Below are 72,089 nucleotides of genomic sequence, written 5' to 3'. Positions count from 1 at the left end.
GAACCTTGCTCACACAGAAATGGTGGAACAAATCACACAAAAAATATGGGACACACCCTTAGTTGGCTTTTCTTTCTTACACAACAGTGGAATAAGAAAACTTTTCTCCTCTCTTTTTAGAAGCTAGCCAAGAGTCTCTTCATTTTTTGGAATCACCCTTAATGAGAGCACTTAAGGCACACCACTAATATGAGAAAACTAAGGAGTCACCATTAATGGAATATGAGGAGTTAGCTAGAAAGACTAACTCTCTTATCCTTTTGTGAATGACTTTTGGAGCACTAAGAATATGAAAAGCCACCTTAAAGCCTCAGCCCAATTATTTAATATTTGAAACTTAATTGGATTAAATAATCCAACAATATATATATATATATATATATATATATATATATATAGAGAGAGAGAGAGAGAGAGAGAGAGAGAGAGAGAGGGTTTCTTCTTTGGGACTTCTTCTCGGGTTCCTCTTCGGGTATCTTTTTGGATTTCTCTTGGGAGTTTTCTCGTGGTTCTCTTGTGTGTACGGTCTTGGTGGAGAGGGCAAGGAAAGGGTTTTAGGATTTGTGGGTTTGGGTTTAATCCATTGTAATCCTTGTATATTGTTTTTCTCGTAATGAAAGATCGTGTTTTTCACCTGTGGATGTAATCTTGCGTTGAACCATGAAAAATCTCGAGGTTCATCTTGTGGCATCTTGTTTTCTTATTTTACTTTTCGGTTTGCTTGTGCAGGATCAGATCGGAATTGCCCGGCAGATTTCCTGAACAGAAACCTCCTTCTAATCTCTCTCAATTATACTTCTAACCTAACTAGGCTATAACTCTTTTAAAACAATAGACTTCATCGAGAAACCAAAAAGAACAAAAACAAAAGGAAAAGAAGAAAACAGTCCTGCATCACCTTGCAAGACTATTGATTTGGATCAGCCATGATCGGTTATGCCATCCACATTGAATGATTCAACCAATTGTTATGGGGACCACATGAAATGCATCTCCATACAATCTCAACCAACCATCGTGGGACCCATCACCCACATATTTGAATTAATCATTATTGATGGGGCTGAATGAAATTGATAGCTGATTGATCTAAAGTTAGCCCTAATGAGCTTCAACATCATCTCATTACATTTTGGGTTTCCATTTTCCCTTTTGTGGTCCACATATAACACATGGGCTGTTGATTTACACTCGACATGTTGGGGCCCATCAATCCCTTTGATGGTCCACATTGAATGCATGGTTGCTGGATCTAAAGCAGACACAATGGACCCCATAACATGGTTGGGTTCGCAAAGAAAACCCCCACAAGTACTGCATCGATGTCGAACTTAATCATTTTTTGTCACTGGTTTAGGACACAGCCACATCCCTCAAGCGCCATTAAATTAAATTTCGATCGATCCAACTTAGGGAACCTGGCCCCAACAGATAAGGGTGCAACTTGGGTCGGCGGGATGTGCTTTTCCTAAAAAATGAATCGGAAGTAACCCAAACCCGACTCAAATTTGTGGTAAAAGCTCAAAGCTCAACCCGAACTCCAAAAAAATCGACCTGAGTTGCATCCCCACAGACAGAGGCTGAGGGTAAATTTCCACACTCACTATGGAAGCTTTATTGAATATTTTGAGCTTCTTTTGGGCCTAGAAGTGCACATATAAAGCTGATGAAGAATTTATGGACCGAGGGAGTTTCCTACAGTAGTTTGTTAGATATAGGAAATAATTCTCTCCCAAGATGCGAAACAGAAAATATAAGAGACTAAAATGCTCCATTAGATTAAACTTTGATGAATCCTCCTTAGGAAACTTGGGTCCGACTGAGACCGAGGGGAGTTTCGATCAATCAACAAGTAGTGCCCACGTGTCCTTTTTCCACTAATGTATTCTTAATTAAGAAATACAACCTACCTGTGTGTGTGTATATATATATAAGGGTTTTTATGAAGGAGTCCTTATAAATCTTCTATATTATAATAAGGATTGAACCTACAACATAGGTATAATTTTGAAAATATCATACTTGATAAAGAGTTGAACTCTTTAATTTAAAAAAAGTATGGGAATTGAAAAGAAAGGTCCTCTAAATGATGGTATGGTCATTATATTGGAGGATTATTCTCAACCTTTGAATCCCCATTTTACAAATTTGCAAGATATAGACAAGAAAGATGAGGGCACTTTCAAGAATAAATAAAATGAGGAGCTTATTTATAATTTATAAGTTTAAAAGGAAGTTGTTACAACGTAGAAGCTTCACCGAAACTTCCATTTAGGAAACCCTAATATATAATACCAGTCAATACTATTTGTAAATTGTTAGCTGATTGTGTTAATCATAGAGTTGTTTTTTTTCCGATGACAGGACTTAGTTGAGGCGGATCAAAACCTAATTACATCATGGGTGCAAAACTGATTATTGAACATAAAATTGCATTTAATGCTAAGTCCAACAATCACTTAAAAATCAATTCTCAAAATCCAAAGAGGAAAGATGACCCATCATTCACTGGAAAAATCCCAAGGGGCTGTTTGAATGCAGGGGCAAATTTTTATTCAAAAACTTTTTCTATGAAAACTGAATTTCTCAGCATCGATCAACTCATTTTATTTTATTTTTCCAAAATTGAACATTCTCTTATAACCATGGTTTAAATTTTCGACCGAAATCCGAAATTTCGGATACCGGTGGGGACCGAAACCGGAATTTTCTGAAATTCCATTTTTCGCCCCGGATTTCGGTCTGAAATTTCGGTTTAATGACGTTATTTATTTTAAAAAAAAAGTGATACAAAATTTTGGCCGAAATTTTCGAATTTCGGTCTGAAATTCTGAAATTTGGGTCCGGAATTTGGAACCAAATTACCAAATTTCGGTTTTTGGTGGGGTCCGAAACGGTTACCAAAACCAAAATTTTAAACCTTGCTTATAACTAAGAAGGGATTTGCTAACGTCCATCGCAAAAGGCATTTCGCGGATGGTCTGTTGCATATAAGAGCAGCCACAATGGCTCACTTTTCAACAGATTTTGTCTTCATTCACGAGGTGGCTGCTCTGATATGCAACAAACCATCCGCGAAATGCCTTTTGCGATGGATGCTAGCAAAAAGTACAAACCTTGAAGGTCTAAGTATTATTTTTCCATGGAAAAATATTCCCATCATTTTTTTCGTAGATCCATATATGCACTAAATTTTAAGCCATGGTTTGATATTTCTTTCTTGAAAATATCAGTATTGCTAACCAATAAAAATCGAAAGAGTGGCAATTTTTACCAGCCTTGTTACCAATGTTGTCTTTAAATCATTCCTCGAATGATCACGAGAAAATCAAATGATTTATAACGTATCTAATGAATATCTTACTTTGAAAATAATTTTTCTTCTATTTCATTAATAAGAACTAATGATACGGGAAAAAATTCCAAATTTAATGTGAGAATTCTTGCTGTCAATGTTGTTTTAGAAAAATAAGTGAACATAAATTAGATGAGAATAAGCTGTGGGGTTGATGATGATGGATTTGACTGGTAGACATATGATGATTATGATGAGTCATGCATTTATATGAAGATGGATGTATATCTTTTAAATGTTATGGGAACAGGGTGCAACTCAGGCCGGGTTGAGACCAACCCTAGTCCAACCTACCCTCAATCCTAAACTGACTTGACTCGACTCGAGCTTTGGGACGAGGAGGGTCACCCTAACCCCACCCGTCTCTAAATCTCTCAACCCTAGCCTAACCCGATACTTTTACTTTAACACTATGTTACTTTTAGTTTTCTTTTACTCTCTTCCAACTTTTAAATGGGATTTGCTAGGGACCATCGTAGAAGGCATTTCACAGACGGTCCGTCGCATGTCAAACCAGCCACCGATGACAAAATCTGCTCAAAAGTTAGCCCCTGTAGCTGGTTTGACATGCGAAAGATCATATGCGAAATGCCTTCTGCGATGGTCCCTAGCAAATCCTCTTTTAAATTATGAACATGAGGTATTCTAAACTAAAAGGCTCCCTTGCAAAAATGGACTGAAAGGGCACCCCCATTGGCTTAATAGGATGGTTGTACATTTATTATTGCTGCAATTCAAAGTGTATTAAATGCGCAACCGTCCATTTCAGCCAATGGGGCGTTCTTTCAGCCCATTTCTGCAGGGGCGCCCTTCCGTTTAGAATATCACTAGGAACATTTATACATGGGAAGCAAATCTAGATGATGATGAGTCATGCATTGATGTGAAGATGGATGTATTTCCATTACATGTCATGGGAAGCAAATCTTACTGAAACAGATAAAAATTTGCCTGCCGTTGCACCCCACCTGCTAAAGATATTCTCAAGATATGTAGCGCACATGATTTCGCACAAGAGGGAAAGGCCAAGAGTGACGTCACAGTATCCCTCGAAGGGATTGTGTGGGCCCCACACCCTGCTTTCAGTCCATTTCTCAATCTGTAATAAAATAACAGTCCCCCCATTATTACTACTGCCACCACTCCTCCGTCTCTTCGATTCTTCAGACATTAAAAAGGCTACCTAAGGATCTGGTGAAGGAAAGACTCCAAACCAAATAACAAATCCCTTCTCAAAAAAGCAAGGACTTTGCTTCATCTCCAATTCAAAAAACTTCTCATATAATTCTTGAGATTCCAATGAAATCTGATCTGACCGTGTTGTGAGAGATTTTGTGTGGTGGGGTGTATTTTAACATAGATTGGTTCTAGTCCTCTCTAAAACCAAGAATTTCTTCTTCTTGTTTTTTTTTTTCTTGCAATTCTCCTATCTTCATCTATGGCTATAGAAGCAGAAACCCAATTTCATGTCTTAGCTGTTGATGATAGCATTATTGATAGAAAACTGATTGAAAGGCTTCTCAAGACCTCCTCTTATCAAGGTATGTACATGATGGAAATACTAGAATCATCTCATTTTTTGGGCTAGTGATGTTGGCACTACCATCTTTTAATAATTGCATAAACTTAGCTCGTCTTTTCTTTTTTAAACACCTGTCAAACGTTATTATAGTTCCCAAAAAACTCTTAAAAGCCAATTTAAAAAGAAAGGACAAGCTGAGTTCGTGCAGTTATTAAAACATGGTAGTGTCAATATCAATCCATAGCATTTTTTTCTCTCTCTGGAAACCAATTTTCTCATCATCTAACCATCTTTTTTCCCCTTTTCTTTGTTGGGTTTTCTGTTTTGTAGTCACTGTAGTGGATTCTGGAAGCAAAGCTCTAGAATTTTTGGGTTTGCAAGATACCCAGACAAACCCACCTTCTTTATCTCTAGACCACCAGGTATAAGAAGTATGGGGTTTTTTTGTTTTTTTTTTATTTGATGAATTTCTGATCTTTAAGAATAAATAAGTGGCCATTTAGTCTTAATTTTGTGAAATTCTGATTGGGAAAGCAGGAAATAGAAGTGAATCTGATAATTACAGACTACTGTATGCCTGGAATGACTGGCTATGATCTGCTCAAGAAAATCAAGGTATTATGTTTTTTTCTTTCTTTTCTTCATTTTCTATAGGCTGCTGATATTTGCATTACCTTGTTTTGATAATGAGACGAACCCACTTTGTTTTTTTCCTTTTTAATTTGCTGCTGAGAGTTTTTTAGGAATTACAATAGCTTCCCACAGCTGATTAAATAATAAAGACAAGGTTAGTTCGTCTCATTATCAAAACATGGTAGTGGGAATATCAATAGCCTTTCTATATTATCCTTTTTCTTTACATCTCCAAGAAACTGATTTATTTATTTTTCCTTTCTATTTTTGAATCAGAAATCATCCTCCCTGAAAAACATACCGGTTGTGATAATGTCATCTGAGAATGTGCCTTCAAGGATTAACAGGTAAGCGTAGGAGGAAAAAAAAAATCTGCCCTTTTCAAAAAATTTCCATTCATACCAAAACAGGCAAAAATCTCAACAGAACTGCATTTTCTAACTTGTTGGGATCAAATTTAGAAAGAAATAAAAGAAACCCACAAGCGATTTTGGATTCTATGCCTAAATTGCTTTGATATGTATTGAACAGATGCTTGGAAGAAGGGGCAGAGGAATTCTTTCTGAAACCAGTTCAATTATCAGATATGAACAGGCTTAGACCCCATCTATTGAAGGGAAAATCAATGGAAAAACAACATCCAAACAACAAAAGAAAGGCCATGGATGAAGGGATTTCTGCTGATAGGAGACCAAGATACACTGGCTTGGCAGTAGTCTAATATAAAAACCTTAGGAAGGGAATTAGTATAAAGTTTCAATTTTCATCATTGTTTTTTTTTTTTTCATGTTTGATGAAGTAATATAGATTTCCAGAGGGGGGGGAGAGAATCTGTTCTAAGTGGGAAATCTGTATAAATATACATTCCAATTTTGTTGTGCTAAAATCAAGTTTATTTTAGAGTAGAAATGTTTCTAGAAAATAACCAGTCTTGTTTCATTGAAGGCTAATAAATTCCGAGAGGGGATTTTACTCTATGCTGTGATTCTCTAATTTGTCGTCTCTCTCTCTCTGACTCTTGTTTTAATACCAACCTTTACAACCCATTTTGTACATGATCTTTGCTTTTCAAGGATCAATGAATGATTCACATCAAAGCTCAGGCGAGGTGGAGAGCATTGCATCTGTAGCAGTGGGCAGGGTCCAAATTTTAATCATCTAGGCATATGGGTGTAACTTGGGTCGGGTTGAGCCCGACCCGATGGGTTCAACCCAATTTTGGCTTGGGTCCAGTTGGCATTTCCTTGGGTCAGGTTGGGAAAAGCCAACCCAATTTAATTCCGGGTTGGGTTGGGTTAGGGTCGAGTCCTTGGGCAACCTGAGCCCAACCCGACTTGAAACCCGATTTGGAAAAAAAGGGGTTAAATGGATCGTGCTAGGGTTGAGAGATTTAGGCGCGGGTTGGGTTAGGGTTGACGTACTCTTTACCTTAGGTTGCTAGTATAAGGCCTCGTTCACCTGTAAAATAACTCTTTTCCCTCAGTCTGTTGACATAAAAACACATTCTCCTTTGACTTGGCAGCTGATCGGCAACATATGTTATCTGAACGTTACTCCAATACTTGTAAAAGAGATCTGACTTTAGTCCAATACTTCTGAAAGACCCTAATGATTTAAGACTCTTCATATTCACCTTTGTATCTCAACCTTGAGGTCGCGGCAACGTTGGGGAAAGTTGCCTTATTTCCCATCCGAGTAGTGGGAGACAAAATTAGTAGTAGTATCTTTAGGTTTTTTGGAAAACCTAAAGATATAAAAACTCTCGTGACCGTGAAAAGGGTGCGGCTGCAAAGAGAGCCAAGAGGTTGAGGTGTGTCGGCTGCCTCATGCTTGAGAGAGAGAGAAAGAGAGAGAAGGGAAGAGAAGAGAAAGAGGGTTTTTCTTTGGATCTTCTCTTCGGGTTTCTCTTGGGTTTGTTAGATTTTGATTTTCAAAATCTTAGTTTCGAGTCAAAAATGGTGTCTTGGAAAATGTTTTCTACGTGTGTTTTAGAATAGAAAAACCTTTACTTGGAAAATGTTGCTTTTTAGAAGAGTGTAGTTTTGTGAAGAAAAGATAGTCCCGTGTTGCTTTGGAGAAAAGTGCGAGAGTGGTTTATATATTTTTCCCACTTCTTTTCTTTGTTTAAGTGCACAATGGGTCTAAGCCATGGGTGGAACCAGGGGACGGTGCGTTCGCACACGCGCGCGGCGTGGGCAATGGGCTATAGGGCGGATAGTGGCGTTTTTTAGGCGCACGCCACATCATAACGACGAGCGATTGGAGCCTTTAATTTTTTCAGATTTCATCTGAGCCATTGGATCCAGATCGAGTTGGATCGGTCGCGTGGATGGACTGAAAGGTTCGGTCGGGTTGGGCCTTGAGTTCAGGCGCAACGGGCCTAGTGCTCCAACAGATAGTGCATGAGCGGGTGCGATCCGAACCGTCGGATTGTAGCGTAACGGCTAGTGAATGATGACCATTGGATTGTGTCCCTTCTTCAATTGGTCCAGATCGAGTTGGATCGGTCGTGTGGATGGACAGAAAGGTTCAGTTGGGTTGGGCCTTGAGTTCGGGCCCAACGGTTGGCCCAGCGGGCCTAGTGCTCCAACAGATAGTGCATGAGCGGGTGAGCGGATGCGATTCGAACCGTCGGATCGTAGCGTAACGGCTAGTGGATGAAGACCGTTGGATTGTGTCCCTTCTACAATTGGTCAAGAGCCCAAAGGGTGAGATCTGCATCCTAACAGATAGTGCATGAGCGGGTGCGATCCAAACCATCGGATCGTAGCGTAACGGCTAGTGGATGATGACCGTTGGATTGTGTCCCTTCTACAATTGCACAAGAGCCCAAAGAGTGCGATCTGCACCGTGGATGGGCGATCTAGCGGTTACGAGGTTGAATGGGTTACACAAGCCAACGATCACTCCAGGATTGATCTGGACCATAGAGTCACGATGGGACGCTATCTAATGGTCAAAATTCAAACCCACTGAAAGGATGTCCAGAAAGGGTATTTTTCAACATGAAAAGCTACCAGAAGCTCTATAAAACAGTAGAAAATACCCATTCTAAACAGAATTCGGATTTCTACTTTGGCATACCCAAAACTACTGATTCCAGTAGAATTTCTCACTCAGTACACTCTCTTTAATCCCCTATTTTAGAAATCAAGTCAAGTATTCTGTTTTTCTACAGAAACAGAACACTTGGGTCTCAAATACTTGCACAATCTAAGGGTGATTCAGGCTTGGTTCCGTTCAGTGTAGAACATCATCAAGCAATCAGTTTGGAACCGGGCTTCATTGTATCTTGGAGGCGAGTTCGTGGTCGCATGTGTACACTACTGGTGGGGCGAATATCGTCTTAAGGAAAGCATTTATGCGCCTTGAAGCATCTTCTTATCTTCTTCTCAACCACTACACCAATTTTCTCCAACAATCTTAAGACGATATTCTGTTGGAGATCTTCATGGCGCAATCAATGAAACAGTTGACACGAGACTTAGTGAAGTTGGAATGCTTCAACAAAAGGAACTTCAAGAGTTGGCAGAAGAAAGTCCATTTCATTCTCACCACTCTCAAAGTGGTATATGTACTGACTCCACTCAAAGGCAGATTTTCTCAACAAGTGGGATCAGAGCTGTGGTTGGAGCGATCGTCGAGGCCGGGTGGAGTGATCGTGGGTGTTGTGATTGGATCGTGGCTAGAACGATTTTTAGAGTAGAAATACTGTCCAAGAAATATTCTCATTCGAGGTGGAGCGCTACACCATGAAGTGCGAAGTAATCTGAGATGGCAATAAAATCAAGTTCTTAGTTCAACATAGACAGATTTGACGGAAAGGGTAGTTTCACCCTATGGCAGATGAGGGTTAAGGACATTCTAGTTCAACAGGGATTTGCCAAGGCGTTGAAGGGAAAGGATGGGGAGACGGAGAAGATGACGCGTGCCGAGTGGGAAGACATAGAGTTGAAGGTGGTCAACATGATTCGACTATGTCTGGTAGATAGCATTATGTTTAACGTTATAGAAGAAGATGCGCCTAAATTATGGGAGAAGTTGGAAAAGCTTTATATGTCAAAAAGTTTGGCCAACCGGTTGTATCTGAAGCGACAATTGTACGGGATCGGGCTTGTGGATCAACTCCACAAGGTTGATGAAAAGTTGAAGGAAGAAGACAAAGCCCTTTTGCTTCTTACTTCACTTCCTGATTCGTATGACAATCTGGTGACAACTTTACTGTATGGCAAGGATACAATAAAGTTGGAGGAAGACACGGCATCACTTTTATTGAATGTGATGCGGAAGAAACTTGTTCTTGGTGGAAGTGAAGAGCATGGGTTGGTTGTTCATGGTGGGAATCAAAGAAGAAGGTCGTCTGACAGGGGATCAGGAAAAGGCAGGTCAAGATCCAGGTCGGCGGAAAGGGTGTGCAATGTTACCGTTGCAAGGAATATGACCACATCAAGCGGGATTGTCCAAAGCGAGCTGACCAGGTGGATAGTGGTGCTACGAATACTGCGGTGGCGGTAGCGGATGAACAGAGTGAAGTGTTTGGAAATGTTCTCACAGTCTCCACAAGTAATCACACTTCTTCTCATGATGAGTGGATTCTTGATTCAAGGTGATCTATTCATGTATGCTTCATGAGGTTTGATATGTTCCTGGAGATAAGGGCGGGTGTTGTGTCCTTGGGTGACAGGTCTACTTGTGACATCACAGGAGTTGGAACGGTGAAGATCAAAATATTTGATAGAGTGGTTCGTACTTTGGGTGGTGTGGCATCCCAAAGCTACGGAAGAATCTAGTGTCACTTAGCTGGTTGGACTCCAGGGGTTGCAGGCATTCAGCTGCAGGTGGAGCCATGAAAATCACACACGGCTGTATGGTTCTGATGAATGGCGAGAAGTGTGACAGATTATATCGTCTGGTCGGGAACACGGTGACTAGTGTTCCTAAGATCTCGATGGCTAGCTGGAAACAGAGTGGTAACGTGTGCACGCATAGGGTCTCTTTCGCAGTTGGTGCAGAGACAAGTTTCCAGGTTGCAGACGATGGTGAGAAGGTGACAATACCTGCGTTGGGGAGGATGGATCGAGATCCCTCTCCAAGGTTGACTAGGTGAGTCAACGGGTTGGCAGATACACATGTGCATTGACCGAGTTGATCAAATCGGAAGAAGTCAGAACCAAGGTGATTCGAGGATGTGTAGCTGGTACTTTAGAAGGCTAATGGTGGTTTGCGGTGACAACGGACCCGTGGCGATATCAACGGAAAATCTTCAGGTGGCTGGGAAACAAGCTAATGTGGAGATTGTTGGGAATGTTGCCTTGTTTCCCACGGCAACGTTGGGGAAAGTTACCTTATTTCCCATCCGAGTAGTGGGAGACAAAATTAGAAGTAGTATCTTTAGGTTTTTTGGAAAACCTAAAGATATAAAAACTCTCGTGACCGTGAAGAGGGTGCGGCTGCAAGGAGAGCCAAGAGGTTGAGCTGTGTTGGCTGCCTCTTGCTTGACAGAGAGAAAGAGAGAGAAGGGAAGAGACAGAGAGAGGGTTTTTCTTTGCATCTTCTCTTCGGGGTTTCACTTGGGTTTTCTTCGTGGGTTCTCTTCTTGGGGTTCTCTTGTTTATGATCTTGGGTTTTGAGAGAAGCAAGGAAAGGATTCCAGGTTTTGGGTTTTGTGTTAAATCCATTGTAATCCTTATATATGGTTACTTCTCATAGTGGAAGATCGTGTTTCTCACTTGTGGAGTAGGCTTGGCCGAACCATGCAAAATCTTGGTGTTCATCTTGTGGCTACTTTTCCGTTTAAATTTGTGCACGATCGGATTGTTTTGCCGGCGGATTTTCTCAACAAAGAAATTTAGTGTTGGACTCGTGGTTAATCATGACATTGAAGGAGAAGAAATTGATGTTGTTGAGAACACTCTCGACTTGGGCAAGAACACTTTCGACTTGGGATACAAGCCCTTCAGGAAAGATTGGGCTCGTTTCCGAAAAATAAGTAAGAAAAAGTCCTAAAAAAATGGAAGCAAAAGTGCCCCTATGATTCGTTCCTCATGCTCCCTACTCAATTCATTAACGACACTTCCGGAAGTCACAATTTTTTTTCATGATAAATTGGTGTCTCCAACGGGTGAGAGAGGAGTAGGCAAGTGAAGTGGGTGAAGTGGCTAAAAATCAGGAAACAAAAATCTGACTAAAAATCAAGAAACAAAAACTCTTGAAGGTAGATTTTTTCCTGATTTTTAGCCATAGGCTCATCTCAATAGTGCCCTCTCAAATCTCTCTCTTTCTCCCACTGGCCCACTCCTCTCTCACCACTGGAGACAGTGATTTATCATGAAAAAAAATTTCCTGTATGCCAGACATGGCCTAAAGGCCGGTCTTGAGTTTCCATAGCCTTGGTTCGATAAGGTCATAAGCAAATTACGCAAGGCCAGATCATCTTCATGTGCCAATTGTCAGAGTTAGAATTCACAACCCCTGAACCAAAGGAAGGATTCATTAATGATTGGCATGCTGAGGTGAATGCCATCAATCTTCAAAAAGATGAACAATGGTGATGGACGGTTTTCTTGGAGAGCCAGTGTCTGGCGACCCATCATCCCACCTCATATCACTGCATTTTGTATGGACGGTCACACACAGCTGCATCAATACTGTCAATCGATTCAAGAGAAGGGAGTTTCAACTTGCAAATTGGTGTTTATTGTGCCGGAATGCTGAGGAGAATCCCAGCCATCTGTTCATACATTGTACTTATGCTCACGACATATGGATTTCTATATTCAAAGCATTTGGGATATGTCATGGGTCCTCCAACTCCGGATTTCAGAAACGATTACCTGTTGGGGAAGTGCGTATGCTGAATGTTTGGGTCAATCTATGTGGATAATGATCCCGTTTGCCATAATCTGGCATCTTTGGCTAGAATGTAATAATCTTTTCTTCCAGAATAAATCGAGGACATGGCAACACAATGTTTTGGACATTAAAGCTTCCATCATTGCGTGGAACCAGGTATAAAAGGGCATCTCATATTCAGTGGGAACTATACTAAGGCATTGGAATCCGGTGATCACGGAAAGGAAAAAATATTGATTGTATATACCCGGCATGGTGCCCACCACTGGATGGTTGAGTAAAGTTGAATTTCGATGGAAGTTCTCTTGGTAACCTTGGTAATGAGGGTTTCGGTGGCATCATTCGCGACTCCAGCGAACGAACAATAATGACTTATTCTGGACCCGCGGGTGTGTTTGACGCCAACGAGGCGGAGGCGAAGGCATTAATTCTCGGTTTACAATGGTTTGAAAAAAACAACTTGGGGCCACTAATTGTCGAAGGTAATTCAGCCAATACAATTGCTTGGGCTTCATCACGTAGCTGCGGAGTCTGGAGGCTCTATCACACGCTCAAGGCGATACATGATTTGATCTGACTCTTGCATCCTCAGATCAATCATAGACAGAGATCTGCGAATTCTATGTTAGATGCATTGGCAAGAGAGGGTGTTAATCTTTAAGAAGCACGTATTATTAGGCTTTACCTGAAATGATCAATTTTGTGTCTCCTTGACAAATACACTGTTGTATCGGGATCGGTATCTAAAATCCCTATTGGGGGACTACTTGTCCCCCTTCCAGAACTGATTTGGTTTGGAATAAAATGTTCCTGTTACCATTAAAAAAAAAAAAAAAAAGGTCAATCTCACCATAGATGCTAACGATGCAAGTTTTCGTTCTAACAAATGAAATATTTTATGTTTTTTTTGGTAGGTAAGCTGGGATTGAACGTACTAGGGTATAGGTGTGAAAGACTAATCGAACTATCATGTTGAAATAGTTTTCATTAGGCTACCGTCATTGATCACTAATCGAACTATCATGTTGAAATAGTTTTCATTAGGCTACCGTCATTGATCACAAAGGTTGTTGGTCCCTTTGTCCAATTGCTCTACCTTCTTTGCACTCATGTTCCCGTTGGGCTACAGTCATTGATCACAAAGGTTGTTGGTCCTTTGTCCAATTGTTCTACCTTCATTGAAGTCATGTTCAGAGAATTATGACTCTGGGTGTCTAGGTTCACTAGGGACTCACCATTTTCTCACGTTTCTAAGTGACTCAGACATTTCTAAGTTGTCCAGTATGTCCTGCAATGAGTCCATCAAGTATATAGGTCCTTTAGTTGGTGGAGTGAAAATTACTTTTGAATACTCTTGGTTTGCGCATGAGCTTATCATAACAATCAAAATTAAGAATGAAGAATATGAAAATACTCCTATCAAGATTCTAAGGATGATTAACTCTCATTGGAACTTAGATCCCACCCATCATGGAAGGAGTGATAACCATAAATAAATGGACAGAGGCCTAAAGTAAGGAAATTTTAGTTGAACTGACCCTATCCTTAAAGAAACGTGAGAAAATGGGGTATTCATCCAATGCTAATCCGGAGGAAGACAAGTCACTTATCTTTCGTGGCTTTTTGTTTGAAATTAGTTCTCACTTAGGCAGGGCATCCAACTCATGGACTTAAGTTCCCTTAATGGATTTCTTTCGGTTGAAGTATAAACAATTAAATAACACCAACTCTAACAACTTAAGCTTTTGGAGTAATTGGTTGTTTCACATGGTACCAGGACCATTGCCTCGCAGTAAGTCCTGGGTTCAAAACCCAACTAACTCCTTGATATTAAAAATTCACACGGCCAACCCAAAAGAGGGTGCCATGTTTATTGCCGCCCAGAAGAGGGGCCACATGTGAATGGGAGTGTTGAAGTATAAAAGATTGAATAACACCAACTCTAACATCTTAAGCTTTTAGAGTAATTGGTTGTTTCACAGTTTCTATCTTTTCTTGAATCTTTTTCATGGCATAGAGAATTTGATAGGCCAATTTTTATTTTTGTGTTTTAGAATATGGTTAACCAACATGTTAAATAATTGATTATGAGAAATTGAATCAAATTTTCTAGTTTTTCCTTGTGTAGTCTCGTAAAATACTCAAAGAGTTCAAAGATGCTTTCACGTGGTCCTACGAGGATATGCCTAGTTTGATCACAGCAATTGTTTTAAATTCCAACGGGTCAAAATTGAAATTGAAATCAAAATCACACATACCCGAAACGGTACATTTTTTTCGGAAATTTCGGCCGAAATTTCATTTTTTTTGAAATTTCACCCGAAATTTTAGGATATTCAACCAAAAATTCCAATTTTTTTTTAATATTTTGATATACCGGCGGTCATTCTTTTGGATATAGCAGCAGTCATGACCGCCGGTAAAAAGAGTTTTTAATTATTTAATATTTTCCTGAAATTTCGACCGAAATTACCAATTCCGGCCAAAATTTGGTATGGAATAAAATATTATTTTTAATGGCTTCGTCAGATTTCACCGAAATTTCAGTTTCGGTAAGGACCGAAATGCATTCTGAAACCGAAATTTGAAACCACCACGGATCACGGATATAGTCCAACATAAAATTTTGCTATACCTGCATGTTAAACCACATAAGCATAAACTCCGAACAATTAAGGTCGAGTGACTCTTGAAGATTAAAGAATAGGTGGACAAGCAATTAAAGACAAGATGCCCAAGGGTCATAAAATATCAAAAATGGTTAGCGAATGTGGTCTCTTTCCCAAAGAAAGATGGGAATGGTTAGTGAATATAGTTCCTTTTGCTACATTTGCTATATTTTCCACTGCCCCACATAGATGTGCATGTAAGCAATAGTGCGGACCAAGCTCTCTTGTCGTTATGGATGGCTTTTATGGATTGTAGACACTGATTTTTTTAGAAAAATGCAAGACTTCAAGATAAAGTGTTGTCCATTGCACCTTACAATGTTCTTATCACAAATTATCAGGAGTGCAACTCGGGTCGGGTTGAGGCCAACCCGAACCCGACCCCGCCCCGAGCAACCATTTGCTCAACCCGAACCCAAGGGCAACCCGAACAACCATTTGCTCAACCCAAACCCGACCCGATTTCCAACCCGATGAGGTTCAACCCGATCCGAGGAACCCTTTTTGCCAATATGAACCCAACCCGACCCGAGTTCAACCCGACCTAACCCTAGATTTTAAGCTTAAAAAATAAAATAAAAATTATTAAAAATGTCGGGTTCACTCGGGTCGGGTTGCCCAAGCCCTCAACCCGACCCAAACTCAACCCGAACCCGACCTGAGCTCAACCGAACCCGACTTTTTTTTCGGGTTGAGCCCGCCTGAGTTGCACCCCTACAAATTATGGATCTCCTTACTATGGTTTTTGGGGATAGGCCCCATGAAATCCTATCTGCAAGTATGGCCCATCATGGTTAGGGGGTTAAACCGGAAGAGCATACAATTTCTTTTGTACATCTCCCGTCTCCGTCAAAACTAGAGCAACAACCCGAATCTCTTGAATATTTGACTAGAGTTGTCACCTATGGTAGGCATATGATTTATGCTTAACTCTGTTAGTACCAATCTACGTCCCAAGTTGGGTTCATGATCAGGTTACAAAACTGGACGGTGTTAATGACTGGTTCAGCGCTGTTGAAAGAATCTGTCTTTGCTAGAATATATGAATTTCTATATAAAATCTAGAATTGCAATAAACTGATATGAATGAAATTTCCACGTAAGCATCACTCTTCAAACTCGCAAATTATTTGGAGACCACTAAACTTTGAGTTTTGGTCCAAAAAATGTCGAAAATTAAAGCTTTCTGTCACTACTGATTTCACAAGTCCTGTTCAAGGGGATAAGATCTCTGTTTGGCTTGAGACATAGGCCCATGTTTTTTGGGATGTTGAGTCCCCATAGCATAACTCTTCAAAATTACCACTACAAATATTGACAGAAAACTCACAGCTGCTCCCAATTTGCATCTCCCACAAAGGTAGCTTTTAATCCAAAACTTGTTTAAAAATTATTTTAACATGCAAGATCTCTATCATAAAGCTTTCCAAGAATATCATGTTCTTTACAAAAGTCCAAAAAGAAAAAAAAAATGATTGTCTAGGACAAAACTCAAGAATCAATGATTCTGATATCACCGGTATTAAGAAGGGCAGAGTCCCTTATTTGGAAAGAGAGTTCACATGAAAAAAAAGAGTTGATAGTCCTTTTCCCCATTTCCAACTTCCTTGTTTGTCACTTTGGAAGCACTTACCCTGCTGTTTGAGTATATCACTGTCACTTGTGTATCATGGAAATTTTCCAAAAGTTAGGCTGACTAAGATTGTCTTCTCCACCTGTTATCTTCCATCCTCCCACCCTGGAATGTTTGCAGTAGCCTCATTCACCATCTTTACTAGTTTTACCTGACCAAATGAAACCATTAAAACAGAGTATAAAATGCCTAGAGCCTGTTTAGAACATAAACCATCCAATCAAAATAAATCATCCCATTTTCATCATTAGTTGGTGCATCAGAAACACAGCTCTCTTTGCCTCTTACTGAACCAAATTTGTAGTTCTGTGATCTCAATTTCTTGCATCAAAGTTCCAGTACCAACATTCTAGCTCCCCATCTTATTGGAACCCCTAATTTACCCAAGGCCGAATCCGAATTGGATGAGTATGCAATCAAATCTAGTCATGAATGCCAATCAAAGACTCGACAAAGTTCAACCTACTGAAATATAGGCTTCTTCAAATATAGATGAGGCATACGAGCATCCAGCTTCAAGAGAAATTATGAGAGCCGCGATGTGTATAGATAATTTAGGAACTAAGTTGAAATCAAACTGTAGGATTAATCTATCCATGAATGCCGATCAAAGACTCGTCAAAATTCAACTTATTGACACATAGGCTTCTTCAAACAGTTCAGTAAGAGGCAAGCTTATTATTATTTTTTTATTTTTTTTGAGACGGAAGCTTATTATTATTTTTATTTTTTTGAAAGATGACAAATTTCATTAATATTTGAGGTGCAATCTACCAGGGGTCCCCGCCTGCCTGTACAAATATTAAATATAAGGCCTCGGACACAGCCAATGGTTTACAAAAGACCTACTTCCAAAAGAAAGGATACAAGTATCCTTCTCATAAAGAAAAGCGCACATTACAAATATGATAGAATTTCAAAATGCTCCTATTCAGCCTCGCTTTAGCCAAAGTGACGGCCATTTCATTTGCTGATCGTCTTCAATGTTCAAGGCGCGGGTACTTCATTAGATCCAGTATTTCCGCTACAGGCTCTTGCAACCGCCAGGGGCCCTTCGATGATTCCGAAGCCCAAGCAACCACATTTGAAGAATCACCTTCTACTATAAGAGGGCGCTGGTCGTGCTCAGATGCCCATCGTAGACCAAAGAGTAAAGCTCTAACCTCAACCTCGTTAGAGTCACATATTCCAAAAGGCCCAGAATATGACATGACCATTGATCCAAAAGAATTCCTAATAACTCCTCCAATCCCTGCTCTTCCAAGATTACCCAGGGAGCTACTATCGAAATTCAGTTTAAACCATCCTGGTGGCGGGCATGACCATTTTGGTTTAGGCTTGGAGCAAATAGTTCTGTCCCATATTATTGACCACCAGTTTCTTATGAGGTCACCCATTGCATAAGGAGTTTGTTTCTTGACCTTTGTCCATAAAATCATTTCAATTTTGGCGTCCGAGGCAACATGAGTCACCGTTCTACTCTGCTCTTGGAAGATGCATCTATTGCGTTCTTTCCAAATGTTCCAGACTATGGCATATGGAGTTGTTGTCCAGAGATATCTGCCCATTTCTCCAAAAGGTCCTTTGCGCCAGCCAGAAAGAAGGGAACAGATCGACTGAGGGCAGACCCAAGAGACCCCAAAGGCTCTGATTGCTTTTGTCCAAATGTGATAAGCGAAGGGGCAGTGCAACATTAGATGGTCCAGGGTTTCTTCATTTTGGTGACATAGAATACACATACTAGCCATACTAAAATGTCTTCTCTTGAGGCGATCACATGTATTGATCTTCCAGTGGATCAGTGTAGCCAAAAGCTACAACCCTCGGTGGAGTCAACGATTTCCAAATGCACCTCGCCGGGGACGAATGACCCTCATTTAACAAAGAGAAGAAAGACTTGGCAGAGAAGTCCCCACTCGAAGAGGGGATCCAGATTCTTTCATCATCCTTATGTTGTGAGCAGTATGTCCCTTCCAGGCAAAGTAGTAATCTCTGGAAATCCTGAATTTCATCGTCCTTGAGATCTCGACGCAGGCGAATGTCCCAGAACCCTCTTCCATCCTGACCCTCTCTCTCCAAATAATCCGCAACAGTCGCTTTTGGGTTAGAAGCAATTCTAAAAAGCCCCGAGAATTCCAAGTAGAGTTTAGACTGCCCTCACTATAGGTCTAGCCAAAATCTTACATTAGTACCCTTTCCCACTTTATAGCGAATTGACCGATCAAAATCCTCTTTAACAGAGCAGATGGATTTCCAGGTGCCTGAGCCCTTTCCTCCTGTGGGTTTTTTGAAACTCCAATCCCCCCATTCGGAACCATATTTTACTCCTGTAACCCGATGCCATAAAGCAGTTTTCTCTTTACCATATCTCCACAGCCACTTGCCAATCAAGGATTTATTGCGCAATCTAATCTTACCAATACCCAGGCCCCCGTTTGCCTTTGACTGCGTGACTTTGTCCAAGCTGATTAAGTGCCTTACCTTCTTCGATGTTCCGTCTCCATGCCATAAGAAGTTCCTTTGCAACCTCTCAATTCTCAAAGCCACCTTGACTGGTATCTTGTACAAGGACATGAAATATAATGGTAAGTTGGAGAGGGCTGCTTGGATTAATGTGATCCTTCCCCCAAAGGAGATATACTTTTTCTTCCAGGTAGCCAATTTCCTTTCAATTCTTTACCGGATCCCATTGGGAGGCCGATGGGATACAAAATCCTAGGGGCAGACCCAGGTAAGAGATCGGGAAGGACTCTGCAGAGCACTCAATAGACGCTGCCAATCGATGCACCTCTAGTTGGTCTAGATTGATGCCCAGGAGCATGCTCTTACTTAAGTTGATTTTGAGGCCAGATGCGACCTCAAACCACCTAAGGATTGTCATAACATTAGAGATAGCCTGGGGAGTGTATTGGATGAATACTAGTGTATCATCTACAAATTGGAGATGTGTTATCTCTTCAACCAGCGATCCCACTCGAAATCCCCTAATCAGCCCCATTCTGGTAGCCCTTCTCAGCAGTAGACTAAGTGCCTCCACTACCATAATAAACAGATAGGGTGCCAGTGGATCCTCCTATCGAATCCCCCTTGATGCTTTAAAGAAACCCTCCGTCGGACCATTAATGCTGACTGAGAACGAGTTTTCTAATATCAAAGCTCTGATCCAGTTCCTCCAGGATGGCCCGAAGCCCATTTTTTCTTGAATGAAATCAAGAACATCCCAATCAACATGATCATAGGCTTTTTCTATATTAATTTTGAATAGGAGATGAATAGGAGACCCGGACAGTCGCTTCTATTCGTTAGCTATTAAAACACCATCAAGGATCTGCCTCGAGTCAATAAAGGCTTCCTAAAATTGTGAAATGATCTCCCCCATGTAGTTTTTCACTCTTTGTGCTAGTAACTTGGCAACTATCTTGGGGACATTCTGCATCAGGCTAAGAGGGCGGAAATCTCTTATCCCAATCACAACTTCTTTGGGATTAGGGCGATGAAAGTCGCCTTCGCCGCTTCACTAAGGATTCCCCTCTCGACAAATTCCAGAAAGAAGGCCATAATGTCCTTCTTCAAAATCCTCCAAAAGGACTGGAAAAAAGCCATAGGATAGCCATCCGGCCCTGGGGCTTTGTCCCCAGCCATGGAGAAAATAGCCTGTTCGACCTCTTACTCTGTGAAGAGTCGGTCCAGAGTAAGTCTCTGATCACCCGTGATTTTCTGGAAGTTAAGACCCTCCATCTTCGGCCGCCACTCCACAGATTTTGAATAGAGGCTAGAGTAGAATTCCACAATTAAGGATTTGATAAGATTGGGGTCCTCAACAATTGTCTCACCCTACTTTATGCAGTTGATCAGGTTTATCCTTCTCCTAGAATTGGTTGTTCGGTGAAAGAATTTGGAATTTTTATCCCCAGCCTCGAGCCACAACGCGCGAGATTTCTATCTCCATCGAATTTCTCCTCTACATAGGATCATCTCGTTTTCAGCCAGTAGGTCCAACCGAGTTATCTGATCCTCCTCTGACATTGTTCCTCCCTCCTCTTTGATTTCTAAGAAGGTTAGCCTATTTGAGATGGCTTCTCTTCTCTGATTTGACTCTTCATCAAAGGTTTTTTGCCATTCTTTGATCTTGAATTTAACCCTTTTTAATTTTTGACAGAGAGCATATCCTTTCCAACCCCTGATCTGCAGTTCTTCCCACCAGTGCTCTACCTTTTTCTGCAAAGCCTGATACTTCCAAAAGGTCCAAATCAAATCTGAACGGACGAGGACCGCCAGAGAAATTTGAAATTTCCAAAACGATCGGGTTGTGATCTGATCCCTCCTCCCATTCACGAGTAAAGAGGACACGGTCAATCCTTGTCATAACAAGGTGAGCCTGATTATTAGACCAAGTAAACTTTGCTCCGTTGAGTGGGATATCCAGTAGTTCATGGCTCTGGATAAAGTTGGAAAAGTTCTGCATGCTGGTGGTGCTTCTCGACAATGTGTTCTTTTCAGATGGATATCATATTGTGTTGAAATCACCCCCGCAGAATCCAGGGACCCTACCATGATTCTCTATGGGAGTTCAACTCTTGCCATAATTCCCTTCTATCAGAGTAACGAGGAGGTCCATAAACAATTGAGAGCATCCATTCCTCATTGCAATCAGATGAGGAGAAAATTATGGATATCAGAAATCTCCCTTCTCTGACTTCGTTGCGACGAAATCTGCTCTCCTTCCATATGACAATGATTCCCCCTGCTGTGCCAATCGCATCCTTTGCAACCCATTCTTGTTGATTTCTTCCCCAGGCCTTGTTAATTGTAATATCTGTGATCCCCATTAATTTAGATTCGATTACTACCACCAAATCTACCTGGTTTTTTACAATAAAGGCCCTCACCGCCCTAAATTTTCTGTCTTCTCTTAGTCCCCTAATATTCCAGAAGCCTATCTTCATTGGGAGCGGGAACGTACTCCCAAGGCTTCAAAATTCTTCAGGTAGAAACCCCTCGCTGGCCTAGGATCCGCATAGGACCCTTATCTCCACGGCACAGCAAGTTTGTTGGAGGTTCTGGTATCGATTTAGAGGTGATTCCAAAGGTGAAATTGGCTTGATGATTTGATTTTTGCGTTAGCACATCCCCACTTCTTTGCTTTCTTCCTTTTACAAACCCTCGTTTGGGTGAGTGGGCCGTTGATTTTCTATTCTTATGTATCAGGGCTTGCCTTAAAATGCCCAAAGTTGATTAACTTTTTGAGCTAATCTAGGGTGAACAGAGGGCAGTAAGGTCTTTTGTTGTCTAAGCCCAGAATGCATTGCTGCCATAACACCTGATCTAGTCACTTTTCCAGACGTCCCAATCAGGGATAGTTAAAATTTAAAATTTGAAATCGCTTTCCGCAGCTCCGAGGGTTCACTAGAAACTACCGATACACGATTTTGGGGATTCCACGTGGGGGCCTATATGTGGAACTTGTCAGTAGTTGGTAAGCAAGGCTGCCACGTGGGGGGGGGCGTAACAACGGCCTTCTCTCTGATATTGGCACGGGTACCGGAGTGAAGTTCGGCAGAATCCCGCACCGGAGATCTATTCTCCCATCTTTTTCCAAAAGATCAACCGCTTTTTGTATACCCCGTTTTTAAGACTGGTTCCCCCTCTCCACGTCCCAGACTGGTTGTCTTCTACAATCGGATCAACCCCTATTGGAAAGGGTGTCCCATTGACCCGGAGAAGCACCATTGATTTCTGTAGTTTCCATGCTGGGATGATGATTCTTGCTAATGCAAAACTCATACAGTCTTCATGGTGTCCCTTCATGTCTATGTCAAGGACGGTTCCAAATAACGAGCCCAAGGCTTGTACAGTTGAAGTGGCCCAAACATGGAGGGGGATTCCTGTGAATCTTACCCACATGGCTTCAACACCTTGTTGATAGCTAGGGTTCCACTCCGTGAGAGAGGATAAATAATCGCCTAGTGCCTTGTTCCCCCTGCTTCTTAGGGTGTCTATCATGTGCTCTTCTGGAAACATAAAGAGAACTTCATGAGGTGCTTGAACAGAGGGTTTGGGTAAACTCGGGAAGTCCCAAAACCCTTTTGCCCAAGTCCATAAGTCTTCCAGCCTTACTCCAGGGTCTTTAATGCGACCTATGAGGCATGATTTTAGGATCTATTGTCTCTTAGCAATCTCTTGTCCGGAAATTAGGATCGTTGGTATTCCATTCTCCTTGGAAGTACGGGTAGTGCCGGAATCTGGCCAGACCTTCTCCTCTCTTAAGTGTTGGCTTTGAGGGGATTTGGTTTGAGGCTGAGATGTCACTACTGTCCTTCTGTCCCTTCAACCAAAACAAACCCTGCAAATTTTTCGCGATTTGAAGTTCTGGTATCTGCATCTCAAACAACCCCGGTCCTTACGCCGGTCAAAGTTTTCCCCCATTTTTTCCGATCCCCCGAAGGGCTTCTATAGAGAATAATGAGAAAGGGACGAGAAGGGCTTGGGCCCTCAACTTCGATGGGATGAGAAGGGCTTGGGCCCTAAAGCTGCCGGAAAAGAAAACCCATCCGGGATTCAAAGCAATCCTCCCGCCTCACTATTGATGCCTCACGTAAGCCGTAGAGACAAGCTTAATTTTGACGTGATAATTTTGACAGGTATGAATTTAATTGTATTATATAATAGTCATAAACAAACGGTTCAGTTTTTTTTTAATGGTACAAACAGTTCAGTTTCTTTTGGACACTTTGCTCAAATGTAAGAGAATCATGGGAAAAGCCAAGAATGTCCCAAGGATAGCTTCCAGGCTTAGCCAAGAATGGTCAAATGATTGACTGAGTATGAGGAACACTAAAATACTACATGCACAAAATATTGATGTTTCACTTCTGCCCGTGTTTTTCACAGCCTGTCCCAAGCCAGGATAAAGGAGGAGGATAGGCGTCAGGTTGGCAGACGACTGTAAACTTGCCACTTTTCTATGAAATGATGAAATGTTGACTTCCATAATTGTGGGAAACCGATTTCAGATATGATGGTGATAAGTACAATGATTATGTGAATTGAGAGCAAACATTACAAACTTCAAGGTAGCAAGTCCAAGTCTCATTTGACAAAAAAACTCAATCCATAGTTCAAAGAAAACACCAATCGCATGATCTAACAATCGAACAAGGGGCCATATGAGAACTTCAAATGAACAGTTATAAGGAAGCTGGTTGGTCCAAAATCAATAGGTAAAAGTACTCTAATCAAAGGTCTAAAGCACAATAGATCAGGCTACTAGGTTGTGGCCACATGGATATAATTGTTAGAAAGGTTGAAAAACCCCGAGCAAAATCGCTACACATAGCGGAAGAATAAACCGTATAGAACAAAATTTTTGCTCTAACCCAGGATTCCTAAGGAAAATTGATTTTATTTTGATTTAATAAATACAAATATAAATACCTTTAGTTGCTGTAGAAAAGAACACGTCCGCTTGAGCTACTCCTCGAAAATCCGTCGGCGATCTAATCGACTCGAAACCGCAAGTTGAATCGATGGATACCTTTTGTTGCACAAAGGATCTTGTGTACAACTCTTTGTTCACTTTATAATCTGATCTAAATCAGATTATAATATGAGAATATATGTTAAGATCAATGGAGCTTAGTTGGATGATTGTCTTTGACATTCAAAAGACAAAACTAGTCGATGGAATTGAGAGAGAATAAGAAAAGAAAGACTTTGGGGTGTCTCTACCAATTTCCAGCACATGGAATTATGGAAGAGCTGTAGAAAACTCCAACAATATGTCTTGTATTTATAGAGTTTTCAATTTCCATATGTACAATCCAAAGTTTCTAGAGAAATCCCAAAAACTAAGGAAACTAGTCATAATTAGGAGTTTCCAATTGGGAAACAAGCCACCCCACTTTAGGAAACTGTAGACACCCCATTTTGACCAGGCCCTAAAACCTCCTTGTTTGAACAAAACCTCTTCAAATCAGTGATTTAGCACCCCAAATTTCGCCCTAGAGTAGGTTAGGGTCCCAGCTAGGTCCCCGTAAAATTTCATCGAAATCCGAGTTAAAATGCCAAATAAGGCGAGCCGAGTAAGAAATGTAGTGTAAATGGAAAGGGGGGTGAATTTATCCTGGAAAGGGCCATAATAGGACACGATTATGTGTGTGTTTATCAAAAATTCGAGCAAAACCGCGCGCCCATCATTTTAGTAGTGCAGATATCAATTCTCCATTTTTCCTATAAATAGCAATTTAGCCTTCATTTGTCTTAATTGGAGAGTTTTCTTAACCTAATCTAAAGAGAGAGGAGAAAAGGGGATCTAGAGTTTTCTCATTTGCAGAGGGGGTTTGAGAGTGAAAATTATAGGGGGAGCTTCTCATTTCTAGGGTTCCTTGTTAGAAATTCAAATATAGAGAGAACGGAAAAATTTGCTCAATCCCCATTAGTCATCTTCTCCTGCGAGGAACATTTTTTCTGGCCATTTTTACCGATCTGAAATTCACAGAACTCCGATTGGTATGGATCTCAAGCTTCATCATCTCCACCATTACACCATCAGTTTCTTTGTTAGATTTGCAATTTGCCTTTGCTAGACTCCATTAATTTCATCACTAAACCCTAAAGCTCTTGTTCTCTCTGCAATTTTGGCCGGCGAGGAGAGGTTTGAGGATTAAGAGAGATAAAAAAAAAATCAGAGAGGACAGTTGTCTTCTCCAGCAGAATTTGCCGGAATCCGGCCAATTAATTTCAGCTATTTCGGTCGGATTTTCACTAGATCTGAACCTATTTTGAGAGGAAGATAGAGATCTGTGTTGAGGAAAAGTGAATTTAGATTCGTTCGTTGCTATTTTGATTTTTCGTTGGACCAGATCAAGAGCCGGTATTATTTTTTCTGGACGGAATTTCAGTGAGGTAATTTTGTGTGTTGCTATATGTTTGAATTTTTTTATATATCTGTGAACGGATTCTCTGATTTCATGTGTGGTGATAAAGGTATTGAAGGTGTTTGTTTGATTCTTGAGTCTTGCTCTTCCTTATAGAGGAGAAATTTTATTTCCTGATTTTGTGTCTGGTAGAAGATGCGTAAAACATGCGGCCTCTGTGATTTTTTCTTCTTTTTTTTTAACATTATTTTCGCATAATCGATCAAGAATGCTTTGAGGAGCTGTATTTTTCTTATCAATATACCTTCGATTTTGCACAAATTAGGTTTCAAAAATGTAAGAGTTTGTTTTAATGTTTTGCTTCTTTATTTCACATCGCAATGGCTATTTTGAAGTAGAAAAGCAAAATTCTAGTACATTCAGTGAGTTTAAAAGAAGAAATTCATTTAAATGTTTAGGAGTAGTCAACAATGATCAAAATATAAAACATCCAATCATAGATTTTGTGCGTATATTCCGTTATTTTGATTATTCATGATCAGTTCATGGTAGGGGAATAATTAGCTTAATTTCAGTGAACTAATATGTTTGTTCTATTGAAATTGTAGCTTCTTTTGGATGAGAAAGTGTGCATAAAGAATGTGTCTGCATATTGTGTATGTTATATTACATATAAACATGTCAGTCTTGTTTAATTGTCAAGGTTTCCTAGGTTATTTTTTTGAATTATGGTTTGGTATTTTGAAAAGAAAACTTGAGTTGTGAAGCATGTGTCCAGATTTTGTACATTCATTTGAAGCTGAGTCATCAACTTTTTAAAAGAATTGTTTTGACAATAAACAGGCATGTAGCTATTCATCGAAAGAAGCATTTCCAGGTTTATTTCTATGTTTTGGACTACAACTTGCACGGTTTGCCATATAGCTTAGTGTGCTTTGGCTATTTTTAGTTTTGTCTCAATTTTGTTAACTATTGAGTGAAGAACTGGTTTCAAAATAATCATGCCTCATGTCTTCACTGTTTGTGTCAACAATATATTCAAGCCACGCAAGGTTGAGTCTTGATTTTATCTTATTCACAGGTTTAGTCTTTACTGTGTGAATTTTGGAAATAACGTCAGTATACCCATTGTTTATTGCATATATACTGTCCCAATTTGTTTTGGTTATGCTATTTGTAGATAATGTTAGACCACATATGTCAAGATACCTTATTTAAGTCAAAGGGTCATGCTGTGTCTGCTAACTGTTAGAAATTGCTCTTACATTATCCCTATTCTCTTGGAGATAAGATTAGTACAATCAGGTTTGAAGGATGTGTAAAAGTTAAATGGTATCTCTTATTTCAAAACTGGTATGAGCAGGTGTGAAGTGATACATTAGCCTTCTTTTGACTTCTACTTGTGCGCACATGGAATGAAATATACTTGTTTAGCTTATTTCAGTTCAACGTCATATATATATATATATGTATTTTTTAATGTCATTCATTGGTTTAGTTTTCGGTTAGAGTTATGATTATATTAAATTAGTTTTTTATTGCATATAAGAAACCTGCTATCACTATTAGGCATGCTTCTACAATTAAGTGCTATTGGTGGCTGTTATGATTTCTATAAAAAGGGGAAAATGCTTTATGCTATTGAATGAGATTATGTGGTTTGATGTTTTTGTTTCCTAGTAATAAAAGATTTTAGTTAGTATCAGTTGTTTAATTAACTATTATATTTTGGCAGAGGTTCAATTTTAGGCCACTCCATTTACTGATATAGCCAAATGATGTTAAGATAATCATTTAAGTGGTTGTGCAAATACTTGTGCATGATACTTTTATATGTGAGTATAGTATAAAGATGTTATGATATTCTAAATGGTTAATTTTTCTTTTGATCTTTTAGGAAAATAAAAGTAGAGATTAGAGTGCTGCTAGTATGTTTTGTGTTAGGGTCTAATTCATAGGAAGCCTATCATTGCAAAGGCGATAAAGGCGTTAGCCCAAGCCCATCCTTAGGGGACTTACTCGGTCCTAGTAGCATGCTCCTCTTTCCCTCCTTTATTTAGGGGACTTGCTTAGTCCTTAGAAAATATTCTAGTTATCTATCCTTTCTTCATCATTGCAAGGACGATGAAGGCGATAGCCCAAGCTTATCCATGGGGGACTTACTTAGTCGGAGTAGCACTCCCCTCTTTATTTAGTAGACTAACTCGGTCTTTTAGACACCCTTAGATGGTAGTTTCCTCATCATTGCAAGGGTAATGAAAGAGTCATCTCAAGCCCACCCTTTAGGAGACAAGCTATGTCTCATGTAGAAAAGTCATACCCTTTTGAGACAGGTCTTGTCTCATGAGTGAGTCAACCCTTTAGAAGACTATCCAAGTTTCACAAGTTGCACCCCTTTCTAGCTGAAGACCAACTTGGTATGTTAGTTGCCCTATTCCTATTTATCATTGCAGGGGCAATGATGATAGGGATACTTGGAGCCCATCTCTGTGTCTAGGGGACTTGCCTTGTCTCGCTAGCACCCTTCTCTATCTCCTCTTCTTCTAAGAGACCTTCTTTAGTCTAGTTAGCAGTCTCTTTAGAGCTTATAGGTTAGGAGTCAACCCATAGGCTAGGAGTCAGCCCCATAGATAAGAATTTGTCCTCTAGTTTTAGAAGTCAGTCTTTCAAGAGTCTGTCCTACTGTCATAGAGTCATAGGAGTCTGTCATATCGTCATAGGGAGCTAGGATTCTGTCCAACCTTTCATCAAGTCATGGGATTCTGTCCAACCCTTGCATAATATAGGATTATGTCCAACCTTTGCAAACCTTAGGAGTTTGTCCTGCCCTTATACATGTTTAGGAGTCTGTCCTTTCCTTTTTAGGAGTCTGTCCTATAGCATTGGCACTCCGCCATGCAGTGGATCACGGGGTGTGGTCTTATAGGTTCCCTTTAGTTGAAAGGGTGAAAATATCTAAAAAATACAAAAACAACAGAAATGTAAAAACAGCAAAAAATTTGAAAACTTCAAAGTGTTTAAAAAGTCAAAATGTATTAGGAGAGTAGTTAGGAGATTCTGTTTCCGAACTTCGTTGGCTTGATCCTCTCCCATGGGGTACGTAGGCAGCTTGGGATCCTTATCTCCAGTCCAGTCAAACCTTTCAAAATAAACTTGTTCAAATTATTCAAAAACACAAAAATTCTTCAAACAAACCTTGCAAACCGTTTCTCGAAAAAATCTTCCTCTAGAGTTAGGATTATGTCCTAGTTGTGTTAAGTGGTTTAGAGTTAGGAGACTGTCTTGGATGTGTTTGTTTTAGAGTTAGGAGTCTGTCCTAGCTAAGAGTCTGTTACGCCTCTGTCCGGTCAGTTGGCGATCCACATCGCTGACTGATGACTAGATTAGGATGCGCTAGTAAACCCATTGTTTTCCTTAAGACACACAGCCTAGTCGCATATAGGATATATGAACCACTTGTATTAGCTTAGGGCTAGCTTGCATTTAGTTAGGACATATAGGATGTCTTAAAATCCACAATCCACTTGAACTTAAGTAATTGTACAAGAAACTTTAAAAACTAGTTGAGTCTAGTTGATTTAGTCTAGGATAGCAGTCCTAGAGGTGTTAGGCATCCAAAGAAACTTTTAAAACTAGTTGAGTTTAGAAGAGGTGCGAGAACTACGTGGCCTTGATTCTTGTAGAGGCGGGGATACGTAGGCGGCTTCTGATGAACATCAGACCATCCAAAGATTCGGGCTCGAAAAAATCATTAGAGTCTAGGGTTTGTGGTGTCGTATCGCGTGTGAAGTCGAGCCGTGTTGTGTGTTTTCTTACTTTCCTATACAGACCTTATACCTTTAGATGTAGCATGCATGTGTTTGCCCACCAGAACTTAGACATCAATTAGACATGACACTCATAACCTAGCTATACTTAAGTGACACTTCTTTCATTTATTTTGTGTGTGTTTATTATTTTCATCATCGGGGCATGCATGTTTAGGTAGACGTTTTCTCGGGGATATCATATGTTCCCATTTTATATGATTTTCGCCCAAAACTCTTCAATGTTAATGAAAATGGCATAAGAGACCGAGTGCTTGCACTCGGGCAGATGAGGGTGCTCTTCGGACCTTCCTCATTCGTCACCAGGCACGGACCCTATATATCTCTGGATTTTATCCATTGCACAGAGCATTTGTTTTGGTTCCATGGCCTATCCATGGATGGCGACTCTTTCTTAATTTAGGCACGTCTTGGTTCCGGGCTGGTCCCCGAATCAAGAGGTATTTCACATACATCGCCACTCATGCTGTGAGGGGCACAGTTTCGAGAGTTCCTTAGTAGAGCTCTCCTTCACATGTGGAGATCTTAGAGGCTGCTGGGGGCTCGTCCCTCACTGATCTCGGGATCGGGGTCCACAGAAACCCACATGGGGAGCCCAAAGGGGGCGTCACTTGCTGCCCAAGAAACCTTGGGTTGCCTCATGTGGTTCCCTAGTTTCCATTTTTTTTTATTCAATCTTTCTTTCTCTCTCTCTCTTTCTAATTTCATCACATGTGTTGCTTTAATTTGTAAAAACAAATCTAACAATAATATTCCAAATATTTGAATTCCAAATTGATAATGGTACACCACATGGGGCGTGTGGACATCGATCCCACCCAAATTCGTCCCATGTGGGTCCACTTATCCAATTCAAATTCTCATTACATTTTTACTTAATTCCCAATTCAAATTCCCTATACCACATGGGGCGTATAGGATTAAAGCTCCAATATAATTTATGATATTCCCAAAATATCCTTATAGTTAATACTTAACCATTTTGGTATTCCCAATGTATCCCATAGTGTATATACAATATATACATTGTGTATATCCTTTCAATGCATCCAATGCCACGAAACTAGTTCGTGTGAGCAACTAAATAAATGCGGGGCCTCTATCTAATAGATTATAATAGGTCAATCGAGTAGTGAGTGGGACTGTAACAGGGATTTAACGGTGATCATGCAGAACCCACAAGTGGGCCCCACTGCGATTATTGCTCCGTAACTAATGCTACAATAGCATTGAGTCAGAGGCCTCCATCAAGACGTAACCCTGAAGATAACCGTCAAATCATCGTACCCCTAATCACATCTACCGAGTCGGGTCCTACGGGGGGTGGACATTAATTACCCCCTGGGCTCACTCAGTGGTATACCTTTCAGTCAAGCAGTGTCGGCCTGCAAATGCATTTGCTAAAAGCATTTCAAAACTAATTTTGTGAAATCCTTTTGATAAACATCTTATCAAATCCACCTGGCTAGGTATTTTCTAGGCCTACTGCTTTGACCAAAACCGTAGATGTTATCCGATTAAATAGGTAGAGAATTCAATGTCGGATATCACTATTGACCTCGAAAGTTTATCTAACACTTCAGTACTACCCTCTGGTGACTCCAAGAGAATCACTGTTAGATAGACAAAAAATGAGAGACTCGCCAACATACCAATATGACCCCTCAGGCAAATGACATGTAAAGGGTCCTGTCTGGTAGAATAGCTCAATTGTCTCATGTCCACAATCTATTCTAATGTGATCATGTTCAGTACGCAATCTCATTGCCGTACCCATTCTATCTTACTTAGGGTCCACTACAAGATAAGTCACTCAACATCTCATGCATGTAGGCAAGATTGATGCTAGTTGTGCACAGGAGGAGGTGTCCAACCTCAACCCCAACTAGGAACTACTAGGATCTCTGAACCGGAATCCCATATCTCCTTGCTCCCTAGGTTCTCTGAATCCATGAGCATGGGTTTCCTACTTTGCTACCTAACGACAAATACATGTCAATAACAAGTAACATATCACTCATATTTAACTTTCAGTACCCATAAATGTCATGAAAAAGAAACTTTTATTGATTAACATACGAAATATACTGGGTTTTAAGACACCGACTATAACAATAATATATGTTGAATAATGTATTAGGTTAGTTTAGACATTACTTGTATTAGTTAGGGGTATTGGAGTCATTGTATGTTGTTGCCCTAGTTTGGGCCTATATATACATCATATTCATGAGGAGCTCCCAAGTGGAGACTCTCCATCCTTCACTCCTCTTCTTCTTCCTCTCTTCTAACCCTAATCTCATTTCTAATATGGTATCAGAGCCAATGGGCTGATCCTTCAAGAAGGAAAGAAGAAGAGTATCTCCCTCCATGCCATCATCCCTTTCTCTCGTATCTCTCTCGTATCTCGTTTTCCTCTCTTTATCTCTCTATAGTTTCTCCCTCAATTCTTCTCCTCGCTCGTGTCCTTCCCTCCTCCTCCTCCTCCCACTGCCCCTCTTCCCTTTCCCCTAACCCCTCCATTCCCTGCTACAGTAAGCCACTACAGTAACTGCTACAGTAACCCGCTATAGTATCGCAACAGTAACCTGCTACAATACCCAAATAAAATAAAATAAATAAATAAATAAGTCATTTCTATACCCTAGAAATCTCACTTTCTCTTTCATTTCGTCAAACCCATTTCGTTTTTAACCCATTTTCCCTCTATCGTATATCTCAGAACAAAACAAAAATCATGTTAGTATTACTTGTGTAAACCCATTTTGGGTTCTCCTCCACTCCAAAGCTCTCTTTATTTTCTCTTCTCTATAGCTTTTTTTTGGCCTATAGCCTTTGTCTTTCTCATCTCATCTTCAAGGTGCACCCCAAGTGTTTGATGAAATGTCTCAAAGGGATTTTGTGCCTTGAAAGTGTTCTTTTTGTTTCAAGTTGAAGGCCTTTGGCCTCAACTTGAGGAGGAGTGTTGTCTTGTATTGTTTCTTGTTGTTCTCTTGTGCTTGTCTTGTTATCGTCTTCTTATCATCTCTTTCTTTCTATTACCTTCTATGACTTTTATGTAGTTCTTCAAGGCGCGCACCAAGTATTTGATAAAATGTCTAAGAGACGTGTGGTGCCTTGTTTGTCATCTTTCCTTTGTCTTCTTCTCTACGGTGCACACCAAGTGTTTGATCAAATGTCCGAAAGCGGTGTAGTGCCTTATTTGTCTTCTTTTCGTTGCAAGTTGAAGGTATTTGACCTTCAACTTGAGGGGGAGTGTTTTCATTTAGTTCTTTGTGTCTTTTCTTAGGAGTGTTGTCCACTTGTTGTCTTTTCTTGAGGGGGAGTGTTGTTAGTGTTGTCTTTATCTTCTTGAGGGAGTGTTGTCTTGTTTTCATGTCTTATTTTTCATGTCTCTTCGTGTTGTTCGGTTTTTTGCCTTATCCCTTCATGTTATCTTCTTCCTCCTTTTCCGGGCGATGGCTTCCATATCCATCGTTGGTCGGCTCTCTTACAGGCGACTGTCTTTTCCCGTCGACCTCTCCTTTCCGGGCGATGGTTTCCCCATCGTTGGTATGCTCTTTTCAGGCGATGATGTCCCCATCGTTGGTTGGTTATCTTCCTCTTCTTATCTTCAGGCGACGATGTTCATGCCGTCGATGTTGTCACCAGACGATGGTTTCCCCATCGCTGGTTAGTTATCCTCTTCCTATCTTCTTATCTTTTCAGGTGACGATGTTCATGCCGTCGACCTAGTCTCCAGATGATGGTTTCCCCATCCTTGGTTGGTTATCCTCTTTCTCTCTATCCCTTCTCTCTAGGCAACAGTTTCTCTGTCGACCTTGTGTTCGATGGTTTCCCCATCAGTTGCTATCCTCTTCACTTGGCGTTGTGCTGCTTCGCCAATGTTCGTCGTGCACACATTTGGTGTGCCTCTTTTGCTTGCTGAATTGTAGCTGTTCTTGCCATGGCGCCTCCATTGCCCTCGATATGCGGATATGCTCGTCGTGCTCTCATTCAGGGAGAGGCCCTATTTGATCTCTCTCGTTGTTGTGCTACTTCAAGGGAGCTACTCTTTTGATGGACATTGATCTCGATGCTGTTCATGGTGGCCTTTGTTTTTTTTTTTGTTTATGTTTTTCATTATGTATGTACCACACCAGCTTGAGGATGAGTGTTATACTAAGCTGGATGTGCATGAGCTTCTTGTACTTTTTTAGTTGTTGACGTAGTTCTTTGTAGCAAGCTGGAGCTTCATAGTATATACACTCCAGCTTAAGGGGGAGTGTTGAATAATGTATTAGGTTAGTTTAGACATTACTTGTATTAGTTAGGGGTATTGTAGTCATTGTATGTTGTTGCCCTAGTTTGGGCCTATATATACATCATATTCATGAGGAGCTCCCAAGTAGAGACTCTCCATCCTTCACTCCTCTTCTTCTTCCTCTCTTCTAACCCTAATCTCATTTCTAACAATATATATACATATATATATGGGGGCGCGGTATCTGAGCTCAAGCTCAGAAATTCTATCTGAGGTAGAGTTTTTATATAGGGCATCTCCATGTTGTTTGACTCATCCAAGCCATTTATTCCATAGAAGCTGACATAGATAGGTTGTTCCTAAGAAACCATCTCCATAGGATCCTCCTAACCGTTCGATCTGTAGAGGCACAAAATGGACCATTTTGTAGACGTCCATTTTAAAACTCCACAAATCAAAGCTTACCATGATCCTATGAAGATGATTTCTTAGGTACACTCTATCTATGTTAGCTCATATAGAATAAATATATAACATAACCCAAACAACATAGGCAGCCACCCTATTTAAAAACCCTACCTCAGAAATTCTATCTGAGCTTGAGCTCAGAAACCATTTACTATATATATATATATATATATATATATAAAGCAAATTAACTAGTAGCAGGTACTTTCTTTACATCTCGGTGTCAGGCGTTTCGTGTCCGCAGCAGGTGGCAAATATGCATGTGATCTAGACCTTTCACTTGGTGAGCTCCATCATGGACGGGCTGTGGACCAAAAACCACACCAACAGGGTGATCAGAACCATCTGACCGGAAGACTTTTGAAGACAGAAAATGGACAGTTAAAATATGTTAGCCAACAGTCCATATTCAATGGATAAAGTCCTCAAATCAGATGGTTAGGATTGCCCTATTTGTGTCATTTTGAGACCGCCCATCAATGCCAGGGATATCTTGATGAACGACTTAGTTCACATACACATCTGCCAGGCAAATCAGATTTCTCTATCTTCAACACAAGGCAAGCTCTCCATTAAGTCAAAGAGGACGAACAGGAAACTGTAATGAAATAGAAACTTGTTGCTGCTAAAGATGAAGAGCCAAGAAAAAGACAAAGTAAGAGAAAGTAGACCCCAAAAAAACGATAGTAGGACAACAACTTTGATGATAACAACTTTGCCGAGAATAAATATGACGACCAGATTCCCCATGCTACTAGGCCCACAGATAGTAGAACTAGCAGCAGAGAAAGAGAAAATAATGCTTAAGAAGCAGTGGATTCTGGAAGCAGAGACAATATCAACAACAGAGGCTACCTACCATTATGAATAATTGGATTTTACTCAATGTTACACAGATTCTACTGAATGAATGAAATACTCGTGTCAGACACATCTCGGATTCCAATACTTTCAGGATTCATGGTGACACTTCTAGGTCTCTTTCATTTGTTTTTTTTTTCTTTTGAATCTTTTTGAAAGATGACATGGTTCATTGATATTAGAATAACATTAGGGACCAGGAGTCCCAACCTGTATTACAGAATATCAAAGAGAACTGGACCGGGCATACCTAGAACCAGCAATAAAGCATCAAAACAAGCAAATACAATTGCATATCATTTCCTTCCCTTCTTCATCCCAGTGACAACCTATCTTTTAAGACTCCAAATACGACTTTCTACATCCTGAGACCTCTCTTTAACATAGACCCTATTAGTTCTAATCTAAGAACCCAGATTTTAAAACTGTAAAATAATCACCACACCCCAGGAAATAAAGTAGCAAAGCAAGAGGATCAAGGTTAAATCTAGTCTAAGCGAAAGACATAGTCTCTCAAGCCAAAACTTGTGGAAGTTACAGTTCCTCTGGATATAGACCAATAACGTTCTCTTTGCTATGTAATCATGGCATTCTACCCTGGATAATCTCAAAAATTATAAGCATTCTCCCAAAAGCTTCCCAAATTTACACATCCAGCAGCCTCCTGGCATATTTTGAAAAACTTTTCTCAACCATCTATGCCATGGCACCTGAGGCAGTCTCCCCTAATATATCGAAACTTCTAGATTCCCTGAATTTACACCGACTTACTGTGTAAGGGTACAGAAAGACCTAATTTTGAAGAGACTTTAGTCACTAGGACAAAACGAGAATGGGAATCACTTGTCAAGAGCCCCCTCCCCAGACTTCTTTTCAGCCTCTTTCTCTCTTTCTTTTTTTCTTCCAGATCTCTTCCCGCCATAGCCAGGAACATTTCTTTTGTCGCCCCCAAGTCCTCCTCATATCCGATCCCAAAAACGTCCCCCATTGATAGCAAATCATCAAACTCCTCCGAGAAGGACCCTTGATCCTTGGATTTTCCTGAATTATCGTCCACAATTTTCGCCTTTACCTTTAGTGTCCACGACTGGCCCCAAGCGCTCCCGAACTAGCTAACTTACTTCCAATCCCAAAAAACGGAGGGACATAATGGGCTCATCAACCGGGCCGGCCTGCAGTTCCTCCAAGTTCCTGATTACAGCCCTCTTTTCCTCCCACCGATGTCTACGGGAGCGCCTTTCCTTCTCTAAAATTTTACTAAAGATGGGGAGTACGAGAAGGGGAACATGCAATTCCTTATCATTCGTCTTTTCGGATGAACTATGGTGACTCCCCTCGCTGCTTCTGGATTCAATCCTTAGCTGAGCCCATTGCTTTTTCAGTGGGCCCAGAGAAATCTCACATGGAGTGGGGAGTTCCTTCCTTGCCAGCTTCTCGTTATAGTTCAAGTCTTTCAGGAGGTCTAAATCTCCACCTTAAAAAGTAAATTCCTGAGCATTTCTTTTATTACTAATCTGGCTCACTTCCTCTCCTGACATGGATGCATCGGGAAATTTATCAAAATCTTGAAGAATATGTTGCGAATCAGATATGAGTTTCCTCTTCCTATAATCCTCTTTCCTAAAGATGCCTTGAGTCTTCTTTTAAAAACCGAGAGTCCGCCTGTAGTAGCTAGCAATTGTGCCTCCAATTTAGTATCTCTACACGATATATTTCCTTTCCCAATACGTGACGCTTCTCCTTGATGTTTTTATTGTCCTTATAGAATCTGTTTTTTATCTTTATAGCTTTTTTCTCTTTTGCCGACTTCAGTGGACAACTATCAGCAAGGTCTTTTCGAAGAGCCTTCCCCTTCCAACCACGTGCTGCTACATTTAAGAATTTCTGCATCGCTCCTTTTCCAGGCTGACCCCACTTACCACGCACAGATGCCTTTCTGCTGTTTGACAATCTAGGTGATTTGTTGTTTGTTGAATCAGGCGAGGGAATAGGCAATTCAAAATTCAAAAAGGGACCCACCAACGGCTCCCTGCCACTATCATTACCCTCAGGATTAGCATCTACAACCTTTTCAGGTGGGGCAGCCATCACCGGCGACGCCTTGTCGGATGCCTGCATACCAGGACTTTAAAAAAAACTGAGTTATCTTTGCCACTTGATTCCCCGACCACCGACAATGCCAGGCTATTAATAATATCCTTGGAAACCACCTTAACTCCTACTGAGTAAATATTGGAATCTACCCTTAGATTAATAAAAGAAGGGATAGATTTCCAAAGAGGTGTCATGGCCAAGGCAGAAGCAAAAGCCATGCAGTGGTCATGGTTACCATAGAGGTGGGTCTAGAGCGCCTGACCCAAGTGCTGACCAAGGATCGCCACGGTTGACGTGGACCATGCATGAAGGAGGATCTCATAGAATCTGATCTTTATAGTTCTAGCGACCGTGTTATATGCGGGAAACCACGGCTGAAGAGAAGATAGGTATTCACCCAGAGCATCTCCTCCACGCCTGAGAATAGAAGTGGCCTGGGATTCCGATTCAAAGCAAAATAGTATGTCCACTGAGTTGATGGAAAAAGGTTTTCGCAGATCGGGGAGACCCCAGCATCGTCTAGCCCACTCCCAAACATCTTCCAAAAGCCATGAGCCAGACTTCAAACTCCCAATGAGGCAATTTTTAAAGTTCTTTTTCCTTTCCTCCACTAGGCTAACTGGGATATCAATCGCTAGATGATCGTCGTGAACAGAAACCTGAGGGGGACAATCCATAGGCCTCCAAACCATGGATGGAGCCAACTTATTCTTTGGTCCTGAACATTTCCTACAAGCATTGCGCGAGGCAAAGTTTTTATAATGGCACTTCGAGCACATCCAGTGAGTCACTGCCATTCGAGGGCACACGTCGATTAAACTCAGTGGCTCTGCAACTAGGGAACTTTCTGGCCCCAAACTCCAGTCTTCTCACTTTAGCCTCCCTATCCTCAATGCTTCCCAAAGATCCAGAGTGGGAATTTCTCGACAAGGAAAAATCTCGGGACATTAAATTTTTTTTATTTTTTTCAGGTTTATATTGGGAAAAAATGATTAAAATAAAATTATTTAAAAAATATATAAATATATAAATTCTAAGCAAAATATAAAATAAAAATATCGCTATTTTTTAAAAAAAATTCTCGGGATTATTTTGGGAATTTGTCATTTTATCAAAATGCCGCGATAAAAACGGGATATTTTGAAAATAAATGCGATATTTTGAAAATATCGGAGATATTAGTGACATAGGTTGGAATTTGCCATGAAATTCAAGTACATCTACTTTACTCCATTTAACTTCATCTCGTGACATTTAGCCCATATCTCCATATCATCTCGATAAATTTCGCCCATAACTCTACGTAATCCCACAAATTCTTCAGCAATAGGATATTGGTTGTACAAAAGACTAAATAAGTCATTGCAAAGCCTCATATTCAACTTGGATTTTATTGGAGAAGAAAGCCTTCCTCCAATTCGCATGTTGAGGTAAGTTCCCCATGGTAATCCCCGTTCATACCATGTTTTAGATTTCCACCTAAATTGACACAAAACAGACAAAATAATTTCATTTCCAACCCCATTGAAACACATACTGAAACCAAAATTTTAAGTGTATTAGTAGTATATTATACAAGCATGTGTTACATGATTATATTTATATGAATCACATATAAAACGCGGTGTATGTATTATATATAAATATTTACATGAATTATATGTGAAATCTAGTAAGTGCTAAATTATAAGACGTGTGATAGCAAATGCCACTAGGTGATGCAGGACAATACCTAAACGAGGGAAAATCCTACATTCCTAATGGGATAACGGGTTCTAGGAAAGTTTAGTGCTAGCTCTGAAGAGGCGAAAGACACCTACAGGTTAAATAGGGTTGATTTAAGGCAGAATTAATTGGCGGACAACAGCAATATTGAGGCTTAAATTTGAATTAAATAATGAGAAAGAACACAATTAGCATGAAATAAACCTTAAACAAATTAGTTGACAGTTAAAGGGTCCTTCGGGTAACTAGTTAAGGGTAAAATTAGCCCAAAACGGAGTTTTAAACGTGCGACCAAGTAGAATAATTAAAACAATACCAAAACCTATGAATTGAACCTTATTTTGATGAGAAATCAGCAATAGTCCAATTAAAAAGAAATAACAAATTTCTGCAGCAATAAAACGGGGTCAAATCGGTCCACTTTAGGCCAAAAGGGTATTTTGGTAATTTGGACAGATATGAAAATTCTAGGTAAACTGCTGTGGGTTGAAAGATAATAGGTTTAAATGGTGAAAAAAATTCAGATTTTTAGGTTTATGGGGCTCCTACGTTTGCCGATTACGCTTTCAATCTCCAAAAGCAAGTTTTGGGGCTTGAAAGGTGTGAAAATTTGATTGGCCTCGAAAGGGGTTGTCAAACTATGAATTCGGATTGTTATGGCTAAGGTTTAATCCTAAAATAAGTCCTTCAAAGTTTCAAGATCAGATCTTAAACGATGTAGGAGATATTTGGATTTTGGGCTTTTGTATTTTTAGGGCTCAAGAACACAAAAAAATTGAAGAATTAATGACTTACCTGTTTATGGCTGATTTGAGAGGAGAATAGAAGTGAGAAAATGAGAGGGGATTGACAAGAATGGCTCAAAGCCACCAAGAAGAGAGAAGAGAAGAAGTTCCAAGCTTCAATAGCTTCTTTTGCAAAAACTTTAATTTCTTATTCAATATTCGAAAAGTCCTTTTACATGATGTATTTATAAAAACAGAAACCCTAGAAGATAAATTAAAGTTAAAAACTAGTCTCAACCATTCATCTAATCCAAAGTAAACTAAGTAAAGATAAAAACTTACCTGAAATGGTAATCCCGTAATAGGCATTTACCACTTCCTAAAAACACTCATAACTTGCTCAAATCACATCCAAATCATGTGATCTTGGGCCCATTAGATAGGTAATTGAAAAACCTTTCTAATAATACCAAAAACACGCCAAACGGATGAGATTTGATGCCTAAAAAGTAGGCTACAAATAAAATGACGAAAATAAAAAGTAAATAATAAAAAAAAGACGACAATGTCTGTGACCCATGCTAGAGTCCCTACCATCAGTCCAGTCCACGTCTACGCTTGTAAACCTTGAATCCACGCCCATTGTTGATGTCCGCATCACTAGGTGTTCAACTTTCTTAAACCACTGTGTGTGTTTCTGCTTACGTGATGATTTTTTAGTGTGTATTTGTGCTAATTCTAGAACTCCCTGAATTTTATCTTAATTGTCCATCATTTGCACGTGTTTTCCATACATTTCCATGATTTTATAGGATTTCCACCAAAATTCCCATCCGAAACAGAAATGGTTACATTTCCATCACGATCGAAATGCATACCGAAATCGAAACCTGAGACCTTGATTCACACAAAATGAAAATTTGATTGGCATCTCACAGCTCGAGCACCGGTATCAACTTCCAGTTGAGTAGGAGTTGGACGTTCGCTAAGTTGATTTTTTCGTTGATTAATGGACCGCTTCAAGGATTATTATTTTCAATCAGTTGAAATTTGCTTCTTTCTTGCATCAAGACATACATGTCTCAAGCCATCCCATGAATACAAGAATACATGGCTTCTATTTGCTTCATCACATGTAGTGTATGCAATGTTGTTCCACAACACACCACTTTGTTAGCACCCACTACGTGCATGATTCCTCATAGCCATGATTATCACACCGTTGTTTAAGAACTTCATGTAAAGACTGACCCCACTAGGGTCTTTACTATGATAAATTCTTTTTTTTTTCTTTGTAAATATTGTTCGTAAGTTTCTCTTGAATGATGGCCGAACAAGTCTAATTAAAATTTGGGCCTTTATGACCATCAGATTTACACTTACTATAAATAGTAAGTTCGTACTTACTATAAATAGTAAGTACGTCTTTACTATAAATAGTAAGTGGGCCTACTTGTCTAATTTAAACCCAATTTATTTAGAATTGAAATTAAAGAAGGATTCTTTTAATAATAATAAAAAACACAGTAGAAATAGATAAACCCTATTAAAATAAGGAAAGAATGAGCTAAAGAAGGAACTAGGGAGGAATTTTAGGGATTTCATATCTCCACAAGGGGAGAAACCGTGCACACTACTCCCAATGTTGGAGTTGTGAGTATAAACATGTGGGACCATCCCATATTTCTTGAGTTTCAATCTTCCCTTAAAATAGTTAACCTATTGTGATAAGATTAAAGGAATTTTTACATATTAGGCAACCAATCAAAACTCTTAGATCATATTGTGAGATTTTAGGAAAAGTACCAAAGCAAAAAAATAATAATATCGTGGCCTCTCTCTCTAGCCCAAAGCTTACTCAGAAAAAAAAAGGAGACAAAGAGACTCACGTAAATAGAGAGAGAGAGAGAGAGAGAAGAAGAAGTAGAAGGGAAAGGTTCCGTTGTTCGAAAGTCTTATCCAAGTAAGTGTCCTATAACTTTTACTTTTGAATAAATAATCATGTAAATAAAGATTTTGGGACAAATACATATGTATGTGTACACCAAAATCAATTTTTGATTTGTCACATATACGTACCTATGCATATGTTCCATGTGATTGAAGTATATAAATACGTATCTGAGATGTATTTATATAAAAATCTGGAAATAGAAATTTATGTATTTGCATGTGTATAAATAAATAAGTAGATCTGAAAATTTAAGATAAATTGGTAATTTTATTTAGGGTGTAATATTTAGGATAAATTGTGAATGATTGAAAGAGTGTAAATTTATAATTTTAAGCCTATGAATATAATATCTAAATCTTGATTTTTTTCGATAATAAATTTATGCACATAGATCAAACTATATAAATTTTGATCTTTCACAGTTATATATATAGGTAGTAGAGATCATGAATAACGGCAACCCAACAGTTGAAAATTATTTATTAAAACTAAATTTTCAGATTTATATAATCCAAAAAATAAAAACAGTTAATATATATTTATTAAAACTGTATTTTTGGATTTAAATAATCAAATCAATATATTTATTAAACTGTATTTTCAGATTTAAATAATCAAAAAAATAAAACAGTTAAATAATATATATTAAAAATTGTATTTCCGGATATTTAATAAATCCAGAAAATAAAATAGTAAATAATATATATTAAACTGAATTTTCAGATATTTAATAAATCTAAAAAAAATATAAAAGATTTGACAAATAGATTAAATACGGTAATTTTCGCATATACGCTAAATTGGAAAATTTACAGTGAAGTAGATATGTTAAAAAGATATGATTTTCGCATATTATAAATTTACAACAAAAAAAGGTATCATTGCATAAAAAATTATGAATTTAGTACATGTGTGTGTAAAGTACAAAAATTTAAACAGTTGTGCCTATAGGGTAAAAATCGGTGAACTTTGGTGTAAATATTGATGTGTTTGTGCAATCTAAAATCTAATAGTCGTCTACTGGTTTGAAATCATGGAAATCGTGTATTTGACTGGATTTTGAATCCTACTTTAACTAGTGGTTTTTTAATAGACATATGAACCCCAAAATCTCGAACACTAGTACTTGATTTAAAACTTAATTGGAACTGGATGGTTTGGATAAGATAAACGGATAACTAACGTAAAAGTGAAACAAAAGCATAAAAGCATTTTTAAAATTTAGCCTAGAGGGGAATTAAGGAAACTTGGAAAATTAATCTACATGATACCTTGTATTTCAGGTTGGTCACATTCTCTTCTCACTTAGAAATTTGCAGACTCTTTCACAAAGTCAGATTTGAATTCAAGGTAGGTGACGGTACCCTAATCTTATACCTTAAACAATGGTTGACTTGAATGTGTATGATGAAAATTCTTTAACAAACATGAGATTTGTTTATGATAGTGATTAAGTAGAAATCATTGATTTACAGTCAATTTGTTTCGCAAGTTTATTCTCATATTCCTGCTATGTCAGTAGCTTGTGACGTATGGATATCATGTTATTATGTTGGAATGAAATATGGAAGCAAGAAAATTGCTTAAACTGACATGGGAAAAACAATGGTTGGAAAAATTGGGATTTTATACCAATACACTGGTAAGACTAATAAATGCATGAGCATGAGGATCGTGGTGGTTTGGGCGGAGGAGTCGTCCAGGAATAATTAAATTCCAAGCCAGCCTTGGGTTTTAGTGCACCCCCTTGGCAGTAAATGCATCCTCTTAGACCATGATGTCAAAAGGCGGAGCAGCCAGTAGGCGCATCGTAAAAAATCCCCCATGCCCATTACCTGTAGACGAGGGTAGTGGAACGTATTGGAGGGCAAGGTAACAAACTATGAGGAGCTCGATTACCTTGGGGAGTCGTCTCATATTGCAGCATTCATATTATATTTAGACCTCTTGATGTTATTTATTATATGCTCTATTAGAGTAGTTTTGATTCTTATTGTTGGAAACTGTTACATATCCCTCTATTAATATTTCATGCTTTTTAGAGAACTATTGTTGATGCATGTTCAGTAATGAATTTAAGTTATACAATTTATTTTTTTTGATGACGTAGGATGTCCCCACCCCCTTCAAGAGTGGGACTAGTCCCTACGGATACACGCAACGACCCACTCACCACGTGTATCAGGCAATTCAAGAATTGTTTACTCGTATTAGTTTAGGATACCAGATGAATCTACATAGTTCTTTGATCTAACACAAAAAATTCCGCACAGGTTTTGCTATAATGGACGACATCGAGAATAAATGGGGAGCGTAGGAAGAACATGCCGAGTCATTTGAGTGTCTATTCTTTTTCATTTATATTACTGATGCCAGTTTACTTTTGCTGAACTCTAAGTTTGATTTAAATCAATAGTACTTGAGTTGTATGTTATATATCAAGAAAAAAAAATTATTCCGCATTTTTCATGAGTTACATTTAAGTTTCTGTCTTTGGTAGCGATTCGAGTTTATCCGAAAATCCGGGTTGTTACACTTCATAAGTCAATTATCAATTCACCCGGGTTTTTTTACTAGGATTTACTTTGGTCGAGTTCTCGTCCAAATGTGTTTGGCCCTATCGAGTTAATCGCAACTCCTTTTACTCGCCCGAGTCAATGAAATTTTGACTGCGCCAATCGCTAACTTGTCCAAGCAGACATGGTTTTACATTGGCATAGTTCACGTCTGAATCCAAGATTTTAAACATTAATCAATACAGGCACTAGGAATTTTCTTTGATACTAAATATGATGCAGCCTCCAACCCAATAAAGAAAATATGAAAAGAAATCAAACGTGATGCAATGAAGTAATAATAAATTTACTAAATGTCGAAATAAGAAAAGAATGGTATGAAGAATAATTTCACAAAAACGGAAATACTTGCATGCTGTATCTACATTCTTACTACACCATCTACCTGTTTGTACTAGTTTCAACCTTAGAATTCTCAAAACTGTAAGAAAAAAATAGCCCCATTGTCACCACCACATTTCTTAGTAAGTGAATCTTTATTTTACCCAAAGAAGATAACTCTACCATGATCCAATCTCAGCAAATTTGCCAACTCCTCAATTCTTACACAATTCCAGCAAATTTGATGGGCTATTGTTACAATAAATGTTCTAAAATCCCAATAAATCTGCCAGCACATGCAAATATGCAATATATGTTTTTCATTTAAGCGAAAATGCAAGATAAGGATCCCATTAAAGCAAAATGTGCCAACAATAGAAATCTGCATTAGCTGACATCATCTTGGATTCTAGAAATATATTCTTACCCCCTCTTGATATTCTGTTTAGTAGCTGATACCATCTGCAAGACCATGTTTGGAGGTTTTGAGGGTGCATCACTTTTGTCTAATCCTAGTAAGCTTTGGAGACACAAGATTAAGAATGTCAAAAGAGGTATGAGATTTCATGTTGGTGACCAAGCTAACATTTGATTCAAGATTAAAAAGTGGTGGAGAGACGCTACTTTTAAATCTGATCATTGTCTCAAATATCGAGCCAGTGTGGTCTACTCCCGAAAGTTGACATAGGGGTTATCCTCGAGAGATTCGGGTATTTTTGCTCGTTTTTAGCTTGCCATCGTGAGGAATCTATTTCTCCTCTATAACACAAGGATGAAGTGGTCTATGAGATCAATAGATTGAGCATCTTCTAAGTGTAATCTTTTTTCTCTTCCGTAATGGGTTCCGAACCCTCAATTCCCTATTCATCAATTTAGGATCCAAGCTAATCCCGAAGGACCAATTCAATTGATCCTTTCTGGGAATGGTGGTGTAGGCCTGTGTAAAATATGAGAAGAAATGCCACTAGAAAATCCTTTTCCCTTAAGTATTATGGTTAACTTGGAAGAAAAAAATTCAATAATAATTGAAGTTTCAAGACGAGTCTTAAAGACAAGCTGTTTCAAAGGAATCTCACTGAGTTTGTTAATCAATGATTGCTTTGAGTTTGCAAGAATTTCTCGGATATCCCTATGGACAAATAGGGTAAGCATTCTCGTGGATGTTGGAACTTTGAGGGTTGCAGCAAATGAATATCGTTGCCAAAGAGAAGAGGTGAGGCAGGACAATCAAATGTTGAAATAATATTTCTCTCTGATACCAAATCTGATGCAGGATGGGTCTATAGAAGGGACACTAGGGGTGAAAAAGATGCGTGAAAATTAGGGTTTGGGTTCCTAAAATATATTATGAGATTGGAAAAATATTTCTACGGGGTTTAGGATGGGTTTAGAGTTGAAAAGACACTAGCTGGGTAGTCGTCGAAGTATACCAAGATCGTGCAGACTATGGGGGTAGGGAATATGGGTGAAAGGGATGAGTAAAAGTTTAGGGCTTGGATCCTAAAATAGGTGATTAGAATTGGGAAAAATTCCCACAAGGTTTATGATAGATTTGAACGGGCGTGCAGACATATGTTGGGAGGTTGTCGAAGGGTGTTGGGAGGTCTAAAATTAGTTTTAGGGAAAAACGAAAAAGGGCACAAGGCATGAATAGGTTTGAATGGTGTTTCTAAGGTTGGAGAATTTTTTTTATTGGTAGTTTAGGGATTTTGGGTAGAAGATGAGTGAAAAAAAAAAAACGCAATAGACGTCTTCGGATTCCCGGGAAGGTGAATTATGGAAAAACCTAGAAAAAAGAAACATGAAAGAGATAAATAACAAGGTTGGAATCTCACCAACCAAAACCCAAGGCATCCCACCAACGGGTTCCTAAGCATCGCACCAAAGGGGAGATCAAGGCATCAAACCTCGGCAAGAAGCAGACATCACATCCACATAAGAGGAAAAACTTCAAATCTTTTTTCATTCATTATAACATAATAAAGCATTCTTTTTTTAAAAGTGCCCTAAGGCTTACAATATATAAGAAAGAAGAAGAAAACTAGAAAGTTTTAAAACCCTAAGGAAAAAACCAACACTTTTAGACCAAAATACCCTCTTGCTTGCTTCCTAATAAAAATCCCGTAATACTTACGTGGGACCTCTTTAATATACTAATAACTCAAAGAACTTAAGTGATTTTGATGTAAAAAGACTCTAATACCCCTACTATAACTTAAAGGACTTAAAAGACACCTAAAACACACTTTAAAATTAAAATATAGCCCTACGATGGTCCTTATCATTAGGGTTGTCCCAAGAGCTTTTGATGTGTGCATCAATATTCTAACATTCATAGAGAAGGAAATTTTATAGCAGAGCAAATGATTAATTTTGGTGTATCTCCTAGCGCTCTGGTATCATCATAAGCGTAATATTTAATTTTTATTTTTACTGGATGGACCTATATTATGGTTAGGGCCATGGTTTTAAATTTCGGCCGAAACGTTTCGTTTCGGCCGAAATATTTCAGTTTTGGTGGAAAACGAAACGAAATTCACAGTGAGTCGAAAAAGTACCAAACTTCGCCGAAACGTTTCGTTTCGGTAAAATTTCGGTAAAATTTCGGAAATTTCAGTGAAACGTTTCGGTGAAGTACAAAATTTCACCCGAAATTTCGGAAATTTCGGTGAAACGTTTCAGAAATTTCCGAAACCGAAATTTCGGTGAAATTTTTACAAGATTTCGTCCGAAATTTCGTACCAAAACCGAGATTTAAAACCTTGGTTAGGGCCTTTGAAACCTTGACATGATACTGCAAACAAGAAACTTGGAATTTTAGAGGTTTCTTTGTTTCATACATCGCCCCGATACCATAAACACAGAGAGAAGTGAATTTACTCTGAAAATGTAAAGAATAATAACAAATAGAAAATATACAGCTAATAATAAATAAGTGATGGCAAGGCACTTAGATCACATAAGGAGACTCGACATTAAAAACAACTACGAAGAATTACAGCCATATTACAAAGATAACAAACTTCCTATTATGTTTTTTTTTTGTGAAAATGACACCCAATTTTATTGAAAAATAAGACCGAGGTGGTCAACATACAAAGCAGATGACAAGGAACATTAACGTGAAAAGCAAGAGAAAAAGAGAGGAGTAAGGGGGGAGTGAATCGAAAAGTGCAAGCTCATCCTTGGAAACTCCTTCCCTAGCAAGATGGTTGGCCACTTGGTTAGCAGAGCGTCGAACATGGTGAAAAGACCAAGAGGATCGAGCCATCCAATCAAACATCTCGTCGAAAAGATGGTCAAAACGCCATGGTGGTTGAAGAGATTTCTTGAGCCACCTTATGTGTTGTGAAGATGTCTTGTATTGTGGCATTGTACAGGACCCTGACGGACTAATGTGCGCAACGCACACGCGGGTCGAGCTATGCAGTTAGCTCACTGGGGGTGCCAGGGGCAGCCCGGCAGTGCCCCGTTAGGAAAAAATTATTTTCTGTTTTTTCACTTAAGGGTACAGTAAATTTCTCCATGTAGTGGCGTTGATATAAAAGCCACATGTTAGGGTTGTGGGATTAGGTTTTCTTTGTGTTTCTTGGCTAGGAAGAAGAGAGTTTGTAACCCTAAAACGAAATAGTGAAAATCTTCCCCCTGTGGACGTAGGCAGTGCCGAACCACATAAAATCTTGTTTCTCTTGTGTGATTGTTTTCTTTACATCGTTTTTTGACATTTTTGTTGCACATCGTGTTTGATCCGTGTTGAGAAGGTATTTCTCGGTTTTTTCTACATTATGACATTCAAAGAGTCTTCTTCGATAATAACATTCTACACCCGGTCTCTAGCTAATAACTTCAACCCTTGATGTACCACCGCTCTTACTTCAGCCTTCTTGGCATCGGCAAAACCAATACGGCCTGCAGAAGACCACAACACCTCTCCTCCACTATTCCTTAGAACCCCTCCTATGCAGGCCAGGCCCGAGTAACCCAAACTTGAACCATCAAAATTAAATTTCACAAAGTCCCCAGGGATACCCATTCTTGGATCAGTTTTTGGATCAAGACCGCCGACCCGCACACTACTCTCCACCCGGCCCATAGGTCATAGGCAAAGACAAATCTGAAAGATGGGAGGATCTTCACCTAGGAGATCGGGAGGGCTAAAACCCTAATGAATAGAAAGTCCGGGTTCCGAGAAACCCCTTTGAATACTCTTGCGTTCCTTTCCTTCCATAGCACCCACATAGTGGAACCTTACTAACATAATCACATAATCAAAAAATTCCATAATAAAGGCCACTCATTTAACCAATAAGTTGACAGCTACATCTGAAACAACAGACAAGATGCCGGGCGATGCCCAAAGCATCTAAAATGAGTGCATAATCTTTACTTTGGAGGCAGATCTATAAAATAGTAAGATGCAAATGGTCTATGTAACAAGAAGGTAATTACCGACATCCAAGGTTTTAAATTTCTGTTTTGATGTCGGTTTCGGCCACCACAGGGTGGAAACTTTGGCCGAAATCTTGTAAAAATCGGTATAAAATTTCAGTGGAAACTATAATTTCAGTGAAATTCTCTGAAATTTTGGTGGAAATAATGTAAACTAAGTAAATTTCGGTGGAAGCCCTGTAATAAGCATGAAGCCAAAATTTCGGTGAAATTTTGGGGAAATTTTGGCGAAATCTTGTAAAAAACTGATTCCATATGAACTTCGTTTCAGTCTTGGCTGAAACGTGTTGTTTTGGCTGAAATTTTAAACCATGCCGACATCCTACACTTTCTGGAAGATCTGGAATAAGTGTTACTATAAAAAAGTGAAGTCAGGAAAGTCGAAGGTGACATTACAAAAAGACGTACCGAAGAATACAGTAACATTTATTGATCTGTAATAGTATGAGAATTGAAGGCAGACACACACCAGGAAAAATATGAGAAACATAGGAATGTATGGGCTGAAGTGAAACTGAGGAACTACTAAAAGAGCAGTAGCATTGTATAAACAAGAAAGTATAAATAGATAAAAGTTCATGAAAAATGAAAATATGTGAGAATAGTGTGATATGCAAGAGCCACAATATGTTGAAAGAAGAGGAGAAGAAAGGCTTTTTGATGCTGAAAAGAGGGTTTGACCACCAGAGGCTGCACAAACAAAGAGAAATGGCTGGTAAAATATGGGAGGCCAGAATGCAAACAATCAACTCATGATTCTAGAAAAGTCTTAGCTTTTCACACCATTACCACAGAGCAGTACGAATTTAGAGGAAAACCCAGAGTGTATACATACTCTCCTTCACAGGTTTCGAATGCCATGACTCTTGTGGATTAGTGGATTCACGAATATTGCAACGAAATGCAGAAACATAGTAATCAGTGACAAACAATAAGCTAGTAAATTGAATTCAAAGTCAAAATTAGGATGCAGTAAAACCATGTCATAAAGAAAATAAACTTTTAATGGTATTTAGTCTTATACTGTACAAGTGTTAACAAGTGGAAAGTTTATAATTTATAGGTGCTACTGCTCACATGTAATTTAACAGCTGCAACTGAAATAATGTATGGGAATGAATCACACAGCATAAAGGAGTGGACGTGCCGAGATTGTCTAGATGTGTGCATTATCTATAGTATGTACATAGCATAGCCCCTATAAACTAGTAAAAAGCAATAAGTTAAAGTAAACAATAAGGTAACTAGCGGCATACCACACTTTCTGGAACTCCTGAAGGGGGCAACGGGAGGTTTTTTGGTGGAGGACCACGAAGATACGATCTTTTATCAAAACGCCACTCGCCAATTTTCCCATATGTTAGTTCACCCTGAACAGGCACCAACCCAAAATATAGGAATAAAAACCCAATAAATGCATCTGGGAAATTCCAAAAAACATATGAACAATAAAAAAGAAAAAGGGTGTCGGTGTAAAAAAATAGATAGATGTACACTAAATGAACGAGGGTGGAACCAGTATGTAATCTTATATGGAAAATACACCAGTAAAGATAGGGATAGGAAAATGCAATGACCTTTAAAGAATAGTCGCACCCATATGTGTAATGAATAATAAACTTCTTTCCAACCTCTAAATCCCAGGGGGGCTGCAATCAATCATTTCAAGGACTTTTAAGCACAACTTTTAGTCATGAAATGAAATATCTACATTCACCGAAATCAAGATGACCACAGAATTGTGATGAGTCCTATCAAATAGCATTTAATACCTGTATCATAAAATCTTTTCGAAGAATATGCTGGACACCATGCAGCCCAGATGCAACAGCATATGCATACCTTTGTTCAACAAAGAAACATAAAAAAATTAATCATTAAACCTACTAGCTAGGCCTAATAGTTTCCAGTTAATTGCTAGGAAGGCAGATATAAAGTTCACTAGAATGTCGCCTCACATTTCGAGCACCCATCCAAAAGCTTTATCAGTCTCCGGGTCGTCTTTCATTCTCAATGAAACATTCATCCATGTCGGAGCAATTTTTTCGAGCTGGGACTGGAACATTTAATTCAGTAAAAACAACATAAGTTTAAGGCAAATCCATTTACAACCAATATAAACCAAGCAGCAAGTAACACCATCCAGAAAGCCAACAAAAAAAAAAGCAAAAAAAAAACTAGACTCTTGATAGGGTAAGTATTCTCACTAATGTGAGAACATAGAGCCAAAGAATACGTTGAAAAAATAAACAATCAATCCGTGTTTATGGACACGTCAAACCTGGTTTTCAAAGCTAAATCTGCTAAACAAAATTCTACCTTTTTAATGATAACTGGAGAATTGCCAATGGGATCTATATCTGTTATAGGGCCCTTCTCTTCTGGGTAGAACTTTCTTACAATTTTCTCATGTTCAGCAGGCTTAATGTAAAAAAAGGGAAACCCTGCCGGGTATTCTCCACGTGCTAAGTTGGGCAGAGGAGTCACAAAGATATGATCTGGTTCTGCCATCAGTATATAGCTGCAGTGTTCACGAAGATAAAAGTTTCAGATTTATATAGAAAGAGGAAAAACAAGATACTGCTAGCTAGTGTATGCAATTATGTAAGTAAAAACTCACTCCTCCTCAATTTTGGCTTTCTCCAGCCATTGCACAAAAGCCCATGGCCTATTTAAGACAATATAACCCTGGAACAGCATTTGAACCAAATGTGAATTTAAAGGTAGTAGTAGTAGTAGTAGCAGCAGTAGTAGTAGTACTAATAATAACGGAAAACTGTTTCTGCACTCGAGCACAGATAGCTTATCTGCACTTGAGTGCAGAAAACAGGGGTGGGCCCACATTGTTGTGGGGATCCAAAGCATTCATTTCATTGGCCCTATCATATAAAGGGTGTGTACCAAAAATCAGCTTGATTGGATCATCTTAGGGTGTCCATTTGTCGAGGGGAAAATGGACAGATACTCTTTGTCCACAAATCTGCCCATCAAATGAATGCTTTGGATCCCCCAAAAAATGTGGGCCCACCCTGTTTTTGCACTCGAGCACGGATAAGCTTATCTGCTCACTTATATGCGCTCGAGCGCAGGAACAGTAGGCCCTGATAATAATAATCAATTGCTAACAGAAACCACTCTATATATTTGATTGAAAAAAGGTCAGATCACTTACCATTGCATTCTACCAACAAAAGAAAGATGCAAATGTATAATAGTGGGGGTTTGTTACCCTTCTTAGGGGTGTATTGATACATGAAAAGAAAAGCAGTAATTGTTATAGTGTAGTAACAAAACACCCTTGCTAAATGTATCATCGGCAAAATTTCAACACTCCAAAATTTTGAAACAACGAGAAAAAGATATGTGCGAGGAGAAGGATGAGAAGCTCAACCAGTGGTAGTTTTGCTAAAATGCACACGAGATAGTACCATTTTGTTTCTCAAACACATATGTACTTGACAAGAGAACAACTACTAGAGGCTACTTTATAAACAAATCATAGCAAGAGCAAGCAATAAACGTTTAAAATCAAACACTTCTTACCCGATCCAGACCGGCGGGAAGGGGATCAACCACGAAAGTTGGAATCTCATCCATCAGATTGTCGGGACTTCCTGAATGAAGGACCCTTGTAAATCCACCCATCTCGGATCCAGGCATATCCTTCACCTTCTTATACCAATAATACATTATACGACACTGCCATTTACTGTAAGGAGCATCAGTTGCTGTGAGAGCAACATGAAAAGGCATCTTGGTATTTTCCGATTTCTTTACGTCTCCAGGCATTTGAATAACTGGATCAAAGGACGACGAGGTGGATGACATTCCCTCATAACCACCAGCAATCCCTTTACCCGAACTGTTGTATTTGTTGTGAATTATCATCGTCAACAAGTTATAGGTTGCAAAGAAAAACCCTAGAGATAGGAGGATCAGAAAGAAAGGTGACACCCGTGCCATGTTCTTTCTTCCAATCATCACCAGATCATGTAATGACGTCTTTTCGACCCTGCCAGACCCAATTTGCTTATCAAGAACGTTCTAATGGTAATATATACAAATGCCCTTCAAACCAACAAAAACTCAGAACTACAAATTGCTCATGAAAGATGTTTTCTACAAATAAACCCTAATGCCAAGCTGAAAAGAAGAAGAAAATGCAATCTTTCCACCAATTATGAAATTTTTGAAAAAATGCATCAAATAACAATCGCATTCCCAACAAAACGAGCAAATTTTCAGAGTTCAAATCCAAAATTAATGATATATGTAAACGCCTTTCAAACCAAAAAATCTCAGAACTACCAATTGGTCATGGAAGACCTTTTCTACAAACAAAACCCACAATCCAAGCTGAAAAGAAGAAAAAAAAATACAATCTTACTACCAATTACAAATTTAAAAAGAAAAAAATGCATCAAATTACAAGCACATGCCCAACAAACCAAGAGAATTTTCAGATTTCAAATCCCTAATTAATGTTCACGACGAAAGTTTCCTCATGTACAAAAAAAAAAAAAATTTCCTGACAAGTATGATGAAACGAAAACAAAAAACCTAAAAGTCCCCAATAAATTTCAACAAATTACAGAAACACAGACATGTATAAATGTATAGTCACATAAATCTACACTATATCACCACTTTCATGAAGAAAAAAACCTAGAAGCCGCGAATAAATTTCAACAATTAACAAAAAAACAGACATGTATAAATGTATGGTCTTATAAGGTTATACTATATTGCCATCTTCAAGACGATTAACGGCTATGGAATTACACAGTTAGGGTTCAATCAAAAGAAAAGAATGTGGAGAAACATTTGAAGAAAAGAAACAAATACATCAGAAATTAGTAGAGGAAAAGAGGAAGAAAAATCAGACACGTGTATTCCGAGTGAGGAAAGGGAGAACTAAGAAAGATGAGAAAGAGAGGAAAATAGAAGAGAGACGAGAACGTACCTTAAGAAATGAAGAGAGGGAGAGTTCAACACAGGGGAGGATCCGAGAAATGGAGATTTGAAAGAAGGAAGCTTTTATTTAATTGTGTTGACACGTAAGGTGGAGACTAAATAAAGAGGAAGGTGGAAAATCCGGACAGTACCTGTTCACATTTAGGATGGGGAGGTTAGGACTAGTGTAGAAAGTGGTGTACACGTTGGATGATCAGATGATCTGATAATCTGAACCGTCGATCTAGTGCGCCATTACTAGGCATCTCCTTAATTAAGATCCGTTTAGATCTTTTTGGATTGCATGAAGATTATTTCTTGCAGAAAATTTTTCTAGGGAATTTTTTTGGTTATGGATTATGTTGATGGATATCATGGTATATTGAAGAAATTATATGGTGTTAGTCCTTATAGTCTTGTATTTTTTTTAAAGTACTGTACGGACCCACTATAGGATGATCCAAACTGTCCATGTAATGGAACGCAACATAAATAGGTTGTGCCCCAAAAATCATTTCTATAGGCTGATCCTAGCCCTCTGATCTATAGAGGAACTGCATATTATGGAAACCTCTATAGATCCGAGGCGTAGGTTCATCTTATGAAAATGATGTTTGGGGAACAACCTATTTATATTGTGTTTCATCACATGAACGGTTTTGATCATCCTATGATGCGTTCCGTACAGTACTTTTTTGAAAAATACAGACTATAAGGGTTTACACTATATAAAATCCAGGTAATTGAAGATCCTTGTAAACAAAACTTGAACTCTGCTGACATGAGCTATATTTTTCATGTGTAATGAAAAATGAAAATACAGTAAATTCTGGAAAAATATTTCTCTACCAAACTTTTTGGGAAAATTCTTGCAATCCAAATAAAGCCGTAATTAGTGGAAATTGCTAAAAAGAAAGCCACGTTTATGCTCATTTCCGACATTCTTTGGGCAATTGGGCCCCAGTTCTGCCTCATTTATGTGATGGGATCTGTTAATCCAAGTGCAACTATAATTATGGCCAAATTTAGTTCTGAACATCTTATTAATCGGGTGCCACTTGTGCTTTGTCTATGCAATCAGATCCGTTAATCCAAAGAAGGACTAGAAGTCCGACCAAATGCAATTGACAACACCTTGATCGGGTTTTTTATGGTTCCTGGGATTTATGTGAGAGAAAAAAAAATCCAAGGAGATTGATGGGAAAAAAGTCCTAGAAGTATCCCGGTAAAATAAAAATCTCATGTTTGGTTGACCGGACTATGGTGGGAAAAAAAAAAAACTTTGTTTGGTTGCTTGAACTGTTGGGAAGAAAAACATTCTTCTCAAGCTTATTTTTGATTCATGGGATTATTTTGGTTCCTGGATTATTTTGGGATGGGATGAAAAGGCAATCATTACAAAAGTGAGATTAAAAAAATTCACCACACAAGCAATCACTACAAGAGTGGGATTAAAAAAATTCCAGTGCTAAAAGGCAACCAAACATGGGATGGGACCAAAATTTTACAGGCACCCAGAGCATGGTTTTGCAAATAGTAGCTAAACTGTTGATTTTTTTTATCCTTCGGATGCCCATTCCACACGGGAGCAATATCATGTGAATAGCCTCATAATATTTTATGAGTTCAACCGTCTTGACTGCGCATATGTCCTCTAGTGCAACTCTAGAATTGATCATCACCGTCAATCCCCAACAATATTGTCTGCCTAATTAATTGAGAGTGGCTACGCAGGAAGTTACTTTCACGATCAGTGGTAAAAGGCAATTTTTGGCTCTTACAAGCGTGAATAGGGTTCTATGCATGTGAAATCAAGACAATTTATCTTATAAAATGTCGTTATGCCAGCCACAATGTCTAGGCCTGATCCCAAATGAACATCTTATGCCTGCGGTTAAGATTAGAAAAAAAAATCACGGCTTTGTTTCTTATGATGTAATATGGAAATAAAACAAATTTTACACTCTTTGTTGTGTGAAAAAACATGGGTACAGGATTTGTTTAACATCCATCACCTTGAAAGAAACAGAGCCAAAGGGAAGCGATATATATGCCCCCTTTCTTTCCTCGGCTACCCCTTCTAGTGTATTTATGACTACTCTTTTTACACCACAAGGGGGTGGCCGGGGGAAGAAAAGGGGGCGAATTATCATTTCCCAAATTCAATATGTTATTTTTTCTTAGCAGAATCCTAAATGAGGCTTGTAGGATCAAGGGCCTAGGATCATCCTATCAAAGTGTTCTCAACAACATTCTGCTGAAGTTAGAGTTGTCATTTGGATCAATTGTTCTGATAATGTAAACAAGGGCCCAACAAATGTCTTTAAGAAGGAGCAGTAAACTGACTTTCTTTTAGCATCTCCCTTATTATTTTGTTAGAAAATCTGCTACAGTAATCAATAGGGTATTCTTACCTTGGAAAACACGTAAAGATGTTCAGTTCGCTTTTATTAAGGTAAAGAGGTACTACTCATGATCATTCAATTACTGTGGATTGTACTCATGGTCCCCTGCTACTTAAATGGACCCTCTCACTTGTCCACCATGTTAAATTTAAGGGAAAATTACATTTACACCCCCCTCTAGTTTCTGACACATCCACTTCCACCCGTATAGTTTAAAACGTGACAAATACACCCTTGTAGTTTCAATTTGTTTAAGGTAGGCCCCCTCAGTTGAAGGTTCGTCCATAGATTGAAGGGTTAGGATGATCCGATGGAGCTGATTTTTTGGACACACCCTATCTATGTCAGGGCCCATCAAATGAACGCTTTGGATCATCCAAACAATGTGGGCCCACATTATTTGGATGATTTTTTGGTAGTGTTTGGATTCGGGTATGGGCCCACATTATTTGGATGATCCAAAGCGTTCATTTGATGGGTCCTGACATAGATATGGTGTGCCCAAAAAATCAGCTCCATCGGATCATCCTAACCCTTCAATCTATGGACGAACCTTCAAATGAGGGGCCCTACCTTAAACAAATTGAAACTACAAGGGTGTATTTGTCACGTTTTAAACTATAGGGGTGGAAGTGAATATGTCAGAAACTAGAGGGGGTGTAAATGTAATTTTCCCTAAATTTAAAGTAGAGAGGTGGTATCCAAAACAAAAGGGCTTTGCTAGGGAATTCGGCAGAAAGCCATTTCATGGCTCACTTTTTCAAGTGAGAACAGCCACCTCATTTGGATAAATGAGTAAGACAAAATCTGCTGCTGGGTGGTGCTTCTCTCGTGAAAAAGTGAGCCGCGAATTGGCTTTATGCAAAATTGCTTAGCAAATCCCCAGAAAAATGCTAAAAATTTATCATTCTTAAGCTCTTTCCTAACAATCATCCTTGGGCCTAATGTATGCCACGTTGGTACGTTGATCCGACCTGTAGACACAAGTCTGGCTTATTGCCATTATCCTCATTTGAATGGATAATCCTACCCCATTGATCTACTAGGTCCTATTGAGAGATGCTTCATCATTGATCTTTGTAGGCCTTAAATCTTAGATGTCCATTTGGCATGGGGATTTCCCATGTAATGGTCACCCAAATCAATTGTGGTTGTTATACACACATGCCCCACAAATCAATTGTGCTTATTAAGTTATTATACACACATGCCCCTTTGTGGGACCTAACGTGGATCATAAGGTGAAATCCTAATGATGATTATCATATAATTGTACTTTACCTCAAAAGTTTGCAATAAATTAAAAGTACATCTAGCGAGGAAGTGCCGTCAAATTCATGAATCCAGCGTGTAATACACTTTATGGTGATTTGGACTATCGATCTAATGAACCACCACGACACCAGACAATAGGCCAAATGTCATGTCCAATGGAGATCAAAGGTACAAACACTAAGGGCTTGTTTGGCATCCACGAAAAAATTTCCATGTGATATTGGTGGATTCATTTGTGAGTGATGGGAAGATACTTGACAGGGAGTGAGGGGAGTATGAAAATGCCCCCGGAGAACAGGGGAAAAAACAATTTATACATTTTTAAATGTTTTTAGGGATTCCTCGCGCTCTCTCCATGGTCTCATCACTCTTCTTCTTCTCAAGCGCCCCCCCCCCCCCCCCCCCCCCCCCCCAACAATCCTTGTCAGCTCCTATCTCACAATCGGGCCAACAAATACGCCCTAAATGGTTGGAGTTTTGAGGATGCCCATGAAGGGCAAAGCCCTTGAGATTGCCACTCATTGGAGACTTTTTTTTATAGGTAAGCTGGGTCGAACCTGCAACCTCAAGGTTGAGAAACAAAGCTTCAACCATTGAGCTACAACGTCAACCCCCTCCTTGACGACTTTACTTGTGGCCTAGGCAACTTCTGTTATGTTGCAAGTGTAATGAGAGCATACTAAGGGATCATCCAAAGAGGACAATCTCATTACTATTGAGAACTAATCAAATCAAATGGTTCTATTTCTCAATCTTTAGGACTTGCTCTTATTGAAAGATTGAAAGAGTGACTCATCTACAACCAATGATGAAAGATTCCTCAAAAAGTTAAGGATTAGTAATCCCTTTTTAAAAAATTAAATAGATTCGATCAAATTGTTTGGCCCATTATGCAGTGTAGTAATTCTAGGACTTGCCCTCCTTGGCCTTATGCCAACACCCCTCTCTACGTGATTTTTATTAGCTTGTATCAAGGTTCTATGGTAATCCAACCGCCGTGCAATATGCAGAGGTGGACTATGTTGGTGTCCTTGATCCTTGGGGACATATTGATTAAATCTTGGGCAATCAAACACGCATTGAGGGCCCTCATCATGCCTATCACCTCCCACTTTACTATTGGCAACAAATGTATTTAACTGTTTCTGATAGAGTTCAGTTCTATCCAGGGACTTTTCTTGTTCATTCACAGAAAAAACAGAGAAAATGGAGAAGCTGGAGGAAGAAGAAGAAGGGAAAGAGAAGAATAAGAAATGAATATTTCATTCGTTTCCCCTTTTTCTGATTACACTGACTTTTATAATTGCATATCCTAACGGTTTGGCGTATCTGTCAGACCCCATAGCCAAATACATATTATACTACTCTCCTACCTATACTAGTCTTACAACTTAGTATAATACTCTTTAATACATAAAAAAACCTCTATGGCAGCAATCTAACATTTATCAGCTAATTGTCTAATCCTTGATGGACTAACCCTGAACATAATCTGTCATCCACATGGGTCTTCGCCTCACTCTGTTTTCCCTGTTTTGAATCTTGAATCCAGGTTGGTCCTCTGCATCAGCCTCAAGGATTAATTCAGACTCCAAAGTCTCTTCCGCTTCTGCAATGCTATCATTGCCTTCCCCATCAGAGCTAACCTTGTCCTTAAGGTTAAGTGGGGATAATTTGCTTGCAGATCTTGTAAATTCTCCCAGCTAGTGTCCTCAAGAAGGAGTCCAGTCCATTGAATCAGTACCTATTTAATAATCTTTCCCTTTTTGATAATTGTTCTTGTGCCCAGCACTGCCAAAGGTGAAATGAGGGGATGATCAGGTAGAGAGCAAACGGATTGGGAAAGAGGACCATGAAACGATTTCAATATGGAAATGTGGAAAACTGGGTGAATTTTGCTGTCTGGTGGCAGTTTTAGCTTGTAAGCCACCTTTCCCACCCTTTCTTCAATTTCATAAGGATCGTATAATCTTTTGCTAAGCTTTTGTGAAGTTTTGTTGGCGACTGATTGCTGGCGATATGGTTGTAACCGAAGTAAAATCCAGCTGCCCACATCATCTTCCTTGTCAAGTCTTTTTGTGTTTGCAAAACACTTCATTCTGGATTGTGCTTGTCGAAGATTAGATTTGAGTGTGGCTAGCAATTCACCCCTTTGCCTCAGCTCAGTATCAACAACTTCAATAGTCGACGATCCTGGAATGTATGTGGGGATAGATGGTGGTTTGCGCCCATAAATTGCTTCAAAAGGAGTCATCTTAATGGCTGTGTGGAATGAGGTGTTGTAAGAGTATTCTGCCCAAGAGAGATAAGAATGCCATTGCTTTGGGTGATCTTGTGAGAAGGGCCTGAGGTATTGTTCGATGCATCGATTCAAGACTTCTGATTGACCATCTGATTGTGGGTGGTAGGCTGAAGAGTGATTGAGTGACGTCCCACTAAGTTTGAATAGTGCTGTCCAAAACTTGCTGAGAAAAATGGGGTCCCTATCTGATACTATGGATTTTGGAAGTCCATGTAAATTTATCACCATTTTAGTAAAGAGCTGTGCAACTTTCACTGCATTGAAAGTTGTTGGTAAAGCTCCTAGATGTGCATACTTCGACAATCGGTCAATGACGACTAGGATGGTGGTGAATCCATTTGAAGCTGGCAAACCGGTGATGAAGTCCATAGCAACATCCTCCCAAATCGATTGTGGGATAGGTAAGGGTTGTACTAACCCTGTCGGAGGACTAGTGGAGTACTTGATCTGTTGACAAACGATGCAGTTTTTGACAAACTCTTTGACATCCTTGCGGAGAGTTTCCCAGAAAAAACTAGCAGAAATCCTTAAAAAGGTGCGAAGAGTTCCCCAATGCCCTAACTGTGGAGTGCTATGAAATTCATGCATAATTTTGTACCGAAGTGGGGAGGTGGAGCTGACAAATAACCTTTGTTTATGAAAGATGAGTCCATTTTGTAATGTGAACTCAGGGGAAGCGACTCCTCGTTCAATCTGATCCTGTTTGGCAATCAACTCACAATCAGTAGCATTCTCCATCTGAAGTTGGGCTGAAATATCAAGGATGGGTTGAGAGATAGCTAGTTGGAGATATGTATTTGAAGCTAACTGCGACTCGATGGAATTTCTTCGACCCTGGACAGAGCATCAGCCACCGGATTGTATTTTCCAGGTTTATGAACAATTGTGTAATTATAACCCAGTAGTTTACACAAATACTGTTGTTGCTCTGGTGTATGAATAATCTGATTCATAAAATTTTTGAGGCTCCGGTGGTCTGTATAGATAGTGAATTTTCTCCCAAGTAAGTATTGCCTCCATTTCTTTACAGCCTCAATAATTGCAAAAGTTCCTTCACATAAGCTGATGCCACAGCCATTCGAGTGGACATCTTCTTGCTGAAATAAGCAATAGGATGTCTTTGTTGCATTAAGACAGCACCAATTGCTATACTGGAAGCATCGATCTCCAATACAAATTCCTGGGAAAAGTCTGGTAGGGCTAAAACAGGGACCTGAGTCATTACAAGTTTCAGTTGATCAAATGCTTTTCTGAGCGTCAATTGACCAATGAAAGGAATCCTTCTTCAAGAGATTTGTGAGGGGGAATGCCACCGTAGCATAATGCCGAACAAACCTGCGGTAATATCCAGTGAGGCCCAGAAACCCCCTAAGTTGTTTCAAGTTGCTTGGTGTTGGCCATGTTTGCATTGCTGATACCTTCTCTGGATCTTGTTGAACTCCTTCTACTGATACTATATGTCCTAAATAATCAATTTTGAGTTGGCAAAATTGACATTTGGACATCTTAGCAAGCAGGTTGTTAGTGGATAAGCATTGTAAAACAGAGGTGAGATGTTTGAGGTGATCTTGCATAGATAGACTATAGACTAGGATATCATCGAAGAAGACGATGACAAATTGGCGAAGAAAGGGCTTGAATATCCTATTCATGGCATTCTGAAAAGTGGATGGTGCATTGGTAAACCCGAAGGGCATTACTAAAAATTCATAATGCCCTTCATGGGTACGAAATGCGGTTTTTGGACAATCCTCTGTTCTCAGTCTAATTTGATGGTACCCAGATCTAAGATCTAATTTGGAGAACACCATGGCTCCATGGAGTTCATCCATGAGCTCATCTATCGTGGGAATTGGAAACCTGTCCTTAACAGTAATGTTGTTAAGGGCTCTATAATCCACACGAAATCTCCAGGTGTTATCCTTTTTTTGACTAATAGGACAGGGGAGGAGTATGGACTATGGCTGGAAATGATAATGCCTGTGTTTAACATCTCTTGAACCAATTTTTCTATTTCATTTTTTTGGAAGTGTGGGTACCTGTATGGTTTAACATTGATTGGTTTGGAACCGGGAAGAAGGTCGATTTGATGGTCCCATTCACGGTGGGGAGGAAGTCCTTTTGGAAGCTGAAATACCTCTTGAAATTGTTGTAGAAGTTTGGAAAGAGGAATGGGCAACCTGGCTGACAAATCATGGGAATGTGACTCTGAAAATTGAGAGATAGTAGGGTGTTTAGGAAGGCGAATCAAGGTGAAACATGAAGCAATGGAGTTTGCTTTTGTTAAACTCTTGAGATGAGTTGCCTTGAGAGGAGAGGGATTCAATGCTGCCTCGCCTACTAATTTCACTAGTGTGCCTTTCCACTGGAATTCCATAGTAGACTGTCTATGATTTGTTATAATAGGACCCAGTTCTGCTAACCATTGGATACCCAAGATGACATCGGCGCCCTTAATGGGTAGAATGAAAAGATCAAAGGAAAACTCATGGTTTTGAAGAGAAAGAATGACATTAACACACATTTTGGTGCAGGTTAATGAATCACCATTGCCGATGAGGACTCTGAAAGGGGCAGTAGGTGAAATTGGCCAATGCAGGGCTTGGGCAATATGCTCCTTGACAAAGTTATGGGTAGAATCACTATCAATAAGAACATGAACAGATTGTTGAAGACTTACCCCTGTGATTCGGATTGTATTTGGGTTTTGTTGTCCCATCAATGCAAAAAAACTAATTTCTGCAGGGTTCTCCTCAAATATCTATGGTGGAACTTCATTGTGCTCCGTTGGTATATCAGCATCTAGAAGAACGTCTGGGTCATTATTAATGGCTGAGAGATGGTAGAATCATTTTTGACAATTGTGACCAGGAGTGTACTTTTCATCACAGAAATAGCATATCCCTTTCTCTCTTTTTGTTTTCATCTCTTCCTTAGTTAACTGCCTAGTGCGGATTGGAATCTGTTGTAATGGTGGTGCTGCTATAGCTTTTGGTGGTGGCACCGAAGGTGTTGGTAAGATGCCCGATCCACTCAAAGGTGTAGACCATGTTGATTTCCAAGGTTTTCAAAAATCCGCATATTTCTGTTCGTAAATCCTTGCTAAGGAGAATGTCTGTAAAAGTGATGTATGCTGAAGGGTTTGCAACTCCCGTTTCAGATCTGGTTTAAGGCCAGAAATGAATAAACTAACGAGGAATGATTCCGCAAGGCCGGTAACCTTGTTAGACATTGCTTCAAATCGGGTTTGGTAATCTTCGACTGTAGAAATTTGATGGAGTTTAGACAACTCACCTTTGTGATCTTCGTACAACGATGGACCGAATCGAAGATGGACTGAATCAAGGAACCCTTTCCAGGAATTAATCAATCAATTGGCCGTAGCCCACTGAAACCAAGAGAGAGCAGGACCCTCTAGATGGAAAGAAGTAATCGATAAACGTTGATCGTCTGGTATACCATAGTAATTGAAGAACTGCTCCGCCTTGAATGCACATCCAGTTGGATCCGTGCCATCAAAGTGAGGGACATCCATTCTTATGAATCGATTGAAAGACTGATGGGATGGTATGAGTGCCTCCTCTGCATTAAACGAAGATTGAACATCGCTATGTGCTGGTGCAGAAGATGTTGATGTTGGTTTAAGCTGTAATTGTTTGATCATCTCGACTAATTCTTCGTGTTGTTGAGTTTGTGTGAGACGGAGTTCATTGAGTTGTTGTTGATGGAGTTTAAGCTGCTAGTCAATTTTAGCTTGAGCTCTAGTATTGTCTGCCATATGTGGAGAGGAATCGATGAAAGCACCAATTGATAGAGTTCAGTTCTATCCAGGGACTTTTCCTGTTCATTCACAGAAAAAACAGAGAAAATGGAGAAGCTGGAGGGAGAAGAAAAAGGGAAAGAGAAGAATAAGAAAGGAATATTTCATTCGTTTCCCCTTTTTCTGATTACACTGACTTTTATAATTGCATATCCTAACGGTCTGGCGTATCTGTCATACCCCATAACCAAATACGTATTATACTACTTTCCTACCTATACAAGTCTTACAACTGAGTATAATACTCTTTTATACATAAAAAAACCTCTATGGCAGCAATCTAACATTTATCAGCTAATTGTCTAATCCTTGATGGACTAACCCTGAACATAATCTGTCATCCACATGGGTTTTCGCCTCACACTGTTTTCCCTGTTTTGAATCTTGAATCCTGGTTGGTCCTCTGCATTAGCCTCAAGGATTAACTCAGACTCCAAAGTCTCTTCCGCTTCTGCAATGCTATCAGTTTCAAATAGATGTGCATTGTGTGTATGAGCATATGGACATGGGAGCTCTATTTATAGAGAGGTTGGGGTGAGATGAGGGCCTCATCATGCCAATCACCTCTCACTTTACTATTGGCAGCAAATGTCTTTAGCTGTTTCACCATGGTATCTCTCAACCAACCAACCAACTATTTTTTCAAGTGATCATGGCCCTTGACTTTGCATGGCGTGGGACCCTCGAGGGAAATGCTCCGCCCACACGTAGCTGACGGCGGATCTCAGCCTCCACATATGGAGAGCTCCGTGTGGCTCTCGATGTCGCTGCTTTCTCAATCTGGATAATAGTGTGCGGTACCACTGGAGTTGGGGTCAAAAGGCCCGAAATCGAATCGTACCGACGATCTCCCTACACGGATCAGAAATCCGATGGGGAATGTAGAATAGAGTTGCCATCTAGGATAAGGGCCTAGATCCCTAGCTGAACTATGTGCTAATAAAGGCATGTCGACGCCCCAAAGTGATGGGTCCATGCCTGGTTACGAATGAGGAAGGTGTTAGGCACCCCACTCACTCGATAATCTCGGTCTTTAATGCCAATTTTATTACTTTAGGAAATTTTAGGTGAAAATGCGTAAAATAGAAACATGCATCCCCGAATAAACGATCTATCTACAAAGGTGGTCCCATTTTGATCAATTCGCTTTGATTAGCTCAACTATCTAGTATCAATCAATCAAGCATACACACACTGCCAATCAAAGGGAACCAATCAAAGTGGGCCCATCTGCCATTGGATCTGCAGGAGAAGGATGGAAACGGAGTTTGCTCCTCACTTTCCATGACAAGCCTAGAGGATCCCAGGGATTTCTCCCTTGGATTCTCTGGATCAAGGTTAGTGGGAGGAAAGCCCTATTCTCATTCTTCTTTAGCTAATGATGGCACGGGATGCAATCACATACACAAAATAAGATAAACCATCAAATCACATCCACATCTACGGAGGGTTGATATTAGTATCATGCAACCTTGGACGGAACACTAGAATCCGCCGCCTCCCAGTTATAATACATCGCTCAAATAATACAAATGATACATCAATAATCCTCACAATCTCTCAAGTTGATGAGGAGGCGGAAGAGACTAATGCAACTCCAACGTTGCATGACCCTAATACTTGTCGATCTCCAACTACTACTAAACAAATATCATGCTGAAATAACAACCAAGCATATGCTGATAAACTAAGCGCCAAAATAAGCATACAACTAAGTAGGAGGTAATACTAAGTAGTAAGCAATCAGAGCGGAGAAATAAACAAACAAGCAAGCATACAACTGTGTGAGTGATAAAGCTAAGCAGTAATAATCATAGCAGAAAAGAAAACATACAAGCAACGAAGAAGATTATATGAATAGACTCCCATGCAATCAAGAAACACAAAAGAAATGAAAAAGAGGAACTACATGAAAAGCGAATGAACGGTGGGCTCAGGAAGGCGTCATCGTTGCCTACCGTTTACGGGGCTGAATGAGTGGTGAAACTCATCACGACGTCGTCCAAAACCGGTGGAAAACCAAGGTAAAATGCGGAAAACCACAAAAAACGCGAGAAACCACGAGAAAACTCAAGAAACCACGAAAAACACGGGAAAACGTAAAAAATCACGAAGAAACGCATGAAACTGCGGAAAAACCTGATGAAATCCAGAAAAAGTGGGCTCTAATGGTCTGTCGATCACCATCCTTGCCCTTTTTTATTTTTGTAGTTTTTAGTTTTTATGTTTTTCTTTTTTTATCCCTTTTGTATGAAAAGGGTTTTTGGCTTAGGAGGTCTTCGTCCGTCGTCGCCAAGACCCGAAGAAGTGTCCCTAAAATCGATGGAATCCCGAAACTCGAAGAAGATCTTGAGAAATATGAAAAGAATAATCCCGAAAGAAAGATGACCCCTAAACCCTGTAAAATCCCAAAGAGAAAAGAAGACAAGAAGGGTAAGGGGTGGCTCAAGAAACATTCTGTCATCGCCATGACTTAGGAGGAATGCTCCGAAAATTGATGAATAACTCCCAAAGTGTTGATAGAAATCCCGGAGTAGTGATGAAAACTCCACACCCTAAACATTTCAGAGAAGCAAAGACCTGGATATCGAAGTAGACTTCAAGAAAGGGAAGAACAAAAAGAAGAGGGCGGGCTCCAAGTAACCTCATGATAGCCCCAAACCAAAGTTCATTTTCAAAAGAAGGACAAAATATTTCTAGAGGCCAACATGATTTTAAAAAATTTCTGAGAAATCTATTAAAATCAATGAAGACACTACCAATTTAATGCGAATGTTGAAATCTGGTAATGTCAACATTAATTACTAGGACAATGATATCTACATTACCATACAGTGATAATAATACTAAAAAATTTCATAGTGCACTTATCCATTTGAATATTCACCCTGTTAATGACATGATGTATATGTGAAATTGTCATTACCGTTGACAAGTGCAAAACAATATGATAAAGACATCATCAAAATATGGTAATGCAGTCATCCATTCTCCCCTAATCCCTTAAGGAAATAGTATCAAGATCCGATACTTGCACTAGCCTACCTTGTCATTTAATATTCGAATGATCCTCAGCTTATGTTTGTAATTTTGCATCAAGCATTGCAACAAGCAGAATATGGAAATGATATCAACTCTTCCATGTTTTAATATTTACACCTATGCAACTTAGTGTTTGTAAGTCAGCCCAAGGGGTTTTTTGGTCTCTAGAAGATTCGCAAGCCCATTACAAAGAGAAGATTAATAAGAATATGCAATTACCATGACATGGCTAGATTGATATCATTCCCAACCAATTGTAAAGACAAGTTAAAACTATGCACATAACATTACATGGTTGTGTTGATATAACCACCAAAAGAATAGTTAAAGGGATTCTACTCGAAAGTGCAAAACCTAATTTTCACTCAGAAGATCAACACAATTTTATTTATGCTTCAAAGCTTTGTGATGTTTGACTTCATGTTAAAAAAAATTCCAACATATTTGTCTGGGATGCAAAATTTATCACTCATAGTTAATCAAAAACACAGTTAAAGCTATCACTTGAACATCTAGTTTTGCCAAAATCACCAAAAAATGTCTTTTGAACTGTAAAGACAAAATGCAATTGAAATCCCTTTTGAATCGGTTCAAGGCAAGAAACTGCATATGTAAGGCCTTATGAATAAATCACGGTGGAATGAAATCCTTTCACATTGAATCTTAGCAGTTAGAAAATTTCTTTGAAACATAAACTTTAATGGCCTTTGAAGTCTTGTGAGAATTATTCGGAATAAACTCATAGATTCTCAAGTATTCACAAATAAACCTGCTCTTTAAAAACAAATCTCCACACATGAATACTAAACATTTTTACTATTCAAACAAAACAGATTTTAGCTTTTAGGAAAATTGGGGCAATTGATTATTGATCTAGTAGATCCAAGTGCAATCTAGAAAAATAGGGTACAACTTTGAATAATGAAATGCAGTTAAATGGAATAGAATGAAAATTAGATGAGATGCACGATGTTAAGAATAAAATGGAGATGCCTCATGTAAAATAACAACAATAATGCATAGGCCAAAAACTAGATGAACATTGGATTAAAGATCTGAGAACCATTTGAATTTAGGGGTTGAGAAATACAAAACAATGTTCAGATAGCAACATTGAAATAGAATCCATGAGTTATCTAATAAAATTGGGGTCTAAATTTGAAACCCCTAACATTCATATCGTAGTTAACACCCGTATTAAACCTTCATATCTCTTCCTCTAACACTACTGTAACAAAATCACAAAGACTGCTACTAAAAACCCAACATGATGAGAAGGTAAGCTGATCTTAGTAACATAGTATGAAATTTGAAAAGGATAACTAGAATTATAAAATTTTTTTGCTTAACCATCAACTTTTACACACTATACCTAAAATCCAAAGGAATATTAGCATGGGTACAAGCTCATTTTTGAAATTATTTCAACCTTTACTCTGCCCCTTTTGCTAAAATCTTATTTGTTTGGGATCGTCATAACCAATTGTGAGCCTTGTACCAGTTACTGTACTCAAAATTAAATGTAATTTTTGAGTCTAATTATCAGTTTGGGCTCCTCAATTGGTTCTCGTAATCTCAGACGAATCATGGCATGAATTTAAACACCCAAAGAGGAACAAAACAAATCCAAGAAAACATTCAAACATTTAGCTAGGGAAATTAAGAAAAATTCATCAAACAAACATGAATAACCATTCAAATTTGTATACTAAACATGTATTAAAGAAAAGAAAGACAAAACAAGGAGAAGATTACCTGAATTATTAGAAAGTTCAAACAACTTGCAGAAGCAATGGCGGAAGGAATGAATTGTAGCCGGAATTCAGTTGAAATTGTCGGAGAATATTAATATCCACCATTCTGATCGGAGAAGAAATGGATAAGGCTTAGATCTCTGAGCTCAATGGTCGAATCTAAAAAATTTGGGATAGATCCAATTAAAAGAAGACGAGATCTAGGGTTTGATGATCAAATCAATAAGAATGAAGGTTTTAGATTAGATCTAACAGGGAAAAATTTAGATCTAAGTTTTTTCCAGGGTAATAAAGATAATAATAAGCCAGATCTAGTTTTGGGATTGATAAGTTGAGCTAGAGTTTCAGATCTGAAATATTGAAGCACGAAGTAGAAGATGAAGGTATTAATTGCTTACAACAATCGAAGCTCCGATGGGATGATCGTAGAAGAAGACAAGAGGTCCTCTCCTTTCCTTCCTTTCTCAGATCTCTAAGATCTTTCGCTGGTTTCTTACTTAGCTCCCCATCTCTGTTTTTTCCATATAAATTAGAGAGATTCTTCCTTTAGGTGTTGCAAAACGAGGTAGTAATGAGATTCCGGTGATGGAATTCCGGCGAGATGGCCGGAATCAATGGTGGATGATTAGATCTAGGTAATAGAAATGAAGAAAGAGATAGCTATTGGTTGTAAGGAAGATGAAGGTTAAAATAAAGAGAAAATGGTGGAAGATGAGGTTATGGAGCCAATTGGACGGCACGAGGAACCGATCGGAGAAGATGATCGGACCTCCTATCTCTCTCCCTCTCTCACTCACAAAGAAGGAAAATCCTAAAAAGGTTCTCCCCTTTCTTTGCCCTGATCGGTGCCTTTTATAAGGGAAATAATAAATTTGACCCCCTTATTCTTTCCCTAGACAACCCCCTCCAATGAATATGTGATTACCCTTTTGCTATATAGGGGTTGTCCTCGGTAAAAATGACTTTGGAAATGATACATTCGACCCCTTTTTGTTCTGGTCAGTCCCTTTTTTTATAGTTTACGCTCCTCATGTATGCAAAGAAAGCAATATATTTCCCTTTTCTTACCTAAACAACCCCATTTGGGTAATCCACTCCTCTTCTCCGTAAGAAAAGAAAGACATGATATTAGTACCATCATTTTATTTATTTTTAATTACACTCACCCCGCTGGTCTTTTCCTCTTACAAGCTAAGGGGATTCTTTCATTGAGTTATTTCACCTCCTTTCCTACCTCTTTTGAATAGGAAAATGACATCAACCTATTCATGATTTACTAATTGTACATTACTCACTTGTTTGATTGATCTATAGGAGCTTTTCAAAATAGTATTTGCCTTTTGGCATCTAAATTTGGTTTCAGGAATTGATTTCCAGGGATTGGTTTTAAAGCTTGGGAACTGCCTATGGGAACTCTATTTGATCTCAGAGATTTACTTGACTTTGGGGATTTAGGGCCTGGTCAAAATGGGGTGTCAACACATGGCTACCATCCTAACATTCTCCCACTTAGACAACAAGAATATTTGTGTCAATTATAAGGCTCACTAACTGAGTTGGTCTAGGCATAAATCTCAATATTCCGTTCAACAAAAATTACTAATAATAAATAGTGTAACCACTGAGTCACAAACCTTACCCAGTAGCCTATCCCATAGTTATATCATTATCAATTATTACCAACATGAATATAAATGTGATCACAATAGTGTATCTGAATACCTCATATAATGACCCCCACTATTACATGCTATCAAAACTATCAACCAACCTGATGCATAAACATCCCCTGGGCATTTTACGTCAGCCACCATGTCTCCTTAGTGTAGGCTTTCTTTTTTGTTCCACCAATATTAGTCATGTGGTTTCATGTTTCTATTTTCCTTAATTTCATCTGTCTCTAGTGATCATTTGTTTACTATGGGTAGTTGTAGACACCCTCATTTTGCTACGCTTTAGAAAGCAAGAGTATTGGTAAATCCATCGAGTCCAAAGTCAGTGTCCACATATAGTTTGGCTACACTTTAGAGTAATTTTCTATCTTTCTAACGGTTTTCATAATGATTCATGCTCTTGAGGGATTCCAGGGTATTCCAAAGGTCTCCGAATGATGTCATTTGAAGTTTCCAATCAATTTGGCAAACTTGCCATTTTTAGAAATTTTCAGGGTTTCTTGCGTTCTAAGCGTAGTTTGGTCATTTCCACATCATTTCCCATCTTTTCTGTCCAAAGCATTGAGAGATTATTCATAAAATCCAAAAGAGAAGGGTTTGGTCTAATTTGGTGGGCTTGCATTTCCATTGTGATCAAATCTGGGTCAAGTAAGCGAGCCTACACATGGTTTTAATAACGAAAATGCACTTTGAAATCCAAGTAGTGACTTGGTTTGGCAACCTAGAGGGGGGGGTGAATAGGATGTTTATAAAACCTTTATCTTTTTAAATTCTTTTTCTAAGATTTCACCCAAGACTTATCCCTTGTTTAATTAAGTTTGAAATAGTTGAACTTAAACAATATTACAAATTAATATACGTTCAAAACCATTGTTGATTAACAAACTTAATTAGGTAATTTTAATAGCCTAGTTAGCAAGGTTAAGATATTTAGGTTGATTATCAATGCTAACTACTCACTCAATTCTAAGCACAAATAATCAAATAAGAGAGTGAGAGGAAGTGAGAGAAATACCAATCACACAAGTGACACAAATATTTATAGTGGTTCGGCAAACGGCCTACTCCACTCTTCTCAAGGTCGCACTTGAGGATTTCCACTATTGAGACCTCCACGACGCCCGGCTCCTAGGCTTTTACACTCCAAGGGAATTAAATAAGGATGCCCTTCCACCTTTACAATGACTCTCCTTCTCCGCCGAGTTCTAAGCGGTTCACCCAAGGGAATTAAAAACAACGGATGCCCTTGCCACCGATCGAGTAAAGAAGAAGATAAAAGCTTTGCCTCTATGTAGGCTACAATGCAAGTTGAAGCTCCAAGGATGCTCTCAAGAATAAACAAGTTTAAGCCTAAACCAATCTCAAAAGATTTTCTCAAATCAAGGCACAAAGAGTTTGGTTGGTGAGAGAATTTAACCCAAAAATAGTTCACAAATGGATTTCTAGGGTTTATTAGAGTTGGACAATATTCCTCATGTGTTTTGGACCATTGAATGGGTATATATAAGGTCCCAACTCCATGTGACCGTTTGGGGGGTAAAACAGTCAAAACTGGGTCAAAAAATCAACTAGCCGTTGCACCCCAACGGCTATATTTTTTTGAAGAAAAACATTTCTCGGAGTTCCGAGAAAAATTCTCGGAGTTCCGAGAATTCAAACAGAGCCTTTAAGTTTAGAATCTGGACCATTTCTCGGAGCTCCGAGAATAATTCTCGGAGTTCCGAGACTGGATTTCCAGCAAACACTGTTTCATTTGAAAAATTCATATCTCCCTCATTTCATGTCGGATTTCGATGTTCTTATACTCTACGGATATGAGAAAAATGAGAGCTATCTGTTAAAAATATTTTTCAAAAATATTTGAAAATGTTTTAAATAAGTTTTGATAGGATTTAGTTGCTGGTCCAGGTTGTTGCTTCAAAACTCTGTTTTGTTTATTCTTGTGTTGAATGCCATATGGGTCCCAACATGATGGTACACCACCATGGCCATTCACTTATCCATTTAAGTCCTTAAAGGGTGTGTTAGTCTCTTTGAAAAAATATATTTTTAGGGGTTTAAACAATGTGCCTTGACAAGAGA

The 72,089-nt window shown here is 39.1% G+C and overlaps 2 protein-coding genes across 2 annotated transcripts; one reads left to right on the top strand and one right to left on the bottom strand.

Annotated features, from left to right (window-relative positions):
- The first annotated feature begins 4,483 nt into the window (after positions 1-4,483).
- On the top strand, positions 4,484-6,485 carry LOC143852808 (two-component response regulator ORR9-like). Its single transcript, XM_077362411.1, has 5 exons — positions 4,484-4,896; positions 5,208-5,299; positions 5,415-5,492; positions 5,787-5,857; positions 6,042-6,485. Exons 1-5 carry the CDS (start codon positions 4,794-4,796, stop codon positions 6,229-6,231), a joined length of 534 nt encoding a protein of 177 aa, XP_077218526.1. The 5' UTR covers positions 4,484-4,793; the 3' UTR covers positions 6,232-6,485.
- Positions 6,486-16,364: 9,879 nt separating this feature from the next.
- Positions 16,365-53,884, bottom strand: LOC143853102 (Hyp O-arabinosyltransferase-like protein). The gene is made up of 9 exons (XM_077362827.1): positions 53,747-53,884; positions 52,327-52,795; positions 51,404-51,471; positions 51,103-51,304; positions 50,742-50,839; positions 50,556-50,625; positions 50,361-50,432; positions 50,040-50,153; positions 16,365-16,815 (listed from the first exon to the last, which is right to left on the bottom strand). Exons 2-9 carry the CDS (start codon positions 52,762-52,764, stop codon positions 16,750-16,752), a joined length of 1,128 nt encoding a protein of 375 aa, XP_077218942.1. The 5' UTR covers positions 52,765-52,795; positions 53,747-53,884; the 3' UTR covers positions 16,365-16,749.
- Between the last annotated feature and the right edge of the window lie 18,205 nt (positions 53,885-72,089).

Source organism: Tasmannia lanceolata, unplaced genomic scaffold (assembly GCF_043159265.1).
Source record: "Tasmannia lanceolata isolate RefF3 unplaced genomic scaffold, GAP_Taslan_0.1 ptg000019l, whole genome shotgun sequence".
Classification (NCBI taxonomy): domain Eukaryota; kingdom Viridiplantae; phylum Streptophyta; class Magnoliopsida; order Canellales; family Winteraceae; genus Tasmannia; species Tasmannia lanceolata.
The sequence above is the reverse complement of the archived record's forward strand: the minus strand, read 5'-3'. Positions and strand labels throughout refer to the sequence as shown.

Bases quoted from the DNA above. Each gene is read 5' to 3' on its own strand.
- LOC143852808 (XM_077362411.1), top strand. From the start codon at position 4,794: ATGGCTATAGAAGCAGAAACCCAATTTCATGTCTTAGCTGTTGATGAT. The intron at 4,897-5,207 runs GTATGTACATGA...TCTGTTTTGTAG, and splicing joins CAAGACCTCCTCTTATCAAG to TCACTGTAGTGGATTCTGGA. The intron at 5,493-5,786 runs GTATTATGTTTT...TTTTTGAATCAG, and splicing joins ATCTGCTCAAGAAAATCAAG to AAATCATCCTCCCTGAAAAA.
- LOC143853102 (XM_077362827.1), bottom strand. From the start codon at position 52,764: ATGATTGGAAGAAAGAACATGGCACGGGTGTCACCTTTCTTTCTGATC. The intron at 51,472-52,326 runs GTAAGAAGTGTT...ATGCTGTTCCAG, and splicing joins TTCCCGCCGGTCTGGATCGG to GGTTATATTGTCTTAAATAG. The intron at 50,154-50,360 runs GTCATTGCATTT...GTGCCTGTTCAG, and splicing joins GGTGCGACTATTCTTTAAAG to GGTGAACTAACATATGGGAA.